General features: G+C 34.4%; 1 long non-coding RNA gene across 1 annotated transcript; it reads left to right on the forward strand.

Moving 5' to 3' along the window:
* Positions 1–11000: 11000 nt before the first annotated feature.
* Positions 11001–39497, forward strand: LOC120889066 (uncharacterized). Its single transcript, XR_005732848.2, has 2 exons — positions 11001–12373; positions 39069–39497. It is a non-coding gene; the product is annotated as an uncharacterized LOC120889066 (long non-coding RNA).
* Positions 39498–72089: the final 32592 nt, after the last annotated feature.

Here is a 72089-nt window from a genome sequence, read left to right on the forward strand (position 1 = left end):
GTACTTTCTTTCCCATCAGCTTGTTTCTTACAGCACCCCAGTACTTCCTATGAGGGACCCCAATCTTTTTCTTTACCTCTCTTCTCTCTTGCACATATATTCCTAGGCTAGTCTTTGCCTTTATTATTTTAGGTTTTCTAAATTTAAAATCCTCTAATGAAATTGAATATCTCCTGCCTGGTTTATAGGGTGACATTTGAAAAAAAAAAACAGAGTCCCATTCTAATCTAACATTATCTTTCAATAATTTTAGGGACAACCATGGTAGCTTAGTTCATTAGTGATGTTTCCTTTTGAACTATCGGTTTTTACTTTTATTCTTCCATTTCTGATACCTTCTTGGAAAACCGTTAACATCTTGAGGATATGCGCTTCCTCTGAATTCTTACAGTATTCACAACTGTTGGGTCAGTTATAATCTAGTCATAAAGTCCTAATGGAAGTGTGTGTGTGTGTGTGTGTGTGTGTGTGTGTGTGTGTGTGTGTGTGTGTTTATGTGTTTATATTTACTGGAAGAAAAGTTTCTGCCAAGGAGCTGTAAGAGTCAAGTCAAGTTGTTTTTCATTTCCCTATCTTGTTAATGGAGTGGATTGGGCCAAATGACATTGATATGCCTTTCTCATTCTGAGGATCTATGATAATTTGACCTTCTTTAGGGGAGAAGAAATTGGAGATCTTACTGTGTTCTTGGATGAAAATATCAATACAAGCATTTAGTACCTTCAGGACCTGTTCAGTCCCACAGATTTCTATTTTCAATTTGCATATACCTTTTCTAAGAAGCTTTTCAACCACAAGAATTCAGAAAAGATTACTTGGGGATAGATTATATACCAGATGATATGTATTGGGGACAAAAATGCATTATCCTTAGGATTGATAGAAAAAATAGATTCATCTACTGTATAAACTTAGTCTTGAGAATTTATAATTTGCACTTATTTCTTAGTATTCATGGTGGATAGGTTCCAGGATCCACTTTCCTACAGACACCAAAATATGTGAATATTCAAGTTGTTTATATAAAATGGTGTAGTATTATTTGCATTTAACCTACATACATCATCCTGGATACTTTAAATCATCTCTAGGTTACTTGTAATATTTACTGCAATGTAAATAGTTATTTTACTGTATTGTTTAGGTAATAATGACATACAAATGCTGCATATGTTCAATAACAATTTTTACATACATATTTTCAATCCACCTTTAGTTGAATCTCGATATTAAATCCAACTTTGTCTTTCATTTTCATTGAGTAATGCTATATAGTAAGAAAGTTGTGTTTTTTTTAATTATTTCATAACTTGAAAAACATTAAGATATTCAAAACTCTAGAATAGATGCCAGGTGACTTTTTATTGTAAGCTGGTTGGTGAAATATTGTAAGCCTGCATATGTATGTACATATATCACATGCACATTATACTTAAATTAAGAAGGATACCCTTAAATTATGAGATACTATTTTACATTGACCAGACTTTAAGAATATCTCTTTAAAGTGTGTTGACATTTAATTGACCTTTGAAGGTTCATTCTGTTAATCATACTGAAAGTGCTAAAGCTATGGTTGACTGCTCTGGTGTTTTTATATTCAGTCGTGCTTAGCATATAAATTCTTCAGCATAATTGCGACTTATTTAGCAAAAGTTTCCTTTCTTTGAAAATGTGAGTTGCCTTGTATTTTTTTGAGTCTTTTTTTTTTTTTTTTAATTTGCTTCAGGCCAAGTTAGAGGTCTGAATTGAAATGTTTTCTTGTCATTAGTTGTATGGGGTGTGGCTTCTTAATACACAAGTAATGGAAATTTCTTGTCTAAATGAAAAGTACTTTTATTCCTGCAAAAGTTAGAACTCTTCAAAGTACAATTCTAAAATTTAGAGAAGTGTAATACTTCAAAATATATATATACTTTTTTAACATAAACTTTTATAAATCAGTTCTATTGGTGTAGATTAAAAGTATCAGTGCTAATACTTTTTTTATTAAACAAGAATTCACAGGAACTATCTTCATGAAAAACTATAATTCTTGAATGATTGTGAGTAGAATTTTGCTATATCTGAAGAATTACAAAAAAGTCAAATATGAATATATTTTTTAAAAAATATTTTATTACTATCACTTAGAGAATGTCTGTAAGATTTCTTGGTCTTATATTTATGAAATCAGCATTTGTTTGGAAGTAATTTTTAATATGGTTAGCTAATTTTTTTCCTTTTCTTTCTCTTTTTTTTTTTTTTTTTTGGTATTGGAGATGGAATGCAGGGGTGCTATAGCATTATACCACTGAACTACATCCAGTGTTATTTTTTGTATTTTGTTTTTTCTGAAATAGGGTCTTACTAAAGTTGCTAAGGCTGGTCTTAAACTTGTGATCCTTGCCTCAGTTTCTAAAGTTGCTGGGGTTATAGACATGTGCCATTGCTCCAAGCCTTGTTAAATTCTGACAGAAAAATAAAAACATGTTTACTATTTCTTAGTAATTTACTTTTGGTACTTCAGACATTTTTTGAATATTTTTTCTACCTTAAAAATGGTTATTAAATAGGAGATTAAAGTTTAAACTAGTTTTCATTTTCATGATGTAATTTTCTACTGTACAAATATGTAGTTCCAATTTGAAATGTGCTGTTTCCTTTTTATAAGTTTTAATTATATTATTATATATCACATTATATTATTTATATATTCACAGCAGGGTAAACAGTCCAGTTGTCATGAAACTGACCTTATTTTCTCACCATCTCTTTTACTATTCCTTACTTTATCCTGTTCTTTTTATTTCATAGTGCCCATGTGCAAATGAAAAATGCATCATTTTTTCTTAAATAAATGTTTTACTTCAGATACTTTTTTTTTTTTTTTAGAGAATTTTTTTTTTTTAATATTTATTTTCTAGTTCTCGGCGGACACAACATCTTTGTTTGTATGTGGTGCTGAGGATCGAACCCGGGCCGCACACATGCCAGGCAAGCGCGCTACCGCTTGAGCCACATTCCCAGCCCCTCAGATACTTTTTTAAAAAAATGGAATATACAGTGAAACATCTTAATTAATATTATCTTAATAAGGCCTAAAGAATGCAAACCATTGCAATACAAGATGCCCCAGACTAAGGGTGAAGTCTCATACTTTCATTTTGTAAGGTGTTGTTTCAGCAGATAGACTTATTTCTTCTGTAATAATTAGTGTCTTGGGATCAGAATTGACTAAATATACAACTTTAAGATAAAGCCTCATTTCTTCAGAAATCTTTCTCAATTCCTAGTAAGTCTTTTGGATAGATGGTACACTAAAAAAATCAGTATATTTGCTATTATTTTATTGTTTGAAGCTTGTTTTTGCCATTATGAAGACCTTCCTGTCATTTGGATCTGGATACATGTATTCAAAGATGATTTATTTTCATTTTATTTAACAAATTCTTATATTTTGTGTAACAAATACTGTTTTAAATACTTTAAAAATATTAGTTTATATAATCCTCTTAACTCTATACTAACACATAGCTTCATTTTACAATTGAGAAAACTAAGGTACAGAGTTTTATCTTGTGGTAGGGCCTTAAGTTGGGGGAGACTACTGAGGGTCGGTCAAGAAGATAACTTAATAGTAGTGCTAAGAAGCAAAAGAAAGATATGCAGGAGTTGGGGGAAGATGAGTCTGTTTAGGAAAGAGTAAGGATTCAGCTGGGCCTAGACTTAAAGAGAGGCATGTCATCCTTACTCAATTTTAAGTCTTTGGGCTCTAGAAGCAAAGGACAAACTTAGAAAGAGGAGCTGCTCCTCAGGTTTCAGCTGCCTGTTCAACCTGGCAGGTGGATTGCACTGGCTCATGTGATTCTTATAGGGCTGCACCAACCGTTATGTCTTACCTCCTAGCATTTCTTGGCTGACTCAGGGCCATTTTGTCCCTGAAGGGTTTAATTTTTCCCTCAGCTGGGAATTTGGGCATTGCAAATCACTGGAGAATTTTTTTCCCCAGCCTTTACTTCATTCAGCCCACTGCAGCTCCTTCCTTATACTATGCATATTCCATTGAAATATTTTTCAGTAGGGTCTATGCATCTGTATTTTATGAAATTCAGAGATTGATGTTAAGCAACAAAATTAAAGGTCAAATTCATCTTTTTTGTTGGAATTGGAGAGCAGTTAAAATCAGACAATATGGAAATATGTAGTAAAAAGTAGAAATATGGAGGAAAAAAAAAAGAGACAATATAGAAAAGAAGAGATAAATTGGGATGGGGAAGGATGGTAAAAAAATGGAGAGAATTGCTGATCTGCTTTACACCCACACCTCCTCCCTGAATTCACAGTAACAGCAGCAGTGTCACTCTCTTTTCCCTGACATGTGTTTTACCAGGGAGTTGAGCATCGTGGGAGTGGAAAATTTTCCTCTTCTGCATTTTGAAACTTGGATGTGCTGCTTTAAGATGCCACTGGTATCTCAGTAATGTTTGTTTGTACTGGATATTATCTCTGTAGCCTTTGTGGATGGGGCTTATAACACAAACAATACTGTTAACAGAACTGCAGGTACTCGATTGCTATGTTTATTTTATTAGTTAAAAAACTGCCAGAGCCGTAGGACTTCTGAGCACATTTAGAAAATACCAGAGGCAATTTTAAGAACAACTTTAGAAAGAAAGAAAAAAATAAAAGGAAAAGTTAAGGCTTGCATGCTTTAGAATACTAACTGCCATGATAGATTTTGCCCCAATGATTCTAAATTAGGATAGTTCATTTTAAAAAGTTAAGTGTAAAGTATTCTTCATGTAGTATAGAATAAGTCCCCTTTTCTTAATAGATAATCTAGCAGAAATATAAGTGTACTGCTTTTGTTTCATACAATACAGAACTAAAGTTGGAACAAAAATTCTTTGAGGACTTTTAGTTTCTTTCTTTGCTGCTGTTTAACTCATCTCTCATGACTTTTCTTGGTCAGACACAGGTTTGAAAGAATGTCTTACTTATTTGTGATTATATTGGGAAAGAATAATTGAAAATGACCCTTACAGAAAATCCATGATACATGATCATCTTACTCTTAAACTTTGTAATAATTCATATTATGGCCCCCCTTTTTATAAGAAGGGAAGTATCCCTTTTTATCATGTTATCTGTAAAAAAGGTAATTATTTATTAGCATTTATGAAAAGCATTCTGTTTAAATAACAGAATGTCAAGCTAATCTAAATGGCAAAAGTGTCAATTTGGATAAATTCATTTATTTTTAAATAGTAGTTCATTCCCCAGATGGAGAAACATGATCCTATCAGGTTTGTTTAGAACCCCATCCATGAAACAAAGTAAATTAAAGATTTTTTTCTGATACTTGTATGGCAGTAACATACTGTTCACACATTTGAGGAATCACTAATAAATTACCTTTAGGAAATAGAAAAGAGGAAAAGGAGTTTTCCTTTTTTACTCTTATTTTTACTTAACCTACTTTTTTCCCACTTCATCATCCTTTTCTATTTTATGGAAATATTCTTTTTGCTCTACTGTTCTCCCCATTTGAGCATCCTAGATTGCCACCACACCAAGATTTTCTGCTTTAAGGCAGAAATGGAACCTGGGCCTAGAGCTAGGTGGAAATGATTCCATACTTTCTCAGACACTCTGTCCTCCTTAGAAGCAAGAGAAACAAAACAGAAATTGGTGGTTTGTTGCTGTTGCGTCTGCAGTTGCCCTGTTTGACCTGAGGGTTTTTTTTTTTTTTTTTTACCTCTGTTCTTAATGTTTAACTATGTGGTCTTACTGTATTTCATCATTATCTCTAGTGATTCACATTTATCACAAACCTGCTGTGAGTACATATTAATTAGGTGAATAAAGTAGAATGCAATCATCACATGGGTTTTAAAATTACTATTCTTTCAAAGGAAGGGTGTTTTTTATAGGTTTATGTTTCTTTTGTTGAAAATCTATAAATTCTTATTTGAGCAACTGATAGTCCAAAACACTTTAAGTCAAATATTAACTTGCAGTAACTGCTGATTTTGATGTGAGTGAGCTATTTTAAATTAAGTTACCCATTCTCGTGGGAAATGGTATAGAAATCTTGCAACCTGATTTGGTTGGACTCTGAGTAAAATTTTCATTGTCACTGTTTTCTGTATGCTTTCTTCCTGTTTGCCTCTGGTATAAGCTATATGAGCCTCTTTGCCGCTTATAACCCAGTCCCCACACCATGCAGTATTGGAGACAAGTAAGTTCTTCTGCAGAAAGCTTTGTAAGTCTGGTGCTAACTACTGTGTCTGTAAATATACTCTCAAACAATTTTGTAGTTCCACTATTTTTAAAAATGTGTGGGTGTGGGAAGTGATGTTGAATGAGTTCAGGGTAATTGGTGGTTCTTTATATTAAGAAAAATCACACTAGTTAGAAGTCTGCTTCCATAATTTGTGTATGTTTAATTTTTTAAAACTTGTAGCCCTCCCTCACTGAAGTTTCCACTCTACCTCATAAATTTAAGCAATGAAGAGTCGAAGCATTTTATAACTAGAAGGATTTTATAGAGAATGTTATGAACCCTCTCATTATAGTTAAGGAGATTGATGTCCGGTAAAGTTAAATGAGATCATGTAGCTTGTTTAGTATGTTTCTATTAATAGACACTGTTCTGATTAATCTGTCCTAGCATATTAATAATCAGAAGGTAATAATAAGGAAACATAGCTAACAGGCCTATAGTACTTTCTCATATATACCTGTATCACTTCTCAGGAGTGCTCTATGAGGTATAGGTATCTTAGTTTCCACTCCTAGAGAAAGCAGGCTCATGCTCTGGGGGAGGGAGGAGGAGGTTATAGACCTGTCTATACTGACATCTATCAGAAGGGCTCAGTTTTCTTGTTTTCCCATCTTGGGAGACCATCTTGGCAGAATCATAGCCTATCTCAGGACAGTTCCCAAGACCACAGGATGGAGAAATCTTATCTTCATATGTTGGCTCTGGCTCTTACTTGGGACCAATTATTGACTTCTCTGCCTATTTCATAACTTTTTTTTATAGGGGGAAAAAAGTACATTTTTAGAGAACTATGAGCTCTTAAATTTTTCAAAATAAAGATGGCGTATAATTGTAAAAGGTGTGTTTAAAAAATCTCCTTACCAGCATTTTAACAATTCAGCCAATATATGAGCATCCACTATATCCCAAGCACATTGAGGGTCCCAGTAGCAATTAAAACAAAATTGTGACCTGGACAGAAAAGGCTTATGCAATCTTCCCTCTTTTTAGATTTATTCACGTAGAGAACTATTCACAAGGAATGTCTTGCTTTTGTCTATGTTGCTCTTGAGGAATGAAAGTATTATTTCTTACGTCTGAAATGAGTCAACATTTTTAATACTTTGTATTAAAGTAACCATATTAGAGAAAATTTGTAAGTTACTTTAATATAGTAATGATTATATCACTTTTTTCTTAGATTTTCTTTAACCTGATGAAATATCTGAAGTTCTCAGTTATTCCATAACTTTGAAAACATGTTTTAATGATTATGTAATTTCAAAGTGATTCAGTTTCTAAGTATGTCTATCTGACTTTTTATGCCAATTTATTATTAATATTATATTATACAAAATGGTTAATAAAAAGATTCTAAATTAACTTTGACTTTATAAATGCTTTCTAAAATAAAAAATAAAAAATGAATTAAGTTGCAGATTCCTTTAACTTGTTGAAAAAGTTGACAGAAGTATCAACTTTGTACTTTGGACCTGAATTAGAAATTGATGTTTTTCAAATTATGAAATTTATAAACACAATAAATATTTAAGAGGCAGTTTCTGTTATAGAATTGTGCGCCTCTGAAATGGTTATTACTCTGAAGGAATAGTACTAATCATGTCGAATTTTTACTGTTTAGGGAATTATAGCTTTGATTTTTTTAAAAAAAGACCAAGTTTTGAATTCTGCCACATGATTATTACAGTGAAACTCATCCTAAATTTACATAATGTTCCCTCAGAAATGTCTGTTTCAGCAGAACTGGGAGAGTATTTCTTGTGAGAGAGGCTCTTTGTGAGGAAGAAGTCTAATGGAGCCTGAGCAAGGAAGGGTGGAGCTGAGCCAGCAGGTGGTCTGAGGGAGGCTGCCTGGGAATTGCTGACAGTGTAGGCTGGAGGAAAGGGAGGGCGCTGAGGCAGGAGGAGCGGAATGGAAAGTCCCTTATTAGCCTGAAAGCTATGATGCTCTGACCCTCTGGAATCCCCCTCCCTAGTAGGAATGCCAGCCAAAGTTGGGGAGAGGACAGGCTCCCAGCAGATCAGGGTGGGTGGAGAAAGTAGGGTGATAACAACCCAAAAGCTCATGATAAAGTTTGAGAGCTCCTGTCTGGGAAAACTTGGCCTAGATAGTAAATCAGTACTATTTTAAAGGAGAGCTTGGCAGTGAATAAATACATGAAAAATGAGTGAGTGACTTAATTGTTTTCATCACCAAATGGTCTTTTCTACTCTTAATTTTTTGGTTAACTTTTATATTCAATTTATAATGAACTATTATTGATTATCTCATATTTATTCACACCCATGAAGTCTTCTTGCACCACAAATGATCCAGAAAGACTTACAATAAACAAAACATCAGAACAAGAGAGTAAGTGATGGGTGTGATTTCTACACTCAATCCTGTGATACTGATGACATACCTGTGATGGCAACTGCTTTTTCATGCTGTGACAGGGATGAAATGAAGCCATGCATTGACATTGCTTGTCATACAACAAATACTTAGTTGAGGTTATAAGACTATATATATATGTGTGTATATATACATATATATATATATATATATACTTACATATGTACTTTTTAGCTTAATTCTTCATTTTCACTGCCATTTTATCAAAGAATGCTTATTGAACAAAATAATTATGTTCATTTCTACAGTAGAATAGATTTTTTTTAATATATATAACTCTGGAACCTGTATACTTTCAAGATAATCTTCTCTTCCTAGAATTTCAGATTCTTAATCTTTCATGTGAGCATAAGCCATGAGAAATTGTTCTCAGGGAATTCCTGTGCCCTCTATCCATTTTCACAAGGCAAGGGCCAGGTAGGTCTTTATTTGTATTACTTATAAATAAAAGCTAACAAAAGACTGCTTATTAGCAAGAAGTATATTGAGAATTAGAAGCCCTTGAACTAGGTTAAAAACAATGAGGACTGCTAAGTGTAAAAGAATAAATCAGAGAAGACAAAGATTAATTTTAAAGTGTGGATTTTTTTTTTTTTTTTTGTACATTTAGGTCACTTCCATTTCGGATGAATTCTAGGTATGCATTCTACAAAAGGAAGAGAGACCACTTATGTTTGTCTTCATGTATGTTTCAAAAAAAAGAAAAGAAAAGAAAAGAAAAAAGGACAGAGGCTGAATGCCAACACTATTAATGCAATTGCCTGAACTGTAGGGCCTCAAAGAGAGGGAGGCTGGAAGGATGCAGAGCCTGGGCACTATGCCCTGTGCTGACTTGGAATACACCCCTTCCTGGAGCACCACTGCAAAAACTCTGGCCTGAAGACTGGGAGGTTATAAGGACAAGAGAAGAGAGAGGTGAAAGCAGAGAGAGAAGCTTTATTCTCTAGGTGACCAGGGTTACCTACATGTACATTTTCATTTCCATCACTCTCTAAAGAAGAGTACTAGAAGAGAAAGAGAGAGACACATAGACATCATAACCTTCACCAACTGCTAAGTGCCTAAAATCTCCATTCAGATATGGGCCATTAAATTTATGTGAATAAATTGTGAATAGTTGGTGTAGTGAGCTTGGGTGCCTAATAACATTTTAAGATATTCTTAAAATGTATATAGCCTGCAGAAAGTACATTATTAAAGAGTCAATTGAAAGGGTCAATATTGAATCACTTAGGTGAGCTAAGAAAATTCTTAAGTTTTTTTTTCTGGGGTTGGTCCCAAACTATTCCCCACAAGAAGGAATTAAACAATTCTTCAAACAGATATGGGAAAGAGTATAAAACTTGACCAGGGTACAGACATCCAGAGCTATACCTTTTGGGTGGGAAGACTCAGGGACCTCATCTAATAGAGCTAAAGAAATGGAATGCTCATGGTTTTGAGCTAGACAAGTTGTTTTTGGTATTTCCAGAGTTATAAATGACCAAGCATTAAATCTGATGTATTTAACAAAATTCGATCTTATTCTGCCATATTTGTTTTTAACCCATGATTTTGAATAGATTTACTGGTCACATTTTTCATATAGTAATAAGATTTTTTCAGTCTTAAGCAAAATTACTTAGTTCAGTCATTATAGAACAGTGGTTCTCTGCCAGAATGATATAATGGAAGCGTTAGATGACTCATGCAAAATATACAAATTCAGCAGTCTCCTCATCTACTGATTAAGAATTGCAGAATGGTTGTGGTAAGAGAAAATTAAGGTATATGGAGTTAGACAAAGCTGTCTAGATAATCTGTTGAGATAGATAGATAGATAGATAGATAGATAGATAGATAGATAGATAGATATAGAGAGAGTGAGATATGGCCTAAACAGCTCAGTAACCAAAAAACAAATAGTTTAAACACCTAAATTGTACTAAATCTCACCAAAACTAACAAAAGTTTTCAGTATCTATTGGAATAAATATGCTTTAGCTTTTACATAGATACCATCTTGCTTGGATCTTGCTGAAAAAGAAATCTATACATATAGGCCATGAAGTACTATACTGATAACTGGTAAAATGGCCTTCCATTTATGAACTCTTGTGAACTATGATCTTGTGGTCTTCCATGCTTTCTTTGGATAATTTGTTTATTTATTGTTTTGTATGTGGGGGACTGGGGATTGAAACTAGGGGTGCTCTACCATTGAGCTACGTTCCCCAGGCCTTTTTATTTTTTATTTTGGGACAGGATCTACTGTGTTGCTGAGGCTATCCTCAAACTTGAAATCCTCCTGCCTCAAACTCTCAAATATCTGGGATTACAGGTGTGTGCTACCATGCTTGGCTCTTTAGAAAATGTTTTATGTCTGTTCGTAAACTGCTGAGTAAAAACCTGGATTTTCAAAGTTGTGCTAAGGTTTATCTCGCTACATGTTCATGGAATTATTTGTTATCCAAAGTGATTTGCTTAGTATATACTAAGTCAGTTTCCATTAATCATTTTTAATTTAAAATTATTACTCAAAATTGGTAAGATTCCAAGGCAAGCAGAGGATCTATCACTTTCTAAGACCTTTTTTTTTTTTTTTTTTTTGCGTGTGTGTGTGTGTGTGTGTGTGTGTGTGGTGCTGGGGATTGAACCCAGGGCCCTGTACATGCAAGGCAAGCACTCTACCAACTTAGCTATATCCCCCGCCCCTGGGGATCTATCACTTTCTGAAAAATTTGCGGAAGTAAAAATATTTTCTTTTTGTAAATGGTAACTGATACGCAATTTCCTCGTAGGGTGTAAGTTTGGGGACTTATCTGTTTTAATTAAAGCATACCCTGCCTGTGTATTTGTGTATAACTTAAAAGAAATGGGTATCTTGGTGAGAGTTCATGAGGTTGATAACTGCTGCTGAGTTTGAAGGATTGACTCAAACTCTGGTCAGCAGTGGTATATGAATGCCAAGTACTAAGAATTTCTGGAATGTAGAATTGCACAGCACTGATAAAGTTTGCTTTGTTCCCCTATGTGACTTGACCCATTGAGAAAATGTGGTTCCCTAGGAAGTTTTAATAGTTCAAAGTCCTTAGTTAATAAAGAAAAAGGCCACAACATAATTCAGCTTGTTTTCACCTGCTGCCTCAAAGATTAACTTCCTTAACCTTAATGGGATAGAGTTACCCTTTGCTTTGAGAAAGTAATTTATGGAGCTTTTCACTTTTGTTAATTTCAGTAAGCATGATGCTGCTCCTATTTGTGAGGATTTTGTTTTTGCTCTGGGTTGGTGTCACAAACTCCTAAGTCTTCTGCAACTTAAGAACCTATGGCAACTTCATCTAAAACCAAATCTCGGGGAAAAGCACACCCACTTTTCTGTATCAGCTTAATCTTTCACTGGACTCATAAGGGTTTTAAATTACCTTAGGAAAGTTGTGACTGATAGAGCTTAACCTTCAGTTTTCCTCATTTATTTTCATAGGAGAATGGGAGTGGAATTCAAAACATTCAAATTTGGAGTTAATGTGCGTCACTCCGCTGAGAGTGATAAGTTTTGTGTTTTTCCAGTGGGAAACTTTGATACACAATGGGATACAAGTGTGTTATATACCTCGTTATTCCTTTCTGTTTTTCTTCTGATTGTTGCTTACTCTTTCAAAAATCAGCTGACTGTACAAGTTCTCCCTGGGAGCAGATTTCAGAACAAAAGTGATCTATAAACAGCACGTAAGTCTCTCTTTTTTTGGTCAGAATTTATAACTTTTCCTATTTTTATTTATAGTCTAAATTCACTTAACTGCAGCTTTTTAATGTTACATGTGCACATTATGCTGTTAAAAGAGTGTAGTTTCTATGTTTGCTTACTTATGCTGTAAGAAGGATTTTTATTACATAATGCATGCTGGAGCCATATTAAGTAACCTGGTCTCTTGCCTGTTGTTTCTTTTAGACAACAGTAATGGATGAAAGCTATTTGCATATGCGGTCTCAGTGTATCACAACATTTTATAGAAACTTGGTAGATGAACAGAAGACATTCATGAAGCTTTGTGCTTGTTTTGAATTTGAGACATTTTCTAGAATATTTCTGTTAGGGGCTTTTAAATTTACAAATTGTTGTCTGTATATCTGAGAAACACCTGCTGGGAAGCTTTCTTCAGGTTAACCAAACCAAAAGCTGAAGAAGGCTTATTCCTGTTGACAGTGAGCGACTGTAAACATCCTCGACTGGAAGCTGTGAAGCCACAAACTGGCTTTCAGTCGGATGTTTGCAGCTGCCTACTGCCTCAGACTTCAAGGATCCACTTGAAGAGCAATTATCTTGTTTACTAAAACTGGATACCTTGTTTTCTTTTTGATATATTTTTTAAAAGCTTGGGTAAAAATGGTGCAAATTAAATAACTTTTAAACCTTCTTTGTATATTTTTAAATAGCTTCAGATAGATAGGAGAAGAAATACTCTTGTGTGTATATAGAATATGGTGTGTGTGTGTGTGTGTGTGTGTGTGTGTGTAATTCTTAAAAAGAAAGTATTCCTGAGAGAAATGAAGAAATGTATTATAATTTTTTTGTTATTTTTAAAACCAGTATATTAGATAGTATTTTGAAAGTCATTCTAAAAAAGTGTTCTGTTTTATCCTATTTGTCTTCATCTGCAGTTTCAAAGTAGGTGTTTGAGCCATTCACAAAAATTTCTATTAATGAAATATAGATTATTTGAAAAGAGAAAAAAGTAAAGGCCAAATCACTTTTACATTATTTGACTTAAACCTCCTTTATTTCCTTCTTAGTCTTTAAATAATAAAGTATCAGTTAATTGTTTTTATTTTTTAGATAGTCAAGTATGTAAAATAAACTAATATTGATTCAACTGATTCTTATTTTAAAAATATGTTTGTTCTTGTTTTCAGCAGAGTAGTTTAGGCCTTGGTTGAGACTTTTTCCTCTCAATTGAACAGTTTATGCAATAACTCATATTGCCTAAAAATAATAAATTCTATCCTAAATATATGAAAGCTGTTTAAGATTGAGAAGCCTATGATGATTTTCTGTAATGAACTTAATTTCTAGTTCATCTGTTTTTGTAAAACTTTATTTTTCTTATGGCAAATTTTTAAAATATAAATATTTATTTGCTTGAATTGTTGAAATTAGAGACTTTAAAAGAGATGAAGGCAGCATTCTTTATGTTCTGAAACACAGTATTTTAAAATGTATTATTTTCATTAATTTATAGCTTCTGTTCCCCACTTTACTGCCCATTGATGAAGTGATAGTGAAGCAGTGTGATTATCTCATTATTTTAAAATCGTATCCATTCTCATAGCTGTAATGGAGAGACATATGTATAGAAATGCCTGTAAGTTTCCCTTGTACATAAAGCCATCAAGTGAAAAAATTCAATTAGTCATGCCAGCCATGAGAGGTTAGTTGGCTGCCACTGAAATGCAGGGGACTGAGTGGGGGAGCCCTCTGTCAGGCCCTGGGGTCTGGAATTGAGAATGTGGCCTGTTTTAATAGGTAAACGGAAAACACTTAAGAGCAAATAACTCAGCTGTGTCCCAGGGAACCTACATTATTTCCCAGGGAATGACTATAGGTTGGAAGAAATGGGTAAACTTTTCCTGGTTCTTTGACCTTCACTGTCTTTAGGTTCTCTGCGTGTGTTATTCCAAGCACCCCCCCCCACCTCACTGCTTTCTAAAATTTCCATTTTCCTCTTCTATTTGCTTATTTCCTTCACACAATAATTGCTTATTGGAATTTTCTTCAGTTGTAAAAATTACAACATTCTTAGATATTATTAAACCAACAAATGCAAACCTCCATAAAGTCATTCTGGTTAGTTTTAAAATTGATACCTACTATTTGTTTTGTTTTGTTCCCCACATTTCCACAGTAACAATCTAAAATGCTATTTTAAAATATTAACAGTGTGCTATTTATAGTTGAAATAAGACCTAGTACAATTTTTTTTTATTATTTCACAAAAAGAATCTAACTTTAAAAATTTACAGTATTACATTCCTACAATTAGCCTGGACAAAGTTATTGTGCACTTATGTAAGATAAATTAACATTTTTCATAAATTAGAAACCATTACTAATTACTTTCATGTGTTTTTTTCCTAATGTTTTTTTTTTAAAAATTTCACATTTGTATCAGCATAATAAAATATAATACATGAACTAGGACATCATCTTTTTTTCAGTGCTGGGGATCAAAACCAAGGCTTCTTATATGGTAGGCACATTCTCTACCACTGAGTTGCACTCCCAACTCCATAAGCTTTTTAAAATGGACTGTAGTGGATCAATTACTGAGAATAAGATACTGTCAACATAGATGCTAGATTATCATAACCTGAATGTTTCTGTAAAGTTGGTAATGTTTAAATAATAGCACCATACTGACTAAACATCATGACTATTGTACCTTTCATTTTTATTTATGATTGCCAAAGTAAAAATGGGCACATCCTTACAAGGGAGCTTCCTAAAGGAAGTATAAGAGCTTCTAAAATTAGCAGTGGTGATTCATTTGAATGATACTTACTCTTTCTAATCCTAAAACTCTGATTTGAACCTGCATTTCATTTCATAGTGATTATGTCTGTAAATACCTCACCTATGTAAACCCTTTCCTCCCTGAGAGAACAGCAAAAACCAGGGTAGGGGATAGTGGAGACAAGGGAGTTGCATGTGAGTGTAACCCTGAGTAGGACTTGAAATTTATACCTTTGTGGCCCATGTCTGCCCAGATTGCTATCAGAATTGCCTTTTTTTCTTAAGCCAATTTTTAACTAACTATTACTATTTGGATTAAAAAAAAAAAAAACTTTCCTAAGGCTGTCAGTTTTAGGTGATTTATTAAGACAAATTCAAGCTTCCAGTTTCTTTTTTATATTAGAAGAGTAACAGGATGTTAATTGTTTCTTTTACCTTTTGAAGTAACTTACACAAGATGATTCTTAAGTATACCATCTTTTTGTTTGTTTTTGTTATTTGCATTACAATTCTTATTATACATATATACCACAATTTTTCATATCTCTGTTTGTATATAAAGTAGGTTGACACCCAATTCGTGTCTTCATACATGTACTTTGGCTAATGATGTCCATCACATTCCACCATCCTTGCTAATCCCCTACCTCCTCCCTTTCCCTCCCTCCCCTCTTCCCTATTCCCTATTCTTCTATTTGTCCCATTTCCCCCTTCCTACCCCATTATGAGTCAGCCTCCTTATATCAGAGAAAACATTCAGCATTTGCTTTTTGGGGGAATTGGCAAACTTCACTTAGCATTATCTTCTCCAACGCCATCCATTTACCTGCAAATGCCATGATTTTTTATTCTCTTTTATTGCTGAGTAAAATTCCATTGTGTATGTATGCCACATTTTTTTTTAAATCCATTCATCCACTGAAGGGCATCTAGGTTGGCTCCATAGTTTGGTCTCACTAAAATAATGGAAAAGACTTTCTTCACATTGTGCTATATCAGAATAAGTATTCAAGATTCTGAATAGATGTGGAAGATATATTTTATTTTCTTTATTTATTTTTATGTGATACTGATGATCAAACCCAGTGTCTCACACATGTTAGGCAAGCACTTTACAAATGATCTACAACTACAGCCCTGAGGGTTTTTTTTTTTTTTTTCATATTTACTTTTTAGTTGTAGTTTGACACGAATACCTTTATTTATTTATTTATTTTTATGTGGTGCTGAGGATCAAATGCAGGACCTCGAACTTGCTAGGCGAGCACAATACTGCTGAGCCACAACCCCAGCCCCAATAGTGAGTTTTTATTATTGTTTTTCTTCTTCCTCTTGCACCTCTTAATGGCAAAAGCCAGTAAATAAAATGAAAAAAAAAAAAAACCTTATTCTCTGAATGTGCTTATTATTAGAAATAATAGTCAATGAATTAAATATTTATTTAATATGCTTTTTCAGTTGTTAGGCATGGACAAATTCTTACTCATTTATATACACTTTTTAAATTTGTAATGAGAATGTAGTGGGTAAGTTAATTTTGCCAGGTGATAATCTGTTTTTCCTACTTTTTAGATCTGATTGTTATATAAGCTTGGTAATCCAATACTTTGAGAATTGAGGCTTTTTGACACAAATTAAAAAAAAAAAAAAGACTGGGAATTCATTTAGCACCAAAGCTAAATGTAAACTTACTGTCCCCACAGACATCAGCATCCTGCAGGTTTAAAGAAATTAATGAATGTAGTCCATCAGATAAATTTACAACTATATGAGTAACATCAGAACCTCTCCATAGCTCTCCTTTCAAAAACAATACAAGAAGGTCTCAAGATGTAAGATACATTTTGGAAAGCATGTTCGAAAATATAAAGCATTATTCAGTGTGATAAGGTATCATAAACTGTTTCATTTCAATGTACTTCCTTGTGGTTCTGACCACTATTTCTGAATTTTAGGTTTGGTGTTGTTTTGCTAAAGAGTTAAACTTTCAAAAAGTGAAAGTGCTAATACCAATTGTCTATAAGTAAAGAAAAATTTATGTAATAGCCATACATGCAGTTAAATATATGTAAGTATCAGTGCCATAAAGCAATAGCACTTATAGTCATTATTTCTACTGTCAGTAGAGATAAATATATATATATATATATATATATATATATATTTATATATATTTTCAGGATGTGATGTTAATGCTATAGAAACATTGTTATCCTGTTTAAGTGAAGATTTACTTGCACTGAGTGTAATAATGTTGAAATGAATCCAAGAATTAGTAAAAGTTTCAAATTTAGATATTTAAATTTAAACATTCACATTTTGTACTTAGTAGATCTTAAATTGTACACTAAGGAAATTATTTTACTAAATTACTTAATTTTAACTTTCACATTTGACTAAAATTATTTTTAGAATTTTAATCTTTAAACTATGAAAAGCCCATCTAGAAATTTTTATTTTCAAACATTTGTTCTTTTTCATATGTTTTCATGGCCATATCAGATATATAGTTGTTTTTGCCTGATTTTTATTATACTCTTTTACCCCCCAATAAACCTGTAGTTTTCTTCAAATAAATTATGACAATCAGAAATTTAATAAGACATTAGGAAATTTTCACATTGTTTATTCACAGAATATTGTTCAACTGTACCATAAAATAATCACGTAACCTTCTATACTTTTGCTTTAGATTCTGAGCTGACTATTGATTTCATACTTGATCCTAAGTCTCTGAGTAATTAAAAATAAATTATAATGAATTATGAGAAATTCTAAAAATGTAAGGTCATTTAAAAAGTATGAATTTCATTTCTCAGAATTCAGTTTACTAAAATATAATTTATCTGTTCTTTTTGTATAGAACAGAATCTATTCAGATTATTGGTACAAATTTAGGTTATTGCTACAAATTGAATGTATATGATAAGTTAATAGCTAATTAAACCACCTTTTAAAATAATTCAGTTTGCCGCCTGAGACAAGGGCAGGACTAGTGCCAGAGAAGTTAGGGTAATGTTTTGGATCAGAAAACAAGCATTCAGAGTCTGGTACGAGCAGTTCTATTCCCTAAATCTCCAGAAGTAGTAGCTTACTTATCATGAGGGAAATTTTAATTCCCAGGGATGACCAACACATTTATTATTTTTAGATGAAAGAAAATAATTATTTGTAGATTAAAGAAGAATAAGAGAACACCAATAAAGACAAGGATTTTTTTTAAATGAAGAATGACAACTCTATATCTTAGATTAAGATATTAGTTAAGTATTAAGGTGCATAAACGCTGTAGTGCATCTCTTTTGAAGCCTCTTCTAAGGAGAACATGCCCCATCTTCTGCTGCTCTCTAAGTTCCAGCTACACAGACTTTCAGTTCTTTGAACAACCTTGTTCTATTCCTTTATGTCCCAAGGCCTTTTCCTTAGCTCTTCCCTCTCCATAGATTGAATGCTCTTCTTTTTCTTACCTTTACCCCTAAACGCATACACCCATGCATGCACATACGCAGGCATGCACATTCATTCTTTTGATTTTGTTCTACATTGTTGTTTCCTTGTGGAGAGAATTCTCTATTTTTGTTCGTGCCGTGGGCAATTTCTTCGTCCTAAGATAGGAATCATGAAAATCAGCCCACCATGTGGGATTCTGGGAGGTAAAACATTTTAGACAGATAAAAAGAACAAGTGCAAGTGGCCAGAAGTTGGATCAAGCAAAAATTATGAAATATGTCAGTACCAAGTGGGCTAGACAGGGTCAGAGAGCTAAGCAATGGACAGGGCCTTGTAGGTCATAGTGACAAGTTTAACATTTACCAATAAGCATTGGATTAATATTTGTTATTATGAAATGTTCTTTGAATTTTGAATTTGGTTAAATTAAATGATAGCACCTTAATCATAGTGTCTGACCCTATCTGAAGGTAGTAGTTTTTTTCAAAATGTATATAACAGCTTGCTTCAAGAAATATGAAGTACTTACTTGCATAAGGGATACTGAGTGTTAGGGGCTGAAGAATACAAAGTTGACAAAGCTTTGATCCATGTGGTGGATAGTAAGAGTGGAATGAAATGATGTTATGTGGATCAGACATCCAAGATTATTTGAATTCCACCTAAGACCAGCCAGACTTCCTTGAAAAGGTACCTCAGGAATTATATGCTAGGAAGGGAGACAAAGAAACAGTATAGCTTCTTATCACCAAGTAGGGCATCTGCTCCAAAGCCAATATAGAATACTAATGAGATGGCCTGGAATAATTCATCTTACACCACTTTAACCTGCAGCCCCATATTGGGCAGTTGTATATAAGAGAGATATTGAAGAACAGAGGCTGAGAAAGTAAAAGAAAAATCAGAAGCTGTTTGCATGGTACCACTTTTTCTTTGTAGGAAGAATATCCTTAGGGGAAGTCTGTGTAAACAGTATAAAGACCATTCTTATGTGTTCTTAAACCTTCACTTTTCCTCAGTGGCCAAGATAATGCCTATAAAACCTCCTCTGTATGTGTTTGGGGAAGGAGGGTTTGGAGAATATGGAAGGGGTGGAAGAGGGAGGAGGGCAAGGAAAGTGCTAATATGCAGCTGTACTTTTCCCAGATTCTAAATTTTTCCTCAAGAAATTTTGCTTGTAGTGGAGTAGATGATGTACAAGTGAAATGAGTAACACTGGTGAATGATGTCTTAATAAGTGGTGGTAATGATGAAATTCTAGATGACATTTATTGGGTCTTTGCTGTATGTGAGGCACTGTTTGAGGTGCCACAGTTCAATCTTCCCAATAGTGACTTACTTAACATCACTCTGCAAGTGGCAGAGAATCTAAAGTAAAAAATAAAAAGCACTGAAGCTTTCATAAAAAGGCAAGAACAGCCAGTTTAAGCTAGAAAGGTGGATAGTATCTGTGGTATACTTTCCTCAGATTGAGGACATGAAATACAGGGAATGTTTGGAGAGAAAAGTTGGAGTGCAGGATAGGGTGTATGCCTGGAGAGATTGACTGAGCCAGCTGTTTGCTTCCTGATTAGTCTTTCCCCACAGGTAAGAGGGAGCCTGGAAATAGTACACTAAGAAACTATGCTGGAATGTTTTGGAAATGTGCAAAAATCTGTTTTCAAGCTTATAGCAAACTACACTTTTAAATAGTGTTGAATTGGAGGTTGAAGTTATTATGCAGACATGTTTTGGTTCCCTTGAAAGCTGAAAAACAAGGGACAGCTCTTGCTGCATCTGTAAATAGGCTGCTATCTGTTTTTCTTCCTTTTTGTAGTTGTAAAGAATCATTCATGCCAGCATAGTTTAATGAGCTTCAGCAGCTGTTAAATGGAATTATATATTCTGTTCAGTGAGGGCCTTCTAATGCTGCCATTGTCTCCTGACCATCTTGGTATCTTCTCTAGCACCAGAATACTTCTAAATCACAATGGCCTGAGTTGTTCTTAGTTCAAAAGATTCTGAGGTCCGAGTCAAACTGGACCTGTAATGAGAGAGGCTATTTTGGCAAAGGTAGCCATAATAGATTGTTATTTTTTCTACATCACAGCTTCCCTCTTTACCAAGGACTGTGAGGAATGCTAGAGGAAAAGTTTATTTATAACTTTCTAAATATTTTTTAAAACAAAATTATTATCTACCAAACTACACACAGGTCCAAACTTTCAATCTTTGAAATAGGAAATAACTAACTCCATAGATAGCTGATGCTGAGGGAATGGAATGAGACTTGGTTCTTCTCTTGTTCCATAGCTGTTATTCTTGTTCCATAGCTGTTATTCCCGGACATGTGTTGCAGTATGAGTTTGAAGATTTTCAGCTTCCAATCTATTATTGCTCTAAATTCAAATTAAGACTAAATTAACATTTAGTCTTCCTAAGCTGTTTCTCTGAGATGACCACTTTTCTCTAGTGCATTCTAAAAAGTGCCAATTCCCCTTGTGCCACCAGGAAGTCACTCTTCATTCTGCAGCCACCAGGTTCTACTCTGGGTTTCTGATATGCAGGAGGCCAACCTGTTCTAGGCTGATCTCAGTGGGTTCTGCCCCTTGCTATAGGATGGAACTGTTTATAGCTGTACTGTTTGATCAAAAGGAAATAACTCCAGGTTGGATTAACTGCACAAATCTCTCACTGCCCAGGAGTTATAAAGTTCTGTGCTTCTTCATACACAGGATGACCCTCTTGTCAGATATCTAAACTCTCCTTCTTTGAAGGAATATTTACATTTTTTCCACATACATGTCTATCATAATTTTGCCATAGGAAAAAATATCTACTAGGCATATCTCATTATCTATTACATGAGAAAAACCAACCAACCAACAAACAAAGAGGTCTATGACTTTCAGGTTACTGTAAATAACTACTAACAGATAAATCCTGGTGAAGTGCTCATTTAACCAATTAAGTAATATTTAAGAATCAAACAGAGAACCAGAGAATATGCACAGGAAACAAAGATACTTTATGAATAAATGTACACAGATAAATTGCAGTTTCATATTCTTAGACTTCCATTTTTTACATTTTGTGTTCTATATGGGCCTTCTATAGTTTTTCATTATTTATAAATTTGAACTGTTCATCAAATAAGTGTTACATTAATTCAGTTGTGCTATTCTGATTATCTGTTACGTCTCTCCACCTTTAAATTTATGGCAATATATACATTGTAATCTCTCCACTTTTACAACTCTTCTGAAGAGGAAGTTATTTTGATGAACAGTGATAAGAAAAATATCTCTACGCAATAAAACACTGCTTAGTAAGAGGAGAAAAGCATGAGAGTTTTCCATGTCTTTGTCTTTATTTATAATACTAAGGAAATGTTGAAAATTTAGGGAAACTGTTCTGGGTATATAGTTAGAGCATAACTTTCTGCCAACACAGGATTTTTCAAAGTATTGCTCAATAACACATACTCTGGTGCCATTCAGCCAAATTAATTTCTCAATTAACAAGCGTCTTATGTTGCTGCACAGATCTTCTCAGAGATATGTAATAAACAATCTAAATTCAAAGACTGCTGCATGAATAGTATTTATGTAGCTTAGCTACAAACATTTTACTGTCTTCACATAGTGGACATTTAAGATGAAGACTGTCCCTGGCATTGTACAAGCACAGTAGGAACACTGGCCTGCTGACTAAACAAATATGATTGCCAAAGTGAATTATTAAATTCCAAATGGACTCACTAGAGAATGTCACTCCTTTTTCTCCCACACAACTTCCTACTTTTTTTTATTAGATTTTTCAACTCTTGCAGATAATTGCCTTATTTTGTTAGTCCTTACTATAGTGGTTTCCCACTGTTTATATTTTAAAACTAGTACTTGGATGAGTTTCATTGAAGCAGAACAAATAGCTCTGTGTATGCATCTGTGCAAATATCCACTTAGACTTGCTTTATTAAAAGTCCCAGTGAACTTTCAGTCTAATTGTTGGACCGACCTTGTACCACTGCTGAGACAGTCACATCTTCTAGCCACTGTTACTTTTCTAAACATGGGTGACTTCACTTCAGTATTTCCTTCAGAAGACTATTTGGGAGACTCCCTTCCAATAGAGGAAGTGGGTTGATGAGAGCCAGTGTTCTCATTCCAGATCCGTCACATCTCTGGAAAGCTGCATCCTTTGTAGAAAATAGATCTGTGTGTGTGCCAAAATGTAACCCTGACGTTCATCAGGGCATGGGGAGGAGGTTACATATTCCTTGTCTGTTTTAGCAGTAATCCTCCCATTTGGCAGGAGTTTGAGAGGAAGTACTTAACAATGGGATTTTATAAAATTCTATGTAGTAAAGAATGTTTTTATAGTTGAATGGATCTATGGAAATTTTCTTTTTCTCCCCCCCTCCATAAGTGGAGGGTGTTTAAGAGTAATGTTATCTGTGGGTTTATTGGGAGGATTTGGCTGTTTTATTGAACCTTGTGGAATAATTTTTCCATTTTGTCATTTCCATGAAAGGTAGTCATCAGAAGAAGGGTTGTAGCTTCTTAACTTCATACTGGTCTCAAATGTTTTCTTGAAGGGGAATAGAGGAAGTAAAAGTCTCTCAGGAGAGTAAATTTATCCAACAACCAAAGTTCTTTTAATGTCTCCAACCTTACCAGAGACTATAAAGTTATTTTCTTTTACATGTGCATTGTAAGATTTGGTAGTTAAATAAGCTTTAAACACAAATAGCTTTCTATTAAAAATAAAAACTGCACGAAATAGAGGAAAAGATATTGTTGTCATCATCCCCCCTTTGCTTCCAGCCATGTGAGGTCTCCAAGATAGCTGCTGACAACAGAGAGTGTCAGATTATCTGCAATTACTATAGAAAATTAGAGGATAACTTCTGAGGAATAAGGTTAGATCTCTTTCCTCCAAGACCTACTAGGTTTATACATCTAGTATACAAGAATGGCATAGGTCTTCACTAGCCAGTGACCCATGTCACCATAACAGAGCAAAAGTTACCCTTTTGTGGTTGAAACATTTCAGTGTCTGCTAGGAAAAAAAAAGGGGGAAGCATAATATCACCAGTGTTCTTTTAAATTTATCATACAGTATATTTAGACTGTTAATTTCTAGTCTCTAAAAAATAATTTAATTGAGATTTACTTGGTACAGGATCATCATAACATTATAAACTCTTCCTCATGGTAGGGGCATTAAGTTACTTGGTTCATAGCTTTATTTTATTTTTTTTTTAAACAGAGAAAGAGAGAGAGAGAGAGAGAGAGAGAGAGAGAGAGAATTTTTTAATATTTATTTTTCAGTTATCGGCGGACACAACATCTTTGTTTGTGTGTCGTGCTGAGAATCGAACCCGGGCCGCACGCATGCCAGGCGAGCGGGCTACCGCTTGAGCCACATCCCCAACCCGTCCATAGCTTTATTGAATAGTAATCCCACCCATTGGTCATATAGACAGTGTTTGGATGTCTTCTGAGTCAAGAACTAATGCCAACATCACATTTTGCACATATCAAATTAATCTATTCACTTGATAGATGCTTATTGAGCTTTTGCCCACATAAAGATATGGCAAAGAACAAGGCAGCCTCCTTATGTAAAGGAATTAACATTTAAATGAAGATAAGCCATGGAGACAGTGATTGCATGAGAGAAATTATGGTTGAGTTGCTGCTGAGAGTTTTAGGAGAAAAGGTATATACAGAAGGTCTATAGAACTTAGAATCCAGAAGCAGTTCAAAAAAGACACATTTGAACATATTGAAAGAAAGACAAGCAGATCCTGGGCAAATTAACCAGTGGAGCAGATACCCCAATAGCTAGAATGTATGCAAAGCATGGAGGTGTGGAAGGCAGGCCCTGGTCAGAAAGAGCTGCAGGTGGGTCTTCTGTTTTAGTCAATGTGAAAAGAAGAATGTACAGAATCAGGGAAATGTGGCATGGAAAGGCAGGCAGAGGAAAATGCTTCAAAGGGGGCCTTCAGAAGAAGAGGAGAAAAGTGAGGCTAGAGTGTGAAAAAAATAAAAGGAGGAAGAAGTCAAAAGTATCAACAGCTGAAAAGAAATGAAGTAATTAGCCGTGAGCAGAAAGGTGTCTTTGTATGAAGGAGGATGAGAAAACATTAGAATAGATTTGTAATGGGATGCAGTAATATTTGGTACAGAATATATTTAGTAGGAAATGATGTAGGTCACAGCTAAAGGGAATGAGAAAAGGGAGGAAGGTGGAGATTCAGAAAAGCTGCTGTGAGCCTAATGTGGTGGGCACATGACTGTAATGCCAGAGACTGACTTGGGAAACTGAGACAGAAGGCAAGCCTCAACAACTTAGTGAGGCCCTAAGCTGGGGATATAGCTCAGTAGTAAAATGCCCCTGAATTCAATCTCCAGTATCAAAACTACAAATATAAAAAAAAGAAAGGTGGACATGCTCTGTGCTTCACTGAGTGATGGCTAAAATTAGAAGCCATAAATTTGGGGTAGTATGTATTTACTTTGTGGCATCAAGTCAAAAGTCCAAAATATAGGCAGAAAGAAGAAAGACTATGGGCATGGGAAACTCCACATGAGAAAGAAATTTTCCATTGTTTGGCATGTAGGGCACCATAGTTATAAAAAGGGACATGATAGAAGTATTTTGAGAAGTCATACAGTTGCCTTATCTAGAAGAAGTAGCTTTGCTCCCTTTTCCTCCTGTTAACAGTTTGGCTGTGTCATGACTTTTAACTACACAGAGCCCACAAATCTGACTCAGCTTTATGAGAGTTTGGAATATAATATGTTGTTTCTTTTTTCTTTTTTTTTTTTTTTAGAATGAGAGAGAGGGGGGGACAGAGAGAGAGAGAGAGAGAGAGAGAGAGAGAGAGAGAGAGAGAGAATTTTAACATTTATTTATTTATTCTTAGTTCTCGGCGGACACAACATCTTTGTTGGTATGTGGTGCTCCTGAGGATCGAACCCGGGCCGCACGCATGCTAGGCGAGTGTGCTACCGCTTGAGCCACATCCCCAGCCCCAATATGTTGTTTCTTTGACGAGTCATTCTTACTTCCCTCTTTGCTCTAGCATTAGTTGGTGTGTACACTACAGTGGTTAACTATTTACAGTGGTATTTGATGTATTTGGCCCCATTTAGAAATGAGTTAATCTCCACAACCGAATTTTCCAGATAACTGAATTTTATCCCATTTAAAACTAAAAAAATTAAAAAGACTGTTTTGAAGATGTGTTTCTGTTACTTGGTTTCTCTAAAAAGAGTAGTGGACCTTATTTACAGCAGGTTCTTGATGACTTTCAGTTTGGGCTGTAAACATCAGTTAATGGAGTCCACCTCTTGCATATAGAAGCCTTTGATTTGGGGGTTTTGGTTTTGGGCTTTCACTGCTAATCTCACTATGACTACATTGTGCCTTAGAAACAGGGATTATGTCTAATACTTCTCTATCCCCTACAGCACTCAGAACAATGCCAATAGAAGGTCCATAAATACTTGGTTTATTTCTAAAGATAGCACAATTCTTTTAATGTTGGCTCACAGTTCTTTTAATGTTGGCTAAAGGCATATTAGCTTTTTTCTTTCTTTCTTTTTTTTTTTTTTTTTTTTTGGCAGTCATCAGTATTACTCAGGTTGAGCTTAGAGACAATTAAAACTCCTTCCTCTGTCATATGAATTGTCCTTTTGCCTTAGTTGGTGCTTGTGTAGCCCATTTTCTGAATGTGAATAAGTATTTACACTTATTCCTAAGATTTCACAAGAGCTACTGCTATGTCACCTTTATCTCCATAGGAAATTTGTTAGAAATGCTGCTTAACTTTTGGTTTGACTTGACCCATTGCACTAATATATCTAAGTCCTTTGGGGTCCAGATTCACTCATTCAACATAATAACTAACATCTTTAATTGTGTGTTGTATTGGGAAAACCTTTTTTTCTCTCTTAGCTTAATTGGAGATATTAATAAATAAAGATGAAAATTAAAATGTTGTATAGGGAATGTCCAAGCAAAGATAAATAGCCATCAACACTCTTCTATGTTGATCTGTGGTAATCAGCTCTTTTAGGGCACATTTGGTCAGCCATCACGAATATCCCTGATTGTATTAGGATTCAGACTAAATTTTTCCACGAGGACATCTTGAGACTTGTTCAAATAGACTTTGCCTAACAGATTTTCTCTCTCTATCCAGTAATCATATTAAAAAGGGAGGAAATAAAAATCAACATCCATATTATATAAATATTGGCTTGCTTTCTCTCCCAGATCCTTCTTAGAAAAGATAAAAGATAATCACTGATCTAAGGCAGAGGATTTCAGACATTTGTTTATTCATCTAATAAACATTTATTAAGCTGTTACTCTGAGCCAGACACTGTGCTAAGGTTGGTGATGCAGCTGTGAACAAGTCGGATGTTTTCCCTGCCCTCTCTAGAAATGTCTGTTATTGCCAGGCTCTCAAAGAGGCCTGTGGGTGGGGTGAGAGAGGAAAGCAGCTGCTGGGTAAGTGGTGGACAGAACAGAGCTGGGAAATAGGGTGTGTAAGAAGTGGAAGCTTTTTAAGTTACTGAGATTCTAAAATCAAATACAGCCATCAAGGTCCAGACAGATTGGGAAACTTTGAACTATGTAACAAATAAACCCTAAGAAACTGAAATTTGGAGCAGCTCACTTTCTAAAACATTTAGTATTAATAGACTTCATTCCCCCCGCCCCTAATTCAAATGCATACTAAGGGTAGATTTCACACATCCTGGTTAACATGCTCTAAAAATGGCACTGTCATCTAAAGTAAATGTCTTTGAACTTAGAACTGCCATATAAGAATTTTGATTCTTTAGCCAAGGGGGTGGGGGGTGGGGGGACATAGCAGAACAATGAGTCAATTTTTTACTACATTGCCTAAGACTCATGTTCTTTAGTGAGTTTTCAGAGAATTGCTTGTGTAACATCCATCTCTCCCACTGTTTCTCCAGAGGGCTCATATTAATCATCTTCTGAAAGTCCTTCTTTGTTTAGGTATGTGCTATACCTGTGTTGACTCTTATCCTGATTTCTAAGTTATTTATATTCCATGCACAGATCTCCAGAGGACTTTCGAGGGGGAATCATAAAATAATCTGCTCAAGACTCCTGTTTAACCCTAAATCAGTTTGGGGCAGCTTATCTCTGAGTCTAAAATTGGGTAGCCCCACAAGAAAGATTGTGGGGGGGGGGAATTTTTTTTCTTCCCTTGGAGCTTGCTTCCTGCTGGAGCCTACTTCTGGGTGCCCAGCTTTCCTTCTCCCTTCTCCCTTCGAGGGATGCCATATGGAAGGGTGATTGTGCTCAAACTCAGAAGGTACAGGTGAGACCTCAGTTGCCCAAAAGGAAATAAATGTTTTCTTTTTCTTACTATTGCTGTATTATTCTACTCTCCCTTTATATTTTCTTTCTGGTCTATTTACTTCCTGGACTACTTTTACTATTTTATTTCTCCATGTTTTAACTTCCTATATAAATGTATGTCACACTTAGAAAAGGAAACCCATCTAAATGAATTAGACAAATGTGTGATGCCAGATACACACAAAGGCACCCCCCTTGGTTCATTTAGTTTCTTGGTCAAACATCAATTTAGTAAGAAAGAAAGGCCTTACCCAACCCCTGCTTTCATCTGACATAGCTTTCTCTCCCATTTGATCACTTAACCTGCTGTATTTTCCTTTGAAGCATTTATTGCTACCTGTCAATTATGTGTTAATTTCTTAATTGATCATATTTGTCTCCTTATGAATACCATGATATCAATGACTCACTGATAGAGCCCTATAACCTAGAGTACTGCCTGCTACATATTAAACACTGTAATGTTTCTCAACAAAGAATACTTAATATGTTTTGATGGTTAAGAAGCTTGATGTTGGGCTGGGGATGTGTGTCAAGCAGTATCGTGCTTGCCTTGCATGCGCGAGGTAATGGGTTCCACCCTCAGCACCACATACAAATAAACTAAAAAAATAAACATTAAAAAATTCTCTCTCTCTCTCTCTCTCTCTCTCTCTCTCTCTCTCTCTCTCTTTAAAAAAGAAGCTTGATGTTTATCTTTATGAGAGTTGCCATTACCATCATCTCTCTTAAGGCTAAGTATACACTGAAGTTCATTGCTTGCCCAGTGTCACACAAGTAGTAAATGGAGCCAGATTCACACTATTCATGTGACCTGATAAATGTCTCAAAACAAAATATGAAATTAATTACAAATATTATTGGCATATTTTTATTAAAGAAAGTATAATGAACACAAAAGGCAATGTGTTAAACCCTGTCTATAAGCAGCTCTTTATTGAAATGTGTCAACTCCATACCAGAATGAATAAGGTCAGGATACTGAATATAAATGAAACCTGCAGTTATTCTGAAAGTCGCATCTTTAGTTCCTCTCCATGAACTTCTAATACTATCACTAAGGAAAAGAATTTGATTTTACTTTTCATTTCTTTGTCCTACTTCTAAGGTAACTGTTTGTTCTCAAGATTTAACTAGTGTTGCTTTATTTTCTTCCCTTTTGGGGATAGAGGAGATGTTGGGGACAACTTCTTACAAATTTCTTAGTTCTGCCCCTTTCAACCTCTGAGATGGCTTTTGCTGCCCTAGACACTTCAGCAATTAAGCTAGAATTGGAGCCAGTTGAGTTGTGTGTAGACATTTGAACTTTCTCTGATTTCCCTTAGAAACTCCTCAGCCTTCAGATAGATTGGAAAGAAAATAAATGTACAGATTTCACATGAGTTTTCAAGTGATAGGATTTCAGCTTTTTTCAAAGTTTTTGTTTGTTTTTTGGTGGGGAATAAAGTAGACTGGGCTAGAAGCTTTATTTTGTAAAGATAACAAAATAGCATGTTATTTTATCATGAGGCTTTTCATTATCAGTTTATTTTTTCAATTGAGACAAGCTTTGAATTTTAACATAATGGAAAAAATTAAGATCTGTGGTAAATTTAATCTGCGTTTATAAACACAATTATAGACAAAGATTAAGTATTGAAACAAAGTACCAGAATATTTTAATACTAATTATTGTGGAAGTTTTCTTCATTTGATTCTACTGGGTTCTGTTTTACATCAAAAGAAAACATTGTGTCATGTTAATGTATGATAGCCACACACACACACACACACACAAAAAAAAAAACTACACAAGGATACTACCTTCAGTGCTGTGAAGAGAAATCATTGTCAGACTTTTCTTAAAACATAAAAAGTCCCCTGTTCAGGTTTAACTGAATATAATAAGCCACTGGAGAAACGTTTATATTCTTGCTGCTTTTAAAAAAGCAGTCAATTGTGTAGCAAGCAAACATCTTTTTAAAAAATTTATCTACAAAGAGCATTATATCTTTTTATCTAAGTCTCATCATTGTGAGACTCAGTGCTTTCCTGTTTATCTTTGTCTTAAAATCTACTGAGGCATTTAGAAAATAGTAACAAAAAGTGCCCAAAGAAAAACGATGTGTAATTCTACTATTCTAACATGAATATTTCAATTTCACATATTATCTTCCAGTGCCTACTCATTTTTTGTAGACACAACTGTGTGAGATGTTGAAAGTAATTGTGTACTTTTAAAAATTATCATACACAGATATCAAATTAGTGACTTAAAGGACTACTTTATGAAGCAACATTGGCAAATCAAAAGTAGACTTACATTTGGCTTCACATGAATATAACATTCACTGCAACCATGCCAACATTATGCATATATTAAAGTTCAAAATGCCAACTCAAAAATTTGTTGACCTGAATTTTTAATTATAGTAAAGGCAGCAACCTCTATATTTTACTATGTGAATTTCTTCTTTGGGGAGCTATATGCTTATAGCTCTGGAAGCAAACATTCTTGGTTTCATCAATGCACATTGAAACATTAATAGACAAGGATTGATAAAGATATATATGTGATCTCTTCAGAAGCAAGTGTAATGCCTACCCATATGGAGTAGGAAATATATTGTGGTAAACATGCTTGTTGCCCATTATGAATTTAAAACCTAAAAGGTAACATATGACAAATATAGAGACAGTTCCTCTGTCTTTTACAAGTCAATAATGGATAAGCTGTAGAAAGCTCCACTTAATAAAGAGCATACTATCATAATGGAAAATAAAATAAAACCAGAGGTTGAATAGTATGTCTCTTATAGATAGCATAATTGGGGCTAGCTTTTTAACACAGGTTGGCCCAACATGTCTTTTGATTAGTGTTTAGTCCACTTGACATTTACTGTAATTAGTGATATAGCTGAATTTAGGACTGCTATTCTGCTATTTGTTTTCTATTTGTCTTATGTGTTGCTTTTTCCTCAGTCCTTCCTTTCCTGCCCTCTTTTGTTGATATACCATTTCATTCTGTTGTCTTTTTAAAATTACATTTCCTTGAATTGGTGGTAATAAACACTACAGATATTGCAATATTCTTCTTTTAATTTGTCACAACCAACTTAAAATTAGTATTGAATTAGCTTTGATAAAAATAATTCTATGTAATTACATATGTAATTATATGTATTTAGTTAAACCTTGAAACACTAGAGTTCCATTTACCTTCCTCCATTCTTTGTACTATTATTACCATATATATTATGTGTTAAAACCCCAAACAGAGTATTATATAAGTTTTTCTATAAGAAGTCATATGCCTGTAGGAAATTAAAGAAAGGTCATTAAATAAAATTAAGATGTATGAGTAGCTATTAATTATCTCTAAAATAAATTTATAATCTCTTAAAATTTTGTTATGAACATTTCTGACTCTTATTCTTATCACTTTAAGAAACAAACTTAATATGGAATAAATAATAAGAGAAGTGCTGAGTAATCAGTTGGACTTGTTCATTTGTTCCATGATCAAATCTGTCCCCATCAAATATCACATAACTGTGGCCCTTGATGTTTGCCTACCAAAAGGCAAAATTGAACTTGACCTCCACAGGTCTTTTTACTGCATTTGAAATTATTTATTGTTCATTGTCTTATTCTATATTTATAATTTTTTTTTAAAAAAATTGAAGCTTGTGCCTTTTCGAATCTATTTAGATAGACTAGGCCATGGCAAGCCTTGAGAGACAGTACCCATTTGCTTCTAATATTAAATCCTTGCATTTCTTTCCAATTGAATATAAAAGTAACCAACAGTGCTTTGTGTTATAGTGACACCTGGTGGTACTTTTGTTTTAGCTTTTGTTTTTTAAAATCTTATTTTTGTCTAGAACATCTCTTGGAATGAATATTTTATCCATTAGGATGTGTCTTAGGCTGCTCCCTTCCTGGCTCTCATCCTCTTTTGTAGAAGAGATTGTGTGGCCAGAAACCATGCAGGAGAAAACCAATATACCCTATATTTCTACCTTTGGCTTGAGAAAAAGATCTATGCCCTGTGTACAGGGGGAAATTAACACCAAAAGAATGAAGTTATTTTTACATGGTAATATTAGAAGTATTTGTGCTGATATTTTATGACATGAAGTACTTCTGAGGATGTGTACTTTTTTAGAACATACCTGGCACACACCGTAGTGTGCATAGTGTTTTATTTTATCATTTTATAAAAGCCAAGACAGAACTCTGGAGTCCCCAAAGTCACAAGTTAATCAACTTGGTTAAATCTCGAGGGAATCCAGAATTTTTTAGTGAACTCTATATTTTAACTTGGACAATGAGAAAATTTACAATTAAATGTTCCAATGTAATATTTAGATTTACATACACATTGCATGAATACATTCTCTTTTTGAAAATTAATACTGCCAATACAGTTAAAATCTTTGGCGATCAGTCCTGGTTCTCCCCCTTTCCCTACTCCTAATTGCCACCATCAGTTTGGTGTATAGTTTTCTAGATACCCTTCCCTAATACTACTAATACACACACACACACACACACACACACACACATATACAATGTTAAATATAGAAATGGGTGGTTGGTTGCTTACTCAGTATGTTTGAAACATAATAGTATTTGGCTGAAGTCACTTCATACTGGTAAAGACTTTTCATTGGAGTGACCAGCCTCATCAAAACCTGAACTCATGCCACCAAGTATCATCATAACAATTTGATATTTTACAGCAGTGATAGTTATTTTAAAGTTATTTGAGCATTCCTATAGTAAATATTCAGGATTCAGCTAAAATATTGTTCAGTCTACCATTTTACATTTTAATTTTAAAGTAATTATTAGTTTGTATAGATTAAGTCTTATATATATTTCCTATGGCAACAGTGCTAAGAATACCTTCATTTCTGTCACGGTGTCACACTCCCATCTCCATGGCTATAGCCAACATAAGCCAACTTTTAAACATAAGATCCACAATTTACTATGACTAAAAGGATCAAAATGATTTATAGCCTGTAACCCTGTTCACAGAATATATGAAGACTCAAAAAAAATACCTATAAGAAAATTTTGTTTGAATATTTTATAATTTTCATTGAAAATTCACATGTATGTTCATTTAAATACTCAAGCCCCCCTAATGTTATAAAAAATAAGAATTTTATACTCTTAATAGGAATGTGATATATTGACAGGCAGCAAAAAGTTTTATTTATATATATATATATAAATGAATTCATCATAACAGGAGTATCTTTTCTTGTCCTCTCAGCATAATTACTTAAATAAAATAGTATGCATAAAAGTTTTAAAAATTAAGGAATCTAGAACCCAAAGAATTTTCAAGAAAAGTATGATTGAAGTTTATGCCAGACTAATCAGTATAATTTAAAAACCTATCACAAGCATTGTACACAAACAAATATGACACAAACTTGTAGCAATTCCATGCACTGTAGAATTTACTACAGGTTGATTTGAGCTACAGTGAGTACCTGAGACAGAAAGAAGATGTAAATTAGAAATTCAAAGTATAGCAAATTGGGTTCAAGGAAAAGAATGTTTTCCTGGAGATGAACATGAGAAGGTTAATTAAAGAGGAACTAGAGTTCTTAGAATAAAGGATCTATTCATAAAACCATGGAATTTTTTGAGTTGGATAAATGTCCATGATTTTTATGAATATAGTACTTTGATCTACTTTAAAGAACCATTGTTGTTGATTAGCCATATTTTGTAACATCATAGCAAGATGTTCTATGTTTGCAATTTTCCTTTAGGAAATAATGAATTATATGGAAACTTTAGGACCCAGGATATAAATAAGAACTAACCAGAGTGAGAACCTCTAATGTTACTATAAATGAAGTTACTGTAAAATAAGTACATATTGTTATTTATTGTACTTATAGTTGCCTCATAGTTGTTCCTTAAAGGTTTCCATATAATTCATTATTATATTATGATATGTAATAATCATATAATATAGGATATGATATATGATATATAATATGGGATATCATATGATATGAGAGTTTTGGAGTTTTGATTTCAACTGGTGCGTGATGTTTCCCTATTAAATGGTCACCTTCTACAGCGTGCAAGATGAAAGTGGAATAAAAGGTGGAAAAGAAAATGGTAGCCTAAGCCAGATCTAGACAAGGGAAAGGGACAGATAGCAAAGTATCTTATGGAAACATGCCCTTAGAATAAGAAACCTCCTCACCAGGTATTTTTCCCATTTGGCTCTAAAAATCCAACAGCAGTAGGAGACCTGGAACTGACTTTAAGAATTAGTAACACCTGGGGTGGGGCTGGGGCTGGGGTGCAGCGTTAGTGCACTTGCCTGGCATGTGTGAGACACTGGGTTCAATTCTCAGCACCCCATATAAATAAATAAATAAAATAAAGATTTATCAACAATTAAAAAAAAAAGAATTAGTAACACCTATACCTGAGCAGGGAATGAGCAGCTAAAAATCCTAGTACACAAGATACCTTAAGCTTCAAAAATGGTAACAATGTTTTTTCTCCGATGAATCATTCACTGGCTACTTTGAAGCTGCTACATTTTAACTTAAAAATGAGAGAGAAAGCTACTGTGCATCTGAAAGATGTTCTGCACTACTAGGGATTTTAAAAATCATATAATAGATAAAAAGATTATAGAGGCCTGGGATGGGGATGAGGGTGGTGGTGGTGGGGGCGGGGCTAGCTCAGTTATAGAATGCAGGGCCCTAGGTTCAATCACCAGCACATTCCCATGCATGCACACACATTTTTTTTGAATATGGAATATGCCAAATGTGATCAGATACAATATACATTTAAAATAAGTGTTTTCATTTAGAACTAAAAATGATCAAATGGTAGTTTACCAGAGATTGGCTTTATGTGACTAAAATGCCTATTAAAGTCAAAAGCCCTGCTAAAGCAAAAAGATTAGATTGCATGTTACGACAGAACTTTCCAGACTTGTCTTTGAGTGGTTAAAATAATCATTTTATGTAACTGAGGTTATTTTAATGACTATATTTAGTAAGGGTGTGGTTCTTTCCAGTTAGAACATTTTAAACTCTTAAATGATTATTCAATATTCAGACCCAACTATTAGGGGCCATTTCCTTTCATTCTTGTCCATTTAAAGACTGTTTACGTGGATTTCTTCTCTGTAGTTACATTTTACTTTGACTTTTCTTCACTTGGAATCTATTATAAAAATAAAATTTAAAATTCAGGCTACCCTCATGAAAGATTAACTTTCCAAGAGATATTGCTGTCATTTAAGGCAAGAGTGTGATGCAGTCATTTCTTTTTTTAGCCATGAATTCCTTAGAAAAGTAAAACAACCTAACTTTGCATTATCAGGGATTTTAAAAACAGCTTTCACAAACTCATATTTGTTATTTTAAGGTTAAAAATCTTAATAATTATATTCAAATTGTTAATAAATTGCCAGTTGTTTGCATCATTCATTCATTCACTGTTTATCAAGAACTTCCTTTAGTGCCAAACAAACTCTGGCTACATGTTGTGATTTTTTAAAAAAATTTTTTTGATTTTTAAATTTTCTTTAAGTTGAATATGGACAACAGTATCTTTGTTTTACTTGTTTATTTTATGTGGTGCTGAGGATCTAATCCAGTGCCTCACATGTGCAAGGCAAGCACTCTACCACTGAGCCACAACCTCAGCTCCTACATGCTGTGAATTTTTAAAAAACTAAATTAAGTGAATCAAAACATGGTGTTTCTTCTCAAGTGCCTTGGCTTTATAGAGGTAGACAAGTAAGAAAATAATTATAATAAAATTAGAATTCTTTGCTAGAAGAATATGTAGAGTTACAGTAATGATGAGAAGATAGGTTCAACAGTTTCTCCCAGGGTAGGGGAAGTGGGGCAAGTATCAGGGATGGCAATAACCAGAGGAGGCTTTACAAGATAGGACAATTGATTTGGATTTGAAGAGCATGGTTATTCACCAGCTAGAAGGGTATGCACAAATGCAGAATAGAGAGTAGGCTTGTGTGATTTGGTCATTAAAAATGTCTTCATCCTTTCATTAAAACAGAACTCAGTATTCAACACACAGGAGTTCATAAATGTTTCAGTCGCTTCCCTTTCACATTACCACTGGTACTTCTCAGAGCTCTTTCCTTTATCACTTGTCTTCATACTTACCCTCTCCTGCATGAAAAGCCTTGTCACTCAAGCCAGGCTTAGGAATTAGGCAACTTCTTCGTCTCCTGAAGTAGTCACTCATGGATTTCTGCTGTGCTTTTTATCTTTCTGCTTTCTCATATATGTTTTCTATACGTGCCTACTATCTCTTCCCTAAGTCAAGTTTTTGTGCTATGCTCTATACTACTAACACAGAAAGTCATTCTTTCCCTATTTTCCTTGCCTACAGAATTTGCTAAAGCAAATTCTCTAAAGTTCAAATATGGTCATACCATTTGCCTGCTTACACTTTTCCTTTGGCCTCTGTAGTTTTGACATACTGCCCAAATCCCTTAGCCTGGCATATAAAGGCCCCCATCTTCCCCTATGCTTCTTTCTAGCCCCACTTCCCCCTACCCCTCACCCATGTGCATCTTTTGTTCCAACTGCTGAATTCTTGAAGGTCTCAGCATACCTTAACTTTGTCTTTCTCTGTGACATTCTTTCATCACTGTCTATCCTTCCCAAATTCCTACTGGCCCTATCTTCATTTCATCAACTTTATTCAATATTCCAACCTAGCCTGGTTTGTCAGGCAACTTTTGACCCACCATAACACGTGTTACACTTAAAACAAAGGTTTATGTGTCTGTCATATCAAGCTGTCTTGAGGGCAGGGATGATGTTATGCATTTCTTACCACCTAGATTTTTAAACATCACTGGTATATGGCAGGTACCCACAAATGTTTGTCAAATGAATGAAAGAGTGATATCCTCTAACAATTTCAGACTATATGCTACTTTAGTTTATAGTATAGTATTCTTAGTAAGTAGTGTTGTTCTGTGATATACAGTATTGACATTCTCTTCTTCACCCAAGTGTTTTGAGCATCATGACCATTTAAAAGGTTAGAAAAGAGTTTAGGAATATAATAACTCTATTTATGCATATGTTTCCAATTACAGAATTACTTCCTTCTAAATATGAGATTTTTTTAAAAAAACTTAAGCATTAACAATTTGCGATACATCATTTTGTGCACATGATTTTTATCCTAACATTTACTTTTTGTTCATTTGATTGAATTTGTAACTACATAAACCATAATGAAGGTAACTAACTTTTAGTAAACTGTTGGATGGTCCTCTGTCTGCAGACACAGTTCAGCCATTGTTCTCAGCTCTGTGTGGGAGTGAGATGGAACAAAGTCATATGGTTCAGAGAGTGAGAAGCTAGATTACTTTTCTTCCCACAGTTAGAAAGGAAATGTGTGCCTTTTAAGGAGGGGATAAAACTTTTGAAACCATTTTGGAAAAACATAGATATTGAACATCCAATATTAACAGAATCCCTGAATGTGCATGGCCAAAGCTGAAGATTCCAGGAAAATCCTGGATTGTACAGAGCAGGAAGGGAACAAGAACTTAGGGCAAGCAAGTAAGCATTGTGTGGCCTTCACGCCTACCCTTTCAGCCCAGGTTTATAAAAGAGCCATAATTTAGTCCCAAGTATACTTTTTTGTTCTTTTTTCCGTCACATATTATAGTAATCTTGAAATAGTGCTGGGTTTCCTGAGGCTTCTACTGCTGACCACCAACCCCTCCCTAGAGAGCACTGAGCGACAGATACTGTAAACATCCTACACTCTCAGCTGTGGCAAGTAAAAAAGCTGGGAGAAGGCTGTTTACTCTCTCTGCCTTGGAAATCAACTTTGAGGAATGGATTTGGAGTATTTCTATATGTCACATTTGATACTATCCAGTGGTCCTTTATTTATGAGATCAACTCCAAGAGGAACAAAAAGGTAAATTAATGAATTCATGCTAAGAAATGTAAAATAATTTGTCAGATGAGTTGTCTTAGAACTATCTCACATTATTATTATTTTTTTAAGTTACCAAATACCCAAGAGATGAAAGTTTTGGTAACTGGTATAAAGCTACATTTGTGGATGGCTGTGGCCTGTTTTATAAAAGCACCAGAACATTACATGATTGCACATTAGGACAAAACAGTTATCCATTAACCTGAGTTGCATGTAAACATTGTGTTTGACTCTTTTGAAGCAAAAGTTCTGGTATTCTGGGACTTGCTACTTTATCAGATGCAGTTGGGAGCCCCATGCTTGGAGTAGTAATGATATACAATATGAAAAAAAGCCTGCTATGTAAAGTCTGAATATAGTTATACTTTTAAAGCAAAAATAGGGGATAGTGGGAGATGGGGATGGCATGTAAGAAGAAAGTTTTAAGAAAAAATCTACAGAACTAACTTGTAGGTTCAGCCTTAATGAAGAAAATTTCTCCATACTCCATTTCTTCTTCTAGTAAATGATTTATATCAAACATTTATTGAACATCTAATCTAGAATTTGACTTGCCCAAAATTTGAGTCTTGTTATTTTCTAATCAATATTAAATAAGCCTTCTTTTTAAAGAGAATATTTAAATAATAAAGTATATTCTTATATAGCAAGCCCTTATGAGGTTAATTATATCTGCTTTAAATATTAAATCTTGACACAATTACTTCCATTATACTTTTGGCATATAAGCATCAGTCACGTAAACTAAGACACACTATTGCTTTTAAAAGTATTAAAGGAAGTTTTCATTTCACTTCCTCCCTGTGTTTAGAGTATAAGACAATAGGGAAGATTGTTTCATAAGAGTCTAACAAAAAACTGTGTGTGAATACAGTGACTTTAGCATGTGGTCTCAAGGAAGTATTCGAACAAGATGGTTTTGCAGTGGTAATGAACACTGCTAAAGTGCTTGCTGAGTCACTCAGCTTGGTTGAGTCATTAAGTGTTGTCGATTTTGCCTGCAGACTTAAAGCAACCCTCTTATAGACAATGCTCTCCAGTCTTCTCAAAAGAATAATTACTGTGAGTGTTTGAAATTTTGCTTTCTACCAGGAAATGTGGATTACACGGGTGAGGACAAAAGCTGCTGGAAGTGGAAAGAAGAGGGGTCATATGTGTCCTCCTACAGTTATTCCACCTGAGTTAAAAGAATGGAACATTGGCACATTCCAGATCTAAGTGGATATTACCTTTCAGTCATGAATGTGAATGCTTCAAAGCTTATTTAAATATATGCCAAAATTTATTTCATTATTCAAGAAATATTTATGGAACACCTACTATGTGTCAGTTCTAGGCACCGGGAATATAGCAGAACACATAAACAAAATCCTTGCTGTCCTGAAACTTACAGTGGTAAGTGGTGCAATAGGAAGATTAAAAAAAGATTGTTTATTCTATGTAAAATTTTTAATTTTATCAAATGGTATTATTGCTTTTTTGAGTCTTTTAAAACCAAATAAATTTAAATATTTAAGAACATACGTTTTGTTGTGTATGAAAGCCTGGATATAAACCTACATATTATGTTGAGCTTTTTATTCAGCATTGTTCTTCTAGGTATGTTCCCACTGCAGCTAATAATGAGACATAAATAAGTAGTATTCACAAGAATATTTGCACAGTCACTATTGTATATATATATTTGCTGAGATAAATTGTTAATCAGTTAAATGAAAAGTTATGTTTGTGTGCTTTTATATTGCATATTATTTACATTCAAATTATTTGCATATGATACAAAAGTAAACTTTATTATTTGAGATTTTGATCAGGTTTATACCTCTCTAAGTACTGCTAAATATAGTTTATTTATGTTTATATTATATGTATTCCTAAACAAATGCTGTAAAGACTTTAAAAGAACAAGCTATATTTAAATGTAAACATTTTTATTTGGAAAAAATGTTTTAATTGATAATTCATTGTAAGCATAATTGTGTCATTAAACACTCAATGAAAAAAAAGTGTATGTATAGTATATTTTATTTATTTATGAATTATGGTCTCTTTGTTCCTATTTGTTTAAATTAATGTCTTTAATATGTTTGTGTTTGTGCATATTATGTATGCACGAACATATATGTATAGACACACACATATATACATACATGCACATAATATCTAGTAGTGATCTATATTTATAAACTATTCCAGCTTAGGTTTCTCAAGATTTGAATACAACTTCATTCTCTTGTGCATTTTAAAAATGCAGAAGGCAAGTTCTTAGTCACAACATTTGTTTGGAGGGTATTATTTTGGTCCACTCTGTCATTGAAAAACTGTGTGGTTAATATATAAAAAAATCATCTGTATGTCTATAGGGCAGTAACAAGTAAAAATGAAAAAATTTAAAGATACTACTTAAAATAGCATCAAAAAACCCTCAAATTCCCCAAGGATAAATCTAACAAGATGTGTAAGTTCTTTATACTGGAAACTAAATATTATTGAGAGAAATTAAAGAAGACCCCCTCCACCACCAAATGGAAAAATATACCATGTTCATTAAGAACAGGACTCTATATTCTTAAGGAGCTAATTCTCCCCCCGTTGATCTGCAGATTCAGTGCAATCCAAATGAAAATATAAGCAGATGTGTGTGTTCATTTGGAAACTGATAAACTGATTCTAAAATTCAAACAATGAAGAATAACTGCAGTACTCTTAAAGAAAAAAATGAATAAATTAACCTACCATATAGCAGAATATAGAGTTATGGCAGTTATAAGAGTGTGGTATACACACAGATATACAGTAGATAGAGACACCACTGTGGTAAAGATGACACTAAGTTGTACTGAGGACAGAATGATCTATGGATATAAATATGAAAGGTAAAACAGTAAAGCTTCCAGGAAAGAAAATATAGAACATCCTTATGACCTTGAATTGGGTAAAAGTTTCCCTAAAATACTCACATGACAATATTGACCAGAAAGGAAAAAAAAACATAATTTAGATGATAATAATATTAAGAACTTCACTCATCAAAAGACAAAATTAAGAAAATGAAAAGGCAAAGCATATGGATGAAGATGTTAGCAGTGCATGTAACAACTTATATCCAGATTATATAAAAGATTCCTATAAATTAATAAGAAAATACAAGCAAATGAAAAATGAGCACCCATGAACAGATAATTCACAAAAATTTATAATGATCATTTAATAAAGATGGTCAATTAATGTAAATTTGCTTAGTCTAATTAGTTATCAAGTAAACATAAATAAAAAGCACAACTCAGTGCTGAGACATGCCTATTAGAACGAGTACATTTAAAGAAAAAAAAAGCTGTTGTCAAGAATATGAAGTTACACTGCTGATGAGATCATAAGATGATATAACCACTTTAGAAAACTGGTGGATCTCTGCTTATGCTCAATATCTGTGTCCTATGTCTCGGTTGTTACCTACTTCACAGAAAGTTTTACAGTGTTATCCAAATAAATAAGTAAATGAATAAATAAATACAAATGTTCGTAACAGCACTATTTGTAATAGCCCCAAATCAGAAAATAACCCAGATTTCAATCAACAATAAAATTCATCAAGTTATATATTTATATAAGAGAATTTCAACTTCACCCAAAATTATGTGTGAATTTCACAAACATAAAGTTGAACAAAATAAAAAAGACATTATGTTTCTATTTATGTTACTTTTAATAACAGACAAAACTGTATCTATGGTGATAGAAGTCAGGGTATAGTTACACCATCAAGTGGACTGATAAGTGTAAAGGGACATGATGAACAGGATTTCTTAGGTGGTGTGATGTACTCACTTGCCTGAGTATTGGTTATAAAGGTGTCCATTTATGAAAACTACTCAGCCTAGAATTCACTTAGGCAGTTCTCTGAGTATTATGGTTTGATTAAACAAAATTGAAAATAAGTATTAAAAATATTAATTTTAAACTATATCACCTGATAAGGCAGGTAGAACCCTTACCTGAGAAGTCCCTAACATTCAAGGCCAGCCTCAGCAATATAGAAAGGCCCTAAGAAATTTAACAGGACTCTGTCTTAAAAAAATAAAAAAAGGCTGGGGTTGTGGCTCAGTGGTTAACTGCCCCTGGGTTCAGTGCCTAGTACCAAAAAAAAAAAAAAAAAAAAAAAAAAGTCCCAAAGAGATTTTCTCATTGTCTCAAAACATAACAATAGTACATATCTTGGAGAAGAGTCTTCAAACCAAGGACACTACAGGAGGTCTGAAAGAGAAATATCTGGATGATCTTTAAAATAATCACAATTAAAGAACAAAATTACCTGACTAGAGAAATGCCCCGTGACTTCAGAGTTACTCCAAAGATTCTACAATGTTGAGTTTATCAGAAGCTTTATCACCAAGAAGCCAAGTATGTCTTAAAATGCATCCTACTTGGCTTAGGTAGAAAAACACTATTTTAACTTACAAATTTTATGGGGTAAGTGAGTTATTCCTATAGTTTAATAATGCCCATTACTGGAGAATTTGACAACACCCAAGACTTGGTTGCATCACTCAGACATTAGAAAGCTATGAATTTCTAACTGTACTAAACAGCTCTCAGCACTAGACTTAGATGTGTCTTTAAAAATGTCCTTTAAACCACCTTTGAATTTTAAAATAATTCCAATACACGTACTAGCCCACTCATGAGTATGTATGAATAGACTCAGACCCTGCCTGTGGCTCTTTTTTGGATGTGGTAAGTCTTCCTGACATCACTGCAGTTATGCTGGGCCTTTCCATCCTGTCCCACTCCATAGACACCCACTTGGTGAGGTCATCACATTGGGTGGCAGGGGCAAGCAAGTAGATGTGCCCACCTTCAGGAAGCTTCTAGTTTTGTGGGGATAACATCTGCTGAGTTTGTTGTTAAATATATGTTACAGTGACTCTTTGTAAAGTCCTCAAGAATAATCTACTCCAGTTCACTCTGATGGGAGTGGAATCTGATTCAGTCAGTTTTTACCAACTTATTCTTTCTCGGTTATTCAGTCAGCCAGTGCTAGGCAGCAGAGAGCCTGGCCTCTATTATGGTAATAATCTTCATCATACCCAGTCATCACAGGATTCTCTACATTCTAGGAGCAGTGCCAGGGGTCAAGAGAAAATACTTGGTGTCTTTACTATGTGCTGGGCACTATTCTAAATATTTTGTTCATATTAACAGACTTAACCTTCACAGGTAAATAGTAGGCATGCATATTATTTTTCAGGTGAGAAATCTGATGACAGAGACCTTTTAGGTTACCCCAGGATATGCTTATAGGGCTTGGAACTGGGATTTCAACTTTGGCAGTGATGTGCCAGAGATTTAATCATAATGTGATAGGCACAAGTGTCCTCCTCTGTTAGACATTATTGTCCCAGTTTGGGGGGGAACAAAATTGAAATAGAAAGAATTAAGAAAATATGGTAGTCACTGAGGTTGCTCACAAATATTCCACTTCTTCCCTTTTGGCACATGAGAAATTACACTTCTCCATACCTCTGAGGCTAGGTGTGGCTATGTGACTTGCTTTCTTGTGATCAGAAGTGCCTAAATTACTTGCCCAAACTTCGGCAGCTTATTCATGTCAGATTTATGTCTGGAATCCAGGTTTTTCTGACTCGACAGTTCATGGCATTTCACTTAATTACTCTTATGGTATTGCACATTCTGCAGTAACCCAAACAATTTAAGTTCTTTCACTTGCCTTCTAATTTTATAATAATAATGAAAGTGCTTACAAGTTCTACCTGATGTTCAAGATTTGTCCAGGATTAAGACCATGTAAAAGAAAATTCTGTCTTCCTCTGGTCCATGTGTTTCATCTGGAATTTAATATCATGATCTTTAGGCTCTTGAGACTTTTTTTTAAATTCTGAGATTCAAGTTCTAGCCATGAACTAATTTGTTCTGAGTGTTATACAGATTTCTTGGTACAAGTTGGTACATGACTTCACCCCTTTTTAGATTAATTGTCTCTCATTCAGAACACTGACTCTGTAAAGTAATCCTATTTTAAACATACATATGTGTGTATTTATATATATATATATTACATATATATATATATTACATATACATATATATATTTATTGGTGTATGTGTATGTATGTGTACAGGTGCACATGTATATATACATGTATGTATATATATATATATATATATATATATATATATATATATATCACTCTCTTTATACAAACAAACACAAAAACACAAAATTATCTAGGTTTGCATGCTTAAACTCTGAATTGTGGGGATTTCCCAGTCTAAGAGCTAAATCAATTTAGCTGTATAGCACTGGTTATCATGACCATGAACAACAGAAAACCACATGAAATTCTGAACATCTTTCCTGCGGACTATTTTCCTGAAATCTACATAAATAGAAGACTTTGGCCTCTTGCATTATTTGAGCTATTTGAATGACTTAGGTGACATTAGATGCTCGTGTCATACTGAAAAGAAAAAGAGAAGTATTTATTCCCTTAACTAGCAGTGTCACCTAACTAGCAGTGTCTTTCTGTTACTTCCTGAAAATGGACTCAGATTGCTTACTTTAACTCTGTACTTGACACATTTAATCACAAAATTCCTAATCCCTCATTCCATTACTCCTTTAAAATTTTTAAAGTTTGTTCATAATCCTGCCTCATTCCAAAAATGACCAGAGGCAATTTCTATGTATGTATTTGCTTCATCTTGGAAAATACCTATTAATGATACTGAGCTAGCTTTTGTACAATTATCTGTACAGTGAATAAATTGTACAGGTTGGGTTTTTCTTGTATTTATTTTGAAACAATTATGAAATTATAATTTTAGATCTTGTTGCAAACATTGTATGAAGAGGTCCTATGTACTTGTTACTTAGTTCCCCCCCCCCATGGTTAAAAAGTTTTAGTACAGTATTGAGAAACTGTATTATGGTGGTATTAACGTGTGCATGGGTAGTTCTATACTATTTGATTACATTAATATACAGATGTAATCACCATTGCAATTAACGTATAGACTGTTCCATCACCACAAAGACCTATCTATCTTTGCACCCACCTGTTTTTCCTGGCAATCACTAATCCACTCATCTTTATAATTTTGTCATTTCAAAAAAATTCTATAAAAGGGGATCTTTAATGCATGATTTTAAAGCAATTTCCCATTTGTTAATTAAAAATTAGCTCTGTGTTTAATCTAAGCTTTACTTACTTACAGTAGTCTTTGGGTTTGTGTTATATTATTGTTGTTCTGGGAGTGGAAATTTGAGGTAAATCCAAACATAACAAGCTTTCACCTAAAAAGATATTGACTTTCCATTTAGAACAATATGGTCATTGACTGTATTGAGCTTATATGGATATGTATTATGTAGGAGAATTTTACAGGATATAACTCCTATAAAAATATATTCATTGGTGGCTTAATTAGAAAGCAAAATCCTTTCATGCTTCACCCTAGGTGATAAGTCTCCCATGTTCAGTGAATTAACCTGTGATTAGGTCACAGTCTGTTAGGAACATATAGGCAGCCATCTGGCAAATGGATTGTCATTCTGCCTAAGGAGAAGGAAAATAAAACACTGAGGTAAAATTAAAATGTTAATCCATGCTGAGAAGGAACTAATAAAAACTTGTGATGTTGTGTGCAATGATGATACTCAAAATAAATGCAACAATGGAACCTATTGAAAAGTTCATGTGTGAAATTTATTCTTAGAGAAATTGACTAGGGAGGTAGGGTGCCTACCGACAGACAGAGAAAGAATGAAGACAGTTTGTTGAAAGAAATTATTTGACCCATTTATCTGAAATCAAAAACCCAAACTCCTAAGTTTTACAAGACCCTCAAATATTTGGTTTTATTTTCAAATAGATATGCATTAGTAAATTTAAAGACTTAAAAATAAGATTATATTCTTACCATATTTTGTTGCAAATTGTAAAAATAATAAAATTAAAATTCCTGCTTTAAAGATCATCAATTTGGAGAGAGGATATGAGTGGCAAGCAATAGGACTCTGTTTTTAATCCTTTCCTACACCACATTTTTGTTTCACTAAGATAAAGGCATTGTTGGATTTATAATTAATTAATTTTTTCAAAGGAAGCAAAAAAATGTTGTTATATGGATTACTGTATGCTGAAAAGATGGGCAGGGTTGGAAACAATGACATTGCATTTGTATAAATGTGGAAGTTCAGCCTTTGGAGTGAGCTAACTGCACAAAGATGTCATGGAAGACATGTGCCTTGTCATCAGTATGTTGCAAGAGACTTGGGATGTTTCCTAACCACTACCTGTGTGCCCCACAGAGTGACATGATAGTCCAAAAAATTCTAACTGTATGTATGTCATTAATATCTGATAATGTAATATATATAATATCAGTTATACACAGAAATATCCAGATATCATTTATGTATATATATATATATATATATATATATATATATATATATCCATCCATCCAGATATAGTTTCCACAGTAAGACAACAAATTAACCTTCTCAATTTTATGTTGGTCAGATTTTTCAAGTAATCCTGTGTTCATTACTCTATAAGAGATATATATATGTAAAGTAGTGTATATCTAAAATAATGTGGCCACTTGATGAAAGGGACTCGAAAATCTACTATCGAACATTAGGCTACAGTGTTATCTTCTAATAATGGAGGGCTGAGGAAGGATAGGGGCTTATTTTTTTAACTGTTTGCCCCAACCCTAAGGTGTATAACTTGGACTGGAAACGAAGATACACAAGGAACAGAATATAGCACAATATAAAAGAGATCTTTTTAGTCATAGAGAATCCAAAGATGGAGCATGCTCATTGGAGGCAATGAGACCCTATCTCAAGAGTTACTCAAGAAGGAATTTCAGTAGCCACTCTGGGTGTGTACAGTAGCAGTAATCTAAGCAATGGAAATGTTATGGTCCCTTCAATTCTGAGATTTTACTAAGTCTGTATTGGCAAATCCCAGGTGTATTACTTACCAACTTCTTGAATATCACTTAACTTCTCTAGGCCTCAGTTTCCTCCTATTCAATAGACTGAGAGGTGAAAGTAACTTACAAAGCTGTTAGAAAGATTAAATGAGGTTGAATAACAATAGCAGCAGCCTGATTCAAATCTCTGCCTCATGTTCCCAAAATAACCATAAGATCCACACAGAAAACAAATAAACCTATACAGGAGCTATGACTTAAGGATGTGAAGAGACAAGAAACACTACAATCTTCAAGTTACAAGGAAAAAAAATCCAACAAAGCTCCCAACACCAAAAACAAAACCAACCAAACAAACAAACAAACAAAAAACATCACAGCAAGATTGTGTGTTTGGTGTGAAGAATGAGAACAGGCAGGGAGGCTGAGATGGCTCTTTGAAGAAGAACAGAGAGGAGCAGAGAACTCTGGATTAACACTGACAAAATCTCCTCCCAGAGTAGGACATGAAACAATACTCACAAAAAAAGTCAAATACAAGTTGGGATTTGGTAGTTCATGGCCCTAGCTAGAGGGAGGAAGGGGTTTTGCAATGTGTATTTAGGACCCGATGTGGCAGAATCTGAGAAGCAGTGCTTCCAGGGAGGATTAGAGAAAGAAAGGGTCATGCCCTTGGATATGAGGTAATGGAGAAAGAGGAGAAAATTAATGGAGAAGAGGAGAAAATTGAGATCTTGATGAAATATAAGATTGGATGGTTGCATCAATGATAGTAGTATAGTTGAGATGTTGTACTAAAAGTTTTGAAGATGCTACACACTGCAAAATATAAAAAAGAGGAAAAGTACATGGGACCTCTCTGTATTACCTCTTACAACCTCATGTGAATCTTCAGTTATCTGAAAATAGAAGCTTTTATTTAAAAAATAAAGCAGGACTATTCATTCCATTCTCATAAAGGCTAAAAACAGGCAAAACCCCCTATATTGTTCATAAATTTATATTTGGGGGTAAAACTAAAGAAAAGAAAGAAAGTGATTGCCACAACACTCACTTTAGAAGTTTCTTCCACCAGGGAGAATGAAGTCATTACTGGGAGAGAGTGAGGTGGGTGTTCTTGACCTTCAAGATTATTACACCTGAAATTATTTCATTAAACTGTGTGTTTATGTGTTACTAAAAGCTTTTTGAGAAAGCATGCAGAGCTATAGGCCATACCTTTTTGACTCCTGGTCTTGGACTTAAAGAAAACTTCATAGTAAGTTTCATAAAGTAGAAATATTTGACTACTGTACAATAAAACTGGAAATTAAAAATGAAGCTGAAAAATAAAAAAGATACTTTACCTGGAAATGAAAAGATCTTGTATAAAATAGCTCTCAGGTGAAAGGCAAATAAAGCAAAAATATTGAATTTCCAAAAATATACTGATAATAAAAATGCTATACATCAGAAATTATGACATACATTTAAAGCAAGAATTTTAAAAAATAATTTACATGACAATAAAAAATGAATGAATAAAAATGAATGAATGAAGTCCCCAATTCAATATACTAAGAAAAGCATAAAATAAGTAAATCAAATGAAAATACAAGGAAGAAATTATTAAAGATAAAAGCAGAAATTAATAGTTGAGAACAGAAAATTAGTAGGTCAAATTAATAAAATTTCTGATTCTTGAGAAATCCTAGAAAATTTCTATCAAATCTTCAGAGACAAGTCTGTCCCAATACTAAATAAATTGTCTCAAACTATAAGAAATCAGGAATAAATTTCAACTGCTTTTTAAGATGCAAATATAACACTGATATCTATACCTGATAAAGAGAGTGCGAAAATTGTAAACCAATATCACTTATGGAGATGAATTCAAAATTCTTTAATGATATACTAGAGAAAAGACTCTTAGACCACACTAAGAAGTAAGGTTTACACAAGGAGTGCAAAGATGATTTATGTTAGAAAATAAGTGAATCTCATCTACCATTTTAATAGGTCTTTGGAAAAATAATATGAACTTCTTTACAGGTGATAAAGGTGACTTTGGCAAAATTCACATCTATTCCTTACTTAATCAGGAAAAACTAGGCATTTCTGCTGAGGTCAGTAACTAGTTAGGATGCCCACTAATTTCACTGGTATCTGGCATTATCTGAAGGTCACAGTCAATGCAATCAGACTAGAGAAAACAACCAGAGGTACAGGAGTAGGAAATAAGAAATAAATCTACCCCTATTTGCAGAATACATGATCGTATGCATGGAAAATCTCCAAAAATCAAGAATAAAATGAACTCTAACAAACAAAAATCAGTGAGACAGCAGGACATAAAATCAGCACTCATAAATAAGTAAAATTTATATATACAAATAAAAGCCAATTAGAAGATATAATGAAAGCAAAAGACCCTGGTAACAAAAAGATAAAATATTTAGGAACAAACCTCCCAAGAAATGCCCAGGACTTACATAAAGAAAACTATAAAATTCTTCTCTAAAACACAAAAGGAGGCTTAAAAAGTGAAGACATCTCGTATGCTTTATTAGCACATCTCAACATCATCAGGATGTCAGTCCTCCCAAGTTAACTTACAAATGTAATCTGACCCTAATGAAAATGCCAGTATGTTTTTAAACAGACAAATCAATCCTGAATTTTATATGCAAAGTAAACACATGAAGTAAGAGAGATGCAATGGAGGAGGCAGCAAAGGACAGACAAGGCAGAGGGAAGGTCATAGAGATTAAAACGTGAAAATGACTCAGCCTGCCATGGCTGTCATTGAAGATGGAGGGAGGGGACCACTATCAAGGAATGGGAACAAATACTAGAAGCTGAGAATAACCCCCAATCTGTAGGGAAACAAAGTTCTTTTCCCTACCACCAAATAGAACTGAATTCTGACAGCAAAGTGTAAGATCATGGAGTTTCATTCACCCCTAGAGCCTCTAAAAAGGAAAGCAGCCCTGAGGACTCTCTGGTTTCAGCCTTGTGAAATCCTAGTAGAGAACCAGCCAAGCCAACCACAGGTCTAACCTACAGAAGTGCTCAAGTATCACAGGAAGACCAAAGGGTGTGGGGTTGGGGGGACTGAAAACTCTGCTCAAACTACAAACTTGTGCTATAAGCACGAAATGAAAAATGCATACATATGAGACGTTCTGGACAAATAATTAATTAGATAACACTGAAGTTGGTCTATTTTTTTTAAGTAGGTGAAAATAGTCAAGACAGCTTTGAAAGAACTATACTGAAGGAGACTTACCTTGCCTAGATTGAAAAGATTTTCAAAACTGTAAAAATTAAAATGGAATAGTATCACACCAGGAATTGACAAACATATAAATGAAAAAGAAAAGAGAACTTGGTATGTGATATCTGCCTGTGAGCCCCATGACTTGGGAAGCTGAGGCAGGAGGTCCCAAGTTCAAGGCCAGCCTGAGCAACTTGGTGAGACTCTGTTTCAAAATAAAACATAAAAAGGGCCGAGGATGTAGCTTGGTGGTAAAGCACCACTGGGTTCAATCCCTAGTACCAGACACACACACCAACACACACAAAAAATTACAAATTACTCAATAAATAGAACTAGGACAGTATTAATATTTTTAAAAGGCCAAATACGGAAATATGGAATATTTATATGATCTGAAGATGAAAGAAAACCTTCCAAGCTTTAGAACAATATCTGCAAGCTAAAGAACCATATAAAGATGTCAAAACTTTACAAATCAAAATATGCTAAACAAAATATTAAGTCAAATAACTTGGAGAAATATTTTTAAACTCACAACCTAAAATTAATATTTATAATTATGTGAGACACTTTTACATCATGAATGTAACAGACTTTAATAGACACATGGGAATATATAGCAAACAATAATTTACAAAAGAAGACATTCAAATATTTGCTAAATGCTTAAAACACCAATAATAAAAAGTTCCTAAAATGAAAGTTCTGTAACACCGAGAACAATCTCTTCTGATTGAAAAGTTAAGCCTTCACGAAATGGTCCATTGTCCATCATAGTCACAAAAAATTGAGAATCTAAGTTGGTGTGGTACATTTTTTTGAAGCTTTGGACTATGTCAATGAAGTATAAAATTCTACTGATCAACCATTCTATGTGTTCATCTTTGAGATTATGAAACTTTTCAAGAATTAAAGGCAAAAATGACTCTGTTTTCTATGAAATCTTAAGAGGAAGTTAAAATTTAATATGCTAATGATGCTAGAAACAAAAAAAATGTTCATTCATCATGATATGTTCTATTGTATTCAGAGTTTTAAGATTTCATGGATCCCACTTGGGTCAGCAGATATTATTTTATTTATTTATTATTAGCACATTAGACATGATAACGGGGTTTATTTTGACATGTTTATAAGTGCATATAGCATAGTTTTCCATCCATCCTCCATCCCCCATCCCCCAAACCCCTTCCTCTACTCTATTAGTCTTTCTATTTTTTTAGTTAATGCATTATGATTACACATAAAATTGAAGTGCACTGTGGTATATTCATAAAAGTACCTAACATAATTTGGTCATCTTCCTTACCCAGTTCTTTACCTTTCAGTCCCCTCCTCCCTACTCCTTGGTCCCCTGCTTCTACTCTGCTTATCTCCCTTCTAATTTTGCATGTTACCTCCCAACACACACCTTTTTTATTCCTTTTTCCTCTCTAGCTGATACTATTTTTGAATCACAGATTTGAAGTAGGTGAAATCAGCCTTAGTTTTGCTTACCTTAATTCAAACTAGCATGAATGATTGTTATGGAATCAAGGATGGGTCCATCTCCTCCCATCTTCTGTAAGTGGATTTAAGTAGAGACTGGACCCCAAGGCCCAGAGCAGTCAGCTACAATACTATTAACTTAGTGTTGGGATCATAAGTAGATACAGTAGAAGATATGTTAATCCATGGAGTAATGAGATAGAAGGCCATTTTCAACTGCTAACTCTATGTCTATGTGGGAGAAGCTATCAGAATGTGGTAAAGGTATATTTTCCCCCTTTCTTGATGGCAAGATGGAGGTAGATGGCACTGGTGGGAGACAAACAGTAAGAATAGATGGGTAGTAGGAATAATACAATAAAACAAATTATTTTTAAAGCTATATTAAACTGAATATTTTGCTTCTATTCTCCTATGAGATAATTTTTTGTGTGTGTTCAAGAATAAAATGTCTATTCATCCCTCCTGCTTAGGAAAGCAACTTCCAAAATCCAGGTTTGGCATACTTTATTAATGACATAGTAAAAGTCATATTTGTATTGGTTAAAAATTTAGTTTTATTAAAAACTAAAAGCTTACAATGAAAAATGACACAAGAATAGCTAGGAACTTAGTAAATTTGAAGAACTGTGGGAGGCAAGGGTAGAGGCAGAGAAGAACTAACTACTCCTAGACATAAAAGTACTCTTAAATCTCTTTCATTAAACAGTATGGTACTAGCACAGAATAAACTGTCAGGTCAGTACAACAAAACAAACCCCAGAGGTAGATTTAACTACATATACAAATCTACTATATGATAAAAGTGGCATCTCAAATCACTGGGAAAGATGAGTAATGTGAGGACTATTGGACAGTCATTTACAAAAAACTAAAATTAAACATAACCCTTCTGTTACATCCAGAAACAAATTCCAGAGGACTCAGAGATAGAACAATATAAATACCAAAGGAAAACATGAGTAAATTCCTAAAAAAAAAAAAAATGTGTAAGGAAAGGTACAATAAAAGAAAATGTTACTAAATTTGATTACATAATAATAAAAAAAATTTATGGCCTTTAAAATCACAGTTAAACATCTCAAAGACAGCTTACAACCTGAAAGAAAATAGCTACAACATACATCACAATGTTTTATTTATTGATATTTTTCTAGAATTGAGGGAAATGGACCTATAGAAATCTTTTAGAAAAATGAGCAGACTTGACCAAATAAATGGCACAAAAAGACTAAAAAAAACCCCAGATTTGCCCACACTGACCTTTGTGGGATCCAGGCTCACAGTAGGCCTGGGTCCATCCCCACTCCCCATCTGGGAGACCAAGCCTAATCCAATTCCATCTTGGAACACTGCAGACATCACTATAGCCTTCCCCATGCACTAGGCCCTATCTTTTGACATGAGACAGGGCCTAGAAGCAGCTGCATCTCAGAGCAGGCATCCCAAAGACAGTGTAAGGCCCACCCTTTCAGCTCCATCTCTGTAAGACATTGCATCTACCTTGGGGCACTCCACTATTATCTTGAGTTACCTCGGTTATTGCTATCACGACATTGTTGAAGTATCATACATTGAGGGACACCAGCAGGGTCTGGAAGCCCAACCTCAAGGTGAGGTACAGACAATCTGCATGGGTACTACAAGAATATAGGGTAGAAACTGTAATATCTCAGATCCACACAGCAAGAAAGGAAGACACATAGACAACATGAAAAAACAAGGGAGGAGAGTGCCCCAAACAAACCAGGATACTACAATAACAGAATCCATGGACAACGAAGTTGATGAAATGTCAGAGAAGGAGTTCAGAATGTTCATAATTAAAATGATCTGTGAATTAAAGAATAACTTAAATGAGCAAATACAGGCAAAATTGATCGCTCCAACAAAGAGATAAAGAGAGCAATTACAGGTAGCAAGAGATTACTTCAACAAAGAGAGAGACTCTGGGAAAAAAAGTCAGAAATCCTTGAAATGAAGGATATAATAAACCAAAAAACAAAAAACTCAATAGAAAGCATAACCAACAGACTAGATCACTTGGAAGAAAGAATGTCAGATAATGAAGACAAAGTATACAATCTGGAAAATAAATTCGACCACCCAGTGAAAGAAAAGAAAACCATGAATAGAACATCCAAGAATTATAGGACAGCATAAAAAAACAATTCTAAGAGTTATTGGGATAAAGGAAGGCACAGAGTTTCAAACCAAAGGAATGCACAATCTCTTCAATAAGATAATATCAGAAAATTTCCCAAGCATGAAGAATGAATTGGAAAACCAAATACATGAGGCTTACAGGACAACAAATGTACAAAATTACAACAGATCCACACCAAGGCATATTATAATGAAAATGTCTAGCATACAGGATAAGGATAGAATCTTAAAATCTGCAAGAGAGAGGAATCAGATCACATAGGGGAGAATACCAATTCGTATCTTAGCAGATTTTTCAACATAGATCCTCAAAGCAAGGAGATCATAGAACAACATATACCAAGCTCTGAAAGAAAATGGATGCCAACCAAGAATCTTATATCCGGCAAAATAAAGCTTTAGATTTGATGATGAAATAAAAACATTCCATGATAAACAAAAGTTAAAAGAATTTACAACTAGAAAGTCTACACTATAGAACATCCTTAGTAAAATATTCCCAAAGAGGAAATTTAAAAAAAGGAGGAAAAACAGCAGAAGGAGGTATTACACTAAGGGAAAAACTAATCAGAGGAGAAACCAGGTCAAGTTAAATACCAAAAATAAACAAAAATGGCTGGGAATACAAATCATGTCTCAATAATAACTCTGAATGTTAATGGCCTACACTCACCAATCAAAAGTCATAGACTAGAAGATTGGATTTTAAAAAGACCCAACAATATGCTGCCTCCAAGAGACTCATCTCATAGAAAAAGACATCCACAGACTGATGGTGAAAGGTTGGGAAAAATCATACCACTGACATGTACTGCTAAAGCAAGCAGGGGCTTCTATCCTCATAAAATAAAGTAGACTTCAAGCTAAAGTTAATCAAAATGGATAAAGAAGGACACTACATACTGATCAAGGGCACCATACACCAACAAGACTTAACAATTATAAATATATATGCCCCAAACAGTGGAACATTAACATTCATTAAACAAACTCTTCTCAAGTTCAAGAGTCAAATAGACCACAACACAATAATTTTGGGTGACTTTAACACATCTCTTGCACCACTGGATAAATCTTCCAAACAAAAGCTGAACAAAGAAACTATAGAACTCAATAATACAATTAATACTAGAATTAACTGATGCATATAGAATATTTCATCCTTCAATGAGCGAATACACTTTCTTCTCAGAAGCACATGGATCCTTCTCTAAAATAGAGTATATATTATGCCACAAAGAAACTCTTAGCAAATATAAAAACATAGAGATACTATAAATAAAATAAATTAGAAATCAATTATAAAATAAGAAATAAAAGCTACTCCAACACTGGAGACTAAATAATATGCTACTGAATGAACAATGGGTTGCAGAAGACATCAAAGAGGAGATTAAAAATTTTTTAGAGGTGAATAAGAACACAGATACAACATATTGAAATCTCTGAGACACTATGAAGGCAGTTCTAAGAGGAAAGTTCATTGCATGGAGTTCATTCCTTAAAAGAAGTAAAAGTCAACAAATAAATGACTTAACATTACATCTCAAAACCCTAGAAAAAGAAGAACAAATCTACACCAAAAGCAGTAGAAGACAGGAAATAATTAAAATCAGAGCTGATATCAATGAAACTGAAACAAAAGAAACAATTATAAAAATTGACAAAGTTGGTTCTTTGAAAAATTGACAGACCTTTAGCTGTGCTAATGAAGAGAAGGATAGAGAAAACTCAAATTACTCAAATTACTAACATCTGTGATGAAAAAGGAAATATCACAAAAAACACTACAGAAATACAGAAGATAATTAGAAATTATTTTGAAAATTTGTACTCCAATAAAATAGAAAATATTGAGGCATTGACAAATTTCTAGAGTCATATGATTTGCCCAAATTGAATCAGGATGATATACACAATTTAAACATATCAATTTCAAGTGACAAAATAAAAGATGCCATCAGAAGCCTACGAACCAAGAAAAGCCCAGGACTGGATGGATACACAGCTGAGTTCTACAAGACCATTAAAGAAGAACTAATACCAATACTCTTCAATTTATTTCAGGAAATAGAAAAAAGAGGGAGCACTTCCACACTCATTCTATGAGGCCAGTATCCCTTGATTCTAAAACCAGAAAAAAGACACATCAAAAAAAGAAAACTTCAGACCAATATCTCTAATGAACATAGATGAAAAAATTCTCAATAAAATTCTGACAAATTGAATACAAAAACATATCGAAATGATTGTTCACCATGATCAAGTGGAGTTCATTCCAGGGATACAAGGTTGGTTCAACATAGGGAAATCAATAAATGTAATTCATCACATCAATAGACTTAAAGATAAGAACCATATTATCATCTCAATAGACGCAGAAAAAGCATTTGACAAAATATAGCACCCCTTCATGTTAAAAACACTAGAAAAACTAGGGATAACAGGAACATATCTTAACACTATAAAAGGTATCTATGCTAAGCCCCAGGCCAACATCATTCTAAAATGGAGAAATATTGAAAGCATTCCTTCTAAAAACTGGAACAAGATAGGGATGTCCTCTTTCACCACTTCTATTTAACATAGTTCTTGAAACACTGGCCAGAGCAATTAGACAGATGAATGAAATTAAAGGGATACAGATCTGTAAAGAAGAACTCAAATTAGCACTATTTGCCAATGATATGATTCTATACTTAAAAGACCCCAAAAATTCCACTAGAATACTGCTAGAACTAGTAAATGAATTCAGCAAAAGTAGCAGGATACAAAATCAAAGGCATTTCTGTATATAAGTGACAAATCCTCTGAAGGGGAAACAAGGAAAACTACCCTCGTTTACAATAGCATAAAAAAAATAAAATACTTGGGAATCAACTTAAGAAAGAAGTGAAAGTTTTCTACAATTAAAACTACAGAACGCTAAAAAAGAAATTAAAGAAGACCTTAGAAGATGGAAAGATCTACCTTGTTCTTAGATAGGCGGAATTAATATTGTCAAAATGACCATACTACCAAAAGCACTATACAGATTTAATGCAATTCTAATCAAAATCCCAATGACATTCCTTATAGAAATAGAAAAAGCAGTCATGAAATTCATCTGGAAAAAATAAGAGACCCAGAATAGATAAAGCAGTCCTTAGCAAGAAGAGTGAAGCAGGTGGAATCACTATACCAGACCTTAAACTATACTACAGGTATTTTAAAAAAAAAAAACAGTATGGTATTGGCATGGGAATATCAATACCATGGAATTGATATTAATAAAATAGACTGGTAGACCAATGGTACTGAATAGAGGACACAGAGACTAACCCACATAATTAAAGTTCTTTTATATTTGACAAAGTCACCAAAAATGTACATTGGAGAAAAGATAGCCTCTTCAACAAATGGTGCTGGGAAAACTGGAAATACATATGCAACAAAATTAAACTAAACCTCTATCTCTCACCATGCACAAAACTCAAAGTGGATCAAGGACATAGGAATTATACCAGAGATATTGCATCTATTAGAAGAAACAGTAGGCCCAAATCTCCATCATGTCAGATTAGGCCCCAGCTTCCTTAATAAGACTCCTATAGCATAAGAATTAATATCAAGAATCAATAAATGGGATGAATTCAAACTACAAAACTTCTCAGCAAAAGAAACAATCAGTGAGGTGAATAGAGAGCCTACTAATTGGAAATAAATTCTTACCACATGCATGTCAGATGATGCACTAATCTCTAGAATATATGAAGCACTCAAAAATCTTAACGCCAAAGAAACAAATAACCTAATCAATAAATGGGCCAAGGAACTGAACAGACACTTCTCAGAAAAAGATACACAATAAATCAACAAATATATGAAAAAAAAGTTCAACATCTCTACCAATTAAAGAAATCAAAACTACTCTAAGATTTCTTCTCACTCCAGTCAGAATGACAGCTATTAAGAATACAAACAACACTAAGTGTTGGTGAGGATGTGGGGGAAAAGGCACACTCATACATTGCTGTTGGGATGCAAATTGGTGCAGCCAATATGGAAAGCAATATAGAGAATCCTTGGAAAACTGAGAATGGAACCACCATTTGACCCATCTATCCCCCTCCTCGGACTATACCCAAAGGACTTAAAAACAGCATACTATAGGGACACAGCCACATCAATGTTTATAGCAGTACAATTCACAATAGCTAAACTGTGGGACCAAGCTAGATGAATGGATATAGAAAATGTGGTTTATATACATAATGGAATATTATTCAGCATTAAAAGAGAATAAAATCATGGCATTTTCAGGTAAATAGATGGAGCTAGAGAATATAATGCTAAGTGAAATTAGCCAATCTAAAAAAAAAAAACCAAATGCCAAATTATTTCTATGATTTAAGGTTGCTGATTCATAATATGCTGTGGGGGGACAGGGGGAATGGGAGGATTAAATGAACTTTAGATAGGGCAAAGGGGAAAAGGGAAGGGAGAGGATGGAAGGGGGCATAGGGGTAGGAAGATGATGGAATGCAATGGTCATCACTACCCTAAGTACATGTATGAAGACACAAAGGATGTGACTCTATTTTGTGTACAAACAGAGACATGAAAAATTGTGCTCTGTGTGTGTAATGTGAATTGTAATGTATTCTGTTGTCATATAAAGCAAATTAAAATTTAAAAAGTTAAAAAAATTAACAAGAAAGTAGGAAATAAATACAAAAGGAGGGCTGGGATATAGCTCAGTGGTAGCACGCATGAGCCACAAGATACAATCCTCCAGCACTGCAAAAATAAGAATAAAAAAAGAAAAAAAAAAGAAAGAAAGAAAGTGTAACAGTAGTTAAAAGAAAAATATCAAATTTAAATATCTCAAAAAATGATTTATCCACATTGATTGATTCTGTAAACCCTGGTCTTGTCCCCTACTTATGCTCTAATTCCAGGTAATGAACTTTCTTCTATGATTTTTCATTGCTCTTACCACTTGGTATTACTAATGCATGGTTAGCTGTATGCTCTCTCAATTTTTGCTTTACGTCTGTTGTGTCAAATGCCTAGCACTCCCTCAAGGTACAGGAGGTACTCAATTGTTTTGTTTTGTTTTCTTCATTACTGATAAATTGGTGAAGACTGAAACTCAAAAAGAGATATAAAAATGATCTTCATCATATGAAAAGATGCACATCTCCGTCATACAAAAAAAATGTGCATTAATGATGTTTCATTTTTCACAGGTCAAATTAGAAAAAATTCAAAAGCTTTATCATACAACCTTTTGGCGAGGGTGGAGAAACTGGTAATGCTATATACACTGCTGATGGCTATGGGAAATGCCACAGCCTGACAGAGGGGAATTTAGTAATCTCTAATAATCAAACCTCAATACAGAAATCAATTTGCAAATTTATTTTGAACTTATATCCCCAATGATAAAACATTCATAAAATATCACCTGTAATTCTTAAGAATAGGTTGGATGAATTATATATATTGATGAACTATAATATATACAGAAAATGGATCACTGTGCAGCTATAACACAGAATAAAAAGGACTTTGTACTGATATGAGATAATTTCCAAGAAATGTAAGTGGAAAACTCAAATGGAAATAGATGCACTGCACTAACTTCAGAGCATAAAATAAATAAATTTTTAAAAATACAAACAATAGCTTATTAGTACAAAAAGGAACACAGGAAAGGCAAATCAGAAGATGATCAAGGGGATGGGAAAACTGAATAGAAGAAATACAGAAAGAAATGACACAACTCTGATTACTCCTCTTCGCATAGTTTGTCTTTTGAAAGTATGTGAATATTCTACATATTCCAAAAATGAAATTAGTAAGAATAAGGAGGTTCTGAAATGGAAAACAAAGGGAAACCTATGAACTAATTGCATTTCAAATCGACATAGCCACAATAAAGGGAAGGAAGGGAGGAAGGAAGAAAGGACTAATCTAAAACAATTTACAGACATAGTCTTTAATTGTACACTTTCATTCCTGAGGTGGCAAGTTGGGGCAAGAACCACAAACAAATCCCAAACTATTTCTGGTAGATTTTTAATTATGATGGCATGGGAAAAGCAATTATGAACCTATTTTGTTGGAAGTTCTCACTGTGGAAGAAGGGACATACAAATATAGAATGCTGGAAGGCAAGAAGAACTCTTTTGGAGTGGATTGGAACTGGAGGAATCAATGTGAAATCATGATTTTTTAACATATATTTATGTGTATGCATATATATATACACACACACATAGTATTGGTATTATATACTATTGGTATATGTGCATATGCATATGTATGTGTGTTCTTTATAATGAAAGGAGCAAGAAGTAAAGACCAGAGTGGCAATGTACAGATCTAACATCCAGACCTTGGTCCTCACTATAAGAAACTAAGCTTTCTAAGAGAAATCAATACCAGGACTCAGGGCAGTTTAGTTCTTAAGTTTGTTAACTAGCTTTTTGTTGCTGTAACAAACACCTGACAATAACAACTCAGAGGAGGAAAGATTTATTTTGGCTCAGTTTTAGAGGTTTCAGTCCATGGTCAGCTTGTTTCATTGCTTTGGGCCTTAAGTAAGGCAGAACAACATGGTGGAAGGGGGTGGTGGAGGAGAGATGCTCAGCTCATGGTAGGCAGAAAGCAGGGGATGGGAGAAGGGCCCCAGTGACCTACTTCCTTAAGCCTCCCTATAGTCCATTTGGCTATCAATGGATTAATACAATGATGAGGTCAGAATCTTCCTGATCCAACCAACCCTGAAAAGCCTGACCTCTGAATATTGCTTTGTGGGGGACAAAGCCTTGAACACATAAGACTTTGGAAGATATTCCAGATCCAAACCATAATACTAAGGAAATGGTCTGCTTATGCTGTTCAACACTTATGTTCACCTTCACTTCAAATCCTAGGAAACCAGCCACAATTACTTCCACCTACTCTCTGTATTGTTTGTTATTTTAAAATTTATTTTTAACTGATATGCAAAATTTGTGCATATTAATGGGGATACCATGTTATGTTTTGATATCTGTATATATTGTATAATGTTTAAATCTCCACCTACTCTTGGAAGTGACTGCCAATCTTTTTGTGTGTCCATGAAGTTTAAAATAACGCTCAAGACATTGAAGAACTCCTATTAATCTCAAACTGATGTTTATCTTATATTCCTGTGAAACTTTCTTTGAAGGACAGGTAAAACTTGGGTTTTAGTGTCCATTGTGGTAAGCTTCCATTATTTCCAATGGGTTCCACATTTCTATTCCCATGTTTTTATCAGACACAATCAGTCAGTAAGGTTTTCTAGAACACAAACTAAATGTCAGAAAGAAAAGCCACAGGAAACAAAACAGCACTCATTGTAGAAAATACTCAATATGCTCAGCAGAAAGCTCATCGGTGGAGGATTTACAGTAAGGTTGCATGGAAGCTCATTGGCCAAAAATATACCTAACAAACTCACTGGCTGACAACACAACTGTCACCAGAACATGGGGGAGAAATTATATCAAATACAAATGGTATTATAGTAAATTCTCCCTCTAACATCTTCTAGATATTCACACCACATTTCTATTAGCAGTAGAATTTGAGTGAAGGCACCTCTTGTTTCTGCTCCAAGCTGCAAAGCTGTTTACCCTCTTTTGTATGGAGGCCATGTCTGTTTCTACAGGGTATTGGCACAACAGAAAAGGCTCAAATGATTGCATTATAAGATCAAGGCTCACTGACATCAATCTAGATATGTGGACTATATTACCAGTTTTAATGTTTCTTGCTTAATTTTCTTTTCTCTGAAGGAAAAGAAAATAGAGACTCACTTATGGAAGGAACACATTTTCTTTATCTTCGTCTCTATCCCTGTACTGCCTAGTTCTGTACTCTGAAGTGGCTTATGGAAAGGATTAAAAGTGAAGGGGAAAAATGACAAATAGACACTGTTTCTATTGTCTGTCTCTGAAGTTCCATGAACAAACTGAAAGTTCAGTCAAGGTCTATGAAAATATTAGCAGATGCCAAAAGGCCAGCTGCCAAGATTTGTGTCTTTGTGCAAGAACTATTCAGCTACCAACAGCTAGCAAAATTTTAAAGCCTTGGCAATGATGGAAAAGTCCTATGCAAAAGAGACTGAGAAACAGAAACACATTTCTGAAATAATTAGATTTATGAACACGTAGAGTGTTGTCTATAAATCCTGGACCTCCAAATATGTATATAACTGAAATTTTAAGACTAGGAGGTGCCATTGATTTACATTTTGCAAAATACTGTTAGTAATAGTGCTTGAAATAACTTTGAGCTAACTTGAGATCCTTTTTTGAAGGAAAGTAATACACATAAATACAAGTAAAGAACTTTATAACAAGCAAATGCACAAACTTGTAAGACTATTCTAAGTTATTCAGAATGTTAATCACATAACATCAGAAAAGATATTTTATCAGTATAAATTTAATTACATTCAGCAAATCATGATAAGTCCTTCTTAATTATTTTATGCTTCTGAGCATTTAAATTGTAAATATGTTTTATATATATATATATTTTAAAGATATGCAACATAGTAAAAAATTAGTATAAAATGAATTAAAATCAAGGCTAAAAATTGAAAGTGGTTTTTGTACAATGGAATTTGAGTTTTTAAGATAAAATATATGGGATAAAAATATGATTAAGGTGAATATTTGGAATTTTATTTACTAATCAAATTATAAAACATGTAAATACCTCAAACATTCTTAGTCAATGATAATTTCCTTTTTCATAAATAGAATACATAGTTTAATTTATCCTTATCAGGAATGAATTTATTGCTTTTATTTCTTTAAGAACTTTTCTACTAAATTAATAATGTCTGTAATGTAATGACAGAAAGTAAACAGTAGAGGGCACTTTAGTCCTCTAACAAAATCGTGAAAATTTTTTTTTTCTAAATCCGTAGACAATGAAATTTGAATAACCTGATGTTAAACAAAAGTGTAATGCAAGTCCCTCTGCTTTCTATAGCTTAATAGGAGATATCTCAGGTGAACTGTAGCTTTTTCCTTTAGTTAATCCTTAAATCAATCAGGGTCCATATGAAAAACAATAATGTTCAGAGAACTGCTAATTGGTGGATTAATCATTTCATGAATATTTCATTTAAAAATTAATTTATGTTAAAATTGCCTGATATGTTAAATGTACTTAATTTAAATCATTAAATCTTCATTATCCATGATTTTAAGAGGTAGATTGAGTGCTTTTAATATGTAAGAAGTAGCACTAGGTTCTAGTGTATATACTTCTATCTTGGTTTGAAACTCACCAACAACCTATGACCTTAACATGTTACTTATCCAGTTTCCTCAGAAATCATCTTTGTCATCCCCTTTGTCATCAACATCCTAATCATCATTTCATGGTGCAGTTGCTACTTTCAAGTATATTCCACTCTATCCTCATTTAAAAAAAATAAATATGAAAAAGAAAATATTATAATAGAGAATGCATAATTAAGTCTGAGTTGTATTGGTCAGTGTGTAAACAACTTCAAACAAGTTACAACAATCCCCTGAGCCTCAGTTTTTTCTATTTATAAATGAAACTCTATGCTAATGATTAGACTGTTCCTTACTGACAGTTCCAAACTACATCGGCATTATCCTTTCTTATGTCGTGTATTGTTCCAGACAATTTAATTACCTGTGTTCCACCTCTCAACAGGTTTATGATAAATCTTAATCCTTTAGAGATCAAAGACCCCCTTGAAAGATTTCTAAGAGATATGGCACTCATCTCCCTACAATTGCTATAATATATACCTTAATCAAAATGAGCATTCACTTCAAGAGTTCCAAGGAAATTCAGGAATCAAACCACAGGTTTCACAAGCACTACATCAGTAATCTCCAGCAGAGGCACAAATCATAACAGCTCCTTCATATTTGGGAGTTTTTACATTGTTGTTGAGTCAAGACGAGCAATGAAGCTGGAGTCATTGGCATACCATACCAAGCAATTTAGGACTTTATCCCATGAGCAATAGAATGTATACTGATGTATTTAAACAAAGAAGTTGCAGATATACCTCTTAGACAGAAAAATCAGAAAGTAGAATGTAAAGTAAACCAGAAAAGAAATATAAGAAGTGGGAAGATTATCGATTAGTCTGTCAGCCTAATCATGGGGTGAGGCATAGTGATAGTCTGTTTTTAAACCCTTCCAAAATTAGGAAGGTTCCCTTCTCTAAAGTAAGCCTGCCTTGATCTCACAGGACAAATAATAAGGCAAAGTCTTCAGACACCAAAGGACATTTTGAAACCCAACAAACAATTGTTCTTCAATTCCAGAACAATGTCTTTTCCATTCAAGACAACAGGTAGGTAAGAGCAGCCTTGCTTCCATACCTTTTTGTTTACATGGGTACTTCAAAAACCTTAAGTGGACTGAGACCAACTAAGGAGATGTGGCAACCCCTCCTGAGCAGGCAGGCGTGGAGGGCCTTGCTCACCATCCACATTCAAGAGCAGTGATGGAGTCTCCACAGCTTTCATGACAATTCTGCGGGTGGAAATGCTCAAGCATGCATGTTATTTGAAGCTGGACCAATCTGAAATCTCTCTCTGTTCTCTAGTAATCAAAATAAAACAGCAAACAAGCAAAATTCATGGAGAGAGAGATTTATCACAGGAAATTATTGAAAACTAAACAAAGAAATTATAGATGTTCACAGATTTTTGTATTGCACACATTGCTACTTTTATTTATCTCCTATAGAACATGAAAAAAAATCATTAATCAAATGCTAAGGATGGGATACAGAGATGTTTTCATTTGTATAAAGAGGACTTTGACTAAGGCCACTTAGACTTTGTCTAAGAACAGAGCCAGAAATAAGGCAAGGTCAGTGGAACTGGATAAAATAAATTAGGTTCAAGTATTGGCTTGTTGTTTCTACTAAAAGAAAATGACATTCAGTTGAAGTTAGAGAAACTGAAAGTTCCAAACTAGGTATAGAACAAAACCCACACATGTTACTGAAAGCCCTTCACTATCTGGCCCAACCCACCTTTCAGCATCACAACCACCTCAGCTTTATGTTCAGTGGACAATAGATTGCTATACACAACACACCTCTTAATGTCTCTGTGACATAATGTCCTCCTGAACCAGAAAGCCCTTCCCCATGATTCTCCATCTGGTGAAATCCTATCTATCCCGAAATCCCAGCCTCAAAGCCATCTTCTCTGTTTAAGGCCCTTGTCAACTCCCTCTGTCTGCTTCCTACAAGTAGACTTAATATCTTCCTCTTTGGGCTACGTATGACTGTGCCCATAAGTCTAATGCTCATCACGTTGTGGAGCAAATATAATTCACACCATCCTTTCCCATTGTACTGTGTGTTCCTCAAAGAAAGGGGCTGGCAGGTTTAAGTCCTTTTGTATTCCTTGCTTCTAGCACGCCATTGACACATAATAGAAAATAGATCAATATTTCTTTCTTTAAAAATGTTGTTTAGTTGTAGATGGACACAATACCTTTATTTTATTTATTCATTTTTATGAAGTGCTGAGATAGAACCCAGTGCCTCACATATGCTAGGCAAGCCCTCTACCATCATGCCACAACCCCACCCCAGATCAATATTTCTTAAAGACAGGTACAATGGAATTCCAGTCAGAAGGCTATTTTAATAGTTCAGTAAAATATTATATGAGCCTAAATATGGATGGTGAGACTAAGGGTGAAAATTTAACATCATTTTAATGAAATAGGTTAGATTAGATGGGAGATTAAACATAGAAATATGAGGTAAGAAGAACTTGAAGATTATTGTGATCAAGATTTGTGGTTTAAAAGACCAAGAAAACATACAAGATATTACAAATGTGGGGAGAATAGAAAATAAGAAAAGAAAGTTAATTTACCTTTCCGACTTTTGAACTTGACATGCAGGAGACCTCCTGTATGTAGATGCTTAACAGAGAGCTGTGTATTCAGAACTGAAGTTTTAAGAACATTTCAGGGCTTGGCACATGATGGTAGGAACCATGAAGTGGAAAATGTTGGAGAGAAAATGACCAATGACTAGATGTGAAGCCTTGCCTCCAAGAAATAAGGACAAGAAGAGAAGAAAATAAAGTTATCTGATGAGAAACATGATAGAGTGCACCAATAAAACGTGATGTCACGGGAGCCAGGAAAGGAGACTGAAGGTGTAGAACGTTTCACTTCAGCCAGGTGAGGACTAATGGAGCCAGTGTGCTTGTAGCCTCAGAGACTGCAGCTTCCTAGAAGAGTGGAGCAGAGGGCAGATGAGTCATGGGGAGCATGAGGAAGACCAGTGAGCATGGCCTACTCGTTAAAGCATCAATCCTAAAAGGGATGAGGGATGTTGCTATCCATTCTGTAGATTACTTCTAGTTCAGACCTACATTGTCTTCTAATTAAATGTCGACTTAATCAAGTTTCATTAAGGTTTCAACTGTCCAAAGCGACTAAGATAAAATTTGCTTTTTAATTTAAGAAGTTAAAAATAGAATCTGTGTACAGGCCTGGGGTTGAGGTAGGAAAGTAGTTTGATGATTTATCTTTGCTTTCTTTTAAAGAGTATCACCTAATTTTCAATATGAATCAATTGATTTTTGTGAGGTTTTTTTTTTTTCCCCCTAAGAAGATAAATCCAGAAGACCTTAGAGAGTCTCTTCCTAGGAAAGAGAAGCTGCCATTAAAGCCAGTTTGGAATTGCACCTGCTCTACAGCTTAGGCCTGGTGTTGGGGTTTAATTGTGAGCCTATACACTTGAAGCCATTCTTTCTTACTTGGCTTTCTCCTCCTGTCACTCTAGATTGCAGGCTGTATTGTTTAACGTAGCAAAGGGAGAGTTGAAATATCTGCCTTCCTTGAGCACTTTTTATTGTGTCATCCCCTATTTATTACCAAAGAGATCTGTGGATTTTAGATCATACTCATTAAGGCTCCTGAATCTCTTTATCCAGTGCCATTTCCAGATCAGTAGGTTTGTTTTATTGAATTCAGAATTGAAGACCCATCTATTTTAATTTGGTTTTAGCCAATTACATTTAAGATACATTTTCTGAACCAGTTTGGGGAAGTTTGTTAAAATCCATTTAAGGGGCTGGGGTGTGGCTCAGTGGCAGAGTGCTTGCCTATAACATTAGAGGCCCCAGGGTTTGAGCTCCAGCATTACAAATAACAATAATAATAATAACAACAATAGTAATTTAATTTAATTTAAAATCAGGGTTTTCAGAGATAAGATATATTATTTAAATAAAATATTCAGGATCATCTCTATCAGTCACTCCTGGAAATTATACTTGATGAATTTCTGCAAAGGAAATGGTTCCTTTCCAAGAAGAAGGAAAAGGAAACTAAGTTGAAAACCTTGAAGGAGCTAAAAAAAACAAACAAACAAAAAACAAAAAACAAAAAAACCTGAGGAAGGAGACTTGTTTCCAATAGGAGTGAGACAATTCCTGCTAAAAACCACTTTTAAGAAGAGTTGTGTTTTAAGTATTATATATTTATTTAGATATAATTTGCTTGTGTGTTCTTTGACTACTTATCTACATGGTAGTGTCTTCTACTAGCATTAAGCTACCAAGGGCAAGAATATCTGTTTTGTTCACTGCTGTGTCCTGAGCACATGCTAACTGCTCCCTAATTATTTGTGGTATGAGTGAGTTAATTATCTAAAAGCTCTCAAGTCCTGGGAACGGTTCACTCTCCTTCCTCTCTCAGAATACCTCACTCTTCTCCCAATCAGTGCACATATAATGCACTTCACATCCTTGAAGAACACAATTGTGGGACACAGTGGGCTCATCTTCTGCTCTCCTGTGTCTTTTGTTCATTCTGTCCTCAGAGGGTGGACACAGGGAAAGTATCCTCATGATCTTGGCGCTGGAAATGAGAGCAGAATTCAAAATGGACACCAATTTGGGGACTTATTCTCACTGAGACCACAAGCTGGAAGAGACCCTTGATAATAGCTTGGATTCAGCAGGATTTTGGTTAGTATTGCAGGTGCCACACTTAAACTACAAGTTGTTCTAATGATGTTATTTTGTGAATTGCCTCAGAACAAAAGGTAAAAGTTGTGATTAAGAGGCTGATTCATTCAAGCTCTGTTGACAATGTTCACTCCACCCTGTCTCCTTACCAAACGATTTCAGTGGCTACTGTATTGTATTGAAAGAGATAAGAACTAAGTTAAAAGTTAAATTCATAATGGCTCATAAGTAGCTATCAAGGTATGAGGGAGGGAAGGAGGGCAAAGAGAAACATGCTACTCATGCACCTACAAAGACTCCCAGAGTGGCCATAGAAACCCCTGCTTAGATCTCCTTTCAAGAGACCCTGCCTGGAGAACATGACAAGCTCAACTTGCTACCTATTCTAGTCCATCCTGCTTTCTCCAGGCTTCTTCCAAGCAAAGATGGAGTGAGGATACTTGATGCAGGACATGCTGCCCAAAGCAGGATTCCAAATGCTTCTGCGTCTGAAAGCTCATCTGCAACCTATGCTTCCATCTTCCTTTATCCTTCACAGTAGTTTCCTCCTCACAAGTCTCTTGCATATCAAACCCCTTCTTGGCATTAGCTTCTTAAAGGGCTTGAACTTATATACCCCCAATAGCCTGCTAACTCACAAAATCGTCAATTATCAGTACTAAAGAAAGACACTGTAGGTGTCGTTTTCTAAAAGACTTATTGGGAATAATGCACCCCCAAATGTAGGTGTAGGTGGCAAGTGGCATTTCTGATCAGGTAATGGCATCAATGCAGGAGTTTCATGATCTGGTTCATTGGTGACTTTAGAACATCTTAAACTCCTTAAATATGTATGTATTATGTTGATTGTCCTTGCAAATCTCCCTGAAAGCTTTTGTTTTCATCACATTCATCTATAAACATTGTCAACAGTGGCAGCTAATTGCCAGTTAACTTGGTAGTTCACAAGTGACAGTAACATGAAATCTGTTATGTAACTTTTTTTATGCAATAATAATCATGCCTCCATTTTCCACCCCAAACTAAGTGAACTTTTGTCATCTTTAGAGCTCTGCAAACTAAGCTTCTAGGACAAAGATAATAAGTACTCCATTCTTCACCTAATACCACACTTTAAAAGAAGCCATGCCCTAATTTATGTAGCTTCTCACATGAAAGAAATAGGTAACTGAGACATCAATAGGTTAATTTTTTTATATTAGGAGATTAACTCCCAATGTAAGATATTTCAGCTCTCAGCCCAAGCAATGCTTCAGGCTAGCCCACTGGGAGATGGTGGGGAAGAATCTCCAGCAGCTGTTCTCAAGGAGAAGGTTTATGTCAGCACCATTCATATCAGCTACACTCAGAATATGTGTGTCAGCACTGTTAGTGCAGCAAGCCAGCACTCTATTTTACAGAACCTCCTCCCCACCAAAATGTGCATAGTTTAATTAGACCAAAGCCTAGGAACGGTGTGCTGCTAGCTCAACCTGGAAGTAATGGCTTCCTCAGGGAGACATTCCTCCTCCAAGCTGGGGGACCATCTAATATTTGTCAGTGAAAAGCCAACCCCTCACAGCTTGTACCCTACAGGAAACTGTTCTCAGAAAGCAATAATTTTACCCCTGAATCTTGTGGAATATTTATGGTGAGTTGGGATTAATAATTTGTCTGAACACCCACAGACAAATTACTGACACTGGTGTTAGGAATCAGGATCAGGTTCTGTCCCTACCTCGCCCCCCTGTGTTGAAGATTAAACACTCGAGAAACATCCAGGCAAGAGAAAAAAGTTTTATTTAAAGGATAGAAGCAGGGGTGAGATATTCTTCCATAGAGGAGGGGATCCAAAACTGTTGCCTGAGAGAGTGGGGTTGTCTTCCCCCTTTTATACATTTCAGGTCTCCTTTCTTCTCATGCCCCCTCCTCCTCTTATCTTGCCTATGTGACCAAAAGGTGGAGTGACCAAGGGCAGAAAAGGAGCTATCCAGGTGGTGTTTATTAATAACCCCTTGCTGGGAGGAACAATTCCTTGGAGTCAGGTAACTTCAGCAACAGGTAGGAGGAGGGGGAAGTGCTTTGGAGTATGAGCATTGGAAATGGACAATGACCACTGTGGCTGCTTTGGGCTGTGATGTTGGGCAAGCAGTTTGGGTTTCCCTTTTTTAGGAATGTTTTGGGTCAGTCGAGGGGTCCTTGGTAAAAGTCTGGTTCAGAAAGAACAGGTTGTAAAGTCATCTGGGAGGTGGGTACATCTATGAGAAAAACAAAAAGACATGAATACTGTAATGAGATTAAAACAAAATACATGTCATAGCATCTGGAACACATTAATGAATATCATAATAATGATAGAAAGCAGTAATCTCTCACCAGGTGATACAAGTGCTAAGAAGTGTTCCTATAACAAGGCCAGTGAGGACATGGCCTCTATTTTGGGAATATAAATCTTTAATGATATTAGTTGCATTGCCAGAGTTAAAGAATATAAATACAACACTTAGTTTTTATAATGTTACAGATGTCCCCATAGATGTACTTAAGATATCTAATGTCATCTGATTTTTTTTGTAAAATACCTTTTTATTGGCATAACCTCTGTGTTTAGTAGAGATACCTTTATTTTACTTAAGGTAAGTTAGCCATACTAGCAAACAAATCAAGTCTGTCTTATGTTGAATGTTAGGAAGATTTGTAGGCCTTGAATTTGCTAACAACAACAACAACAACAACAAAAAAAAAATCAAACTTCTGATTCTAATAGTCTCTTTTGAGAGCTATCAGACACTCCTGTCTAGAAATTCCTATTTTATATCTCTAGTCTTACTTGTTGTGTGGCTTACACAGTATGTATCTTTTTTTTATTAGTTGCTCATGACAATACAATGATCTTGACATATCATACATTTGATTCAAATGGGGTATGAATTCTCATTTTTCCACATGTACAGATTGCATATGTATCTTAAGTTACCTCAAAAGAACTATCCTCTGTTCTTTTAAATGCCCAGGTATGGCTATATTTTGATTATAACTTGTTTTGCTAGATGTTTAAGACCAAGCTGGTCAAATTGATCTTGTTCCTATCTATTGTTAAGAATTAGCTGAATTCCCTCACAGGAACTTCTGAGCAGCCTCTTTGCCACTCTAGTGCCATCTGCCAGACTGGCTCAGGGTCTTCTTGATCATGTAGCTTCCATTGAAAACATCAGGAATGTCTCCCTCTACATGACCCTTCTCTTTGCAGCATGTGCAAAGGTTGGCTTTCTGATCTCCAGGGTCTCATTGATCCCCCTGATGTGACCCTGAGTTGCAAAGCCCTTAGAGAAATCCCCTTGTTCACTGGGTTCAAGCTGACCTCATAAAGCAAGAGCCAAATATTGGTTATTTTCTTTCTTAGCTCTTTTACTCCTTAACTTTAGTCTCCAATTTTGTCTTAAACATCCAGCAAGCCAGCTTCACCAATCTTAAAGTAGGAGTACTAGGTTTGGGCTTTAATGTCTATAATTTTACAATTATTTACCTCTTCCATTTAATTAGGTCAGTATTAGTACTGGAAGTTAGCCTTACAACAATCTGTCCTATAAATGATATCTTATTATCTCAGGTTATTATATTAGAAGTTGTACCTCTGTAAGGCACCAACAGATAATAGTTATAAAGTTTACAAGCAAAATACAAAATTAAATTAATAAGAGTAAAAACATATTTAGTTTGTATAATAGCTACAAACCAAGAAACATGATTTTTATAATCCCAAACTTTTACTTTAAATTTTAGTTTGAAGAACATAAACTTGATAAAATGTTCTTCTAAACCTTATATCTTGAAGACTTTCATATTTGGAAGATAAGAATAATTCTAGTATACAAAGAAGTGAGTATTAGTGCCATGATTACACTGACGTTCTTATATTAACCAAGTTTAGCTTTTAAAGAAACATTTAGACTCAGTAATGTAGTGTAATATTCTAATTTTACAAATACTAATTCCCTTAAGAATAGTTTCTCTAAATAATAAAACTTAACAAACATAAGATATTACCTTGATAGATAAGGGCAGATTAATGTTTAAAGAAATCCTAGTTACTTCAACATATACATTAAACTTTGGTTTATATCAGTACATTAATATTTGACTTTAAGAAAAGCCTTGAATAGCTTTAACTGATTATGCTACTTACATATAACAAATTTAGTTATGCACAAACTTTTTGAA

Source organism: Ictidomys tridecemlineatus, chromosome 8 (genome assembly GCF_052094955.1).
Source record: "Ictidomys tridecemlineatus isolate mIctTri1 chromosome 8, mIctTri1.hap1, whole genome shotgun sequence".
Taxonomy (NCBI): Eukaryota; Metazoa; Chordata; class Mammalia; order Rodentia; family Sciuridae; genus Ictidomys; species Ictidomys tridecemlineatus.